The sequence below is a fragment of the Notolepis coatsorum genome, assembly GCF_963971535.1.
Source record: "Notolepis coatsorum genome assembly, chromosome: 6".
In the NCBI taxonomy this organism is placed as follows: domain Eukaryota; kingdom Metazoa; phylum Chordata; class Actinopteri; order Aulopiformes; family Paralepididae; genus Notolepis; species Notolepis coatsorum.
This window is the reverse complement of record NC_140170.1, coordinates 110685974-110758062: the sequence shown is the minus strand read 5'-3', so window position 1 is coordinate 110758062 and position 72089 is coordinate 110685974. Positions and strand designations below refer to the sequence as shown.

At 44.5% G+C, this 72089-nt stretch overlaps 2 protein-coding genes across 2 annotated transcripts; both read right to left on the bottom strand.

Annotated features, from left to right (window-relative positions):
• Positions 1–12270: 12270 nt before the first annotated feature.
• On the bottom strand, positions 12271–28104 carry prelid3b (PRELI domain containing 3). The gene is made up of 6 exons (XM_084315980.1): positions 27976–28104; positions 27084–27252; positions 18588–18677; positions 16122–16192; positions 15903–16005; positions 12271–14941 (listed from the first exon to the last, which is right to left on the bottom strand). Exons 1-6 carry the CDS (start codon positions 28005–28007, stop codon positions 14828–14830), a joined length of 579 nt encoding a protein of 192 aa, XP_084172106.1. The 5' UTR covers positions 28008–28104; the 3' UTR covers positions 12271–14827.
• Positions 28105–45431: 17327 nt separating this feature from the next.
• On the bottom strand, positions 45432–51456 carry LOC311230149 (tubulin beta-6 chain-like). Its single transcript, XM_084316328.1, has 4 exons — positions 51339–51456; positions 50325–50433; positions 50001–50111; positions 45432–49221 (listed from the first exon to the last, which is right to left on the bottom strand). Exons 1-4 carry the CDS (start codon positions 51393–51395, stop codon positions 48038–48040), a joined length of 1461 nt encoding a protein of 486 aa, XP_084172454.1. The 5' UTR covers positions 51396–51456; the 3' UTR covers positions 45432–48037.
• Between the last annotated feature and the right edge of the window lie 20633 nt (positions 51457–72089).

Here is a 72089-nt window from a genome sequence, read left to right as displayed (position 1 = left end):
TTCGAAAGAATGCCTAAGCATAACTGTTCTGAAGGTCCAGATTAACACTGAAAGTCTGCGTTTATTATTTTGTATAACTTGTATATTGTTTATATATATAAGATATATATCTTTACGCCATCTGTTTGCATAATAGTATTATTCGCTCGCCTCATTGGGTCCCACCCTTGACGTTGTAGGCGCCAGAGACGAGCCCTCCCAGACATGGTTTCTAGACATGTTCGGACAAGTTCAGACTTGCCCAGAGCAGGTGCATTGATTCTGGACAGGTAAATCGGCTGAGCCTCATAGGGATCAGTTGGAGTATATATATTGTAGATGGTGCAAGCAGTCACGTCGGCAGTAACAGAACAGGAGAAGCAGCAGAGCGAGAGCGTGATACGTCCGGTACAGTTGTACACAGACCTACAAGCAGTGTATCGTTACAGAGAGCTAATGGCTACTTAGATGTGATTATAATATTGTAGAGCCATTATTGGCGCAGTATAGTGACTTGTGTAAGCGAAGTAACGTGGATAAACGTATAGTTAAACCCAGCGGCGTTTGGATCGAACTACTCATTGAAGACCGTCTGCGGGTTAGCTTCCAGTACAAACGAAGCTAGCTAGCTACCATCTATGCCAACGGGCCTTTGGATTAATAGCTATTAACCTTGCCATCGGGCGCTAGGATTACAAGGACCGGTTCCGTACGAGACCCCTTTTCTTCCAGCGACGACAGGATTATCCGACCGGTCTACAGGTCCTCCGGAGCTTGGAGCTCCAGAGGGAAACCATCGTCTCCAGCTACCCTTGCTTTTCCCAGTATCACCTCGTTTCTTCTCACTCCCTGCAGAGCTCCGGTCGAGTATCCGTAACCTAGGAATTATTCATTACCGCTGACTTTGATACCCTGACATTCTATTATTAAAGGAGAACCGTGATAATTCAGATGTATGTTGCTATGACGATTAAAATGCTTATAAACCAGGTATCCTTGTCCCCGCGCCGTCAATTGAGTGTCCGCCATTTTGTCTAACTATACTGTCTTGCTATTAATATTCTTTAGTAGTGGTTTAATCTAAACAATCTTTAATACAGTCCGGGTTGTGTAGCCCCTTAGCTACAATAACCACTTCGAAAGAATGCTTAAGCATAACAGAGAATATATGTACAAGGCGGAACTTCGGAAGAGACCCTTCAGAGCTAAACCAATCAGAGAGGGTATTTTCTTCTTCGCTGTACGCGGCCTAGCCAATCAGAGAGTGTCGTCGAAAACAGAGGTTACGTTAAAAGATCACGCGGTTGAGAGGGGTGGACAGTCCACCCGGATATAGTTATATCTTTTACGACACTGATTGGCCGAGAGGTTGTGCCTTTTTCCCACACCATATTAGGATAATGGGACATGGGATTTCTCCGGCCATAGAAGACGTCACAGGCGCGTTTTCTTATTGGCCATGAGACATATCAGTTCAGGGTTAGGGTTAGGGTTAGGGTTAGGGTTAGGGTTAGACATATCAGAGTTCAGGACTGTCACGGCGAGAGCCTTCCTCACCCCTCCTCCTTCCACACCATCATGGCGGAAGCCTTCCTCACCCCTCATCCTCTCACACCCTTATATCGGCAGCATCTGACCCCAGGATTCCCACGCTGCCAGTAGGACACTAATTAACACGGCTGTGAGGGATTCCCTCATCAGCAAACTCCTACTTCAGCCCACGGATCCTGCTCTACCCTCGTCGCAGTGTTAACCTAACTTCCTAGGTACGACAACGAACCCTAGCCTTGCTACTCAATCCTTGTTGAAATACCTTGTCCTAATCTTGTTCTCTCTGTGCCCAGGACCACCGCTCCGAGACACCACCCACCTGGACGTCCCGTGCTGCACAAGGAGTGCACCTGCTCTCGTTCATTGCACATTCATGTACCTGTTGCACATTCTATACCTGTAACCTGTCTGCTTGGGGGGTAAACATTAAAACCAACCTAAAACGCTCCATTCTCTCTCCTCCTGTGTTCTGCTATTGGGCTCCGCCAAACCCTGCCCTAACAGAACACTGCGACCAGATGTCGAGCCCAGCATCACAGGAGCCCGGAGAATGGAGAGAATTCCAGAGAGAATTCCAGACCGTCGTCAACGGCCACGCCATTCTGGTAAACCAGCACACACGCACACTGGAGGAAACCACTGCCCAACTTGGCGCGCTCACGCTCAGCTCTGCGGAGCGAGACAGACAATGTGACCGCTTTGATGGATACGTCTCTGCCCAGCTAAACCCACCTGTTGCGGTCCCGCACAGAGAGCCCCATGTCCCTGCACCAGAACGTTACGACGGAGACGTCTCTAAGTGTCGTGCCTTTATTTTTCAATGTTCATAACGGCCGCAAACCTTCCAAAGTGATAAATCTAAAATCGCTTACCTGTCGGGTCTGCTCAAGGGTCCTGCGTTACAATGGGCAACCGCTCTTCACTTCAGTCAGTCCCCCCTCTGCAATTCGTACTCCGCATATATCGATGACATGCGGAAGGTCTTCGACCACCCTCCCGGGGGCTCAGATAGTTCTGCTGGCTTGTTCTAAAAGACGAATTGGCGTCTAAAGAGAAACCGACTTCCCTGGACGAGCTAATTAACTTAGCCAGAGAACTGGACATGCGTCTTCGCGAGCGCCACCGTGAAAAGGCTAGCGGCACTCGTCCTCCGTTGCCCAATTCATGTCGCTCTCCTCCCCCCGGGCACGCCGCCCGCATCGAGCACAGCCCCTCTGAGCCAATGGAACTATGAAATCAGCGTATGGTCTTACGAGACCGATCAGCGCTGGCCCAGGGTGTTCAATGATAGAATATGCTTTGTGGGTCCAGCGCGCCTTGGTTGCCCAACATAGCATAAAAACTGTGTTTTTTATGCGGTCAGCTGGGAAGGAGATTCTTTTGTCTCTACAGAGTGCCAGTGCACTAGGTTAGACTCGACGGCTCACGTACATCTCCGGGGGGAGATGACGGAGTAGATCAAAACATTGGCAGGGGGGTTTCACGCCCGTTGGGTGGGCCACCAGGAGCAGTGCGTTCGTGTACTGACCATCTTGGTGGCGCCCTCTGTGATGTTTTGGATCGACACGCGTACCTACCCCCCTCTTAGGACTGGGGGCGGCGGCGTGACTAGGGCACGGGACTGGTCCTGGTGGCGCCGGACCGGATCAGTTTAACCCGTTGTCCGCCGGGGCGCAGACAGGTTCTGGTAGCCCGAAGGACTCTGTGCTTTTCCGGGGGGAGAATGCCAGGTTGGGCCGGACGTCACAGGGGTTGATGTCATGAATGTGTGTGTCATATAGATGCCACCACGAGTTGCCCTTAACAGTGGCATGCATTGGTCCATACTGTGTTGTACCTTTTTTGCACAATGTTAGGGGGTTGGTCCTTCTCCATTTGTTTTCACCCCTCCCTCCCTGCTAAACTGGGGATGGGAGGAGGCTGTCGGGGAGGCTGCTTCTGTCAACTCCTCTATGCATCCCTGTGTGGGTCCCGGTCCGCCAGGCCCAGGTCGGGCCTTGCCCTCAATAACCTGTGGCCTGGGTTAACCATTTTTAAACCTGAAACGCTTGAACTGCATTGTATAGCCTGTGTATAAGCGCAGTTATGTTTCTGGGGTTTCTTAGTGGGTTAAGGGAGCAACCACTCTCTGTTAATAAACATAGGGGGGTGGTTGTCTCTCCGGTGTGTTGGTAGCAGAGTCGACTCTCAGGTTGAGCCCGGGTCTGACCCCGGCTGCCCGAGAGTATGCAAACTCTTTCTCTGAACCTCGACCCTGCGGGATTAATAAATTGGCGGGGTCAGGGTTCGTGGAGATTGTGACATGGTGCACACTACAGCATACCGAAACACCCTTTCCGCCCGGATACTGTTCTTACAGTAAGCCCCTTAGGCGCCTGTCTAGTCCACAGTGCTCCGGGCGCAGGTCGAGTTCTGCTCTTGGGACCTGTCGGCCTGGATTGAGGGATCAACCTTTTTGGAGGGTTGTCTCCCCGGCGCGCCGGCTGGCCCCACGATTTTGTGGGGGGGAAGCCTCCTTGGGAGCGCTTCGGAGCGGCGTGCCAAGGGGAGAAGGGCCTTCACCTGGTTTAGGCCCTGTCCGATTCGCTGGCGATGTGGGGGGTGGTGTCACCAGTGACCGTCTGGTGGGGTCTCGATGCCGCGGCCTTGTTGACCTCACCAAGCCCCTTTTTTCAGGGGGTTCTAGCCCCCGGGATGTGGCCTGGGGCTGGGACCTCCTCCGCGCCCCACTACTACGGCCTTGCCACAGGGTTGGTATTTTTTTTACCCCAACCCCGCGATGTTGGGGGCTGTGACGGGTTTTTTTTGCTTTACGTCCGTTCCCTGGTGGCGTGTGGGATGCACGTCCGCGTAGTCGCAGGCCCTTCTAAACAAAGGTAAGTCCCACGGTCTTACTCACCCTGTGCGTTTGAGGCGCTAAACCCTCTTCGCACAGTCAGGTCCGATCTCCCTCTCGTCCCTTGCTAGGGGGGCAGGGGGGCCCGGATCCTCCCCGGTATTCTGATGGTTGTAGGGGACCTCAGCGGGTACATCTGTCGAGCTTCCGCTCTGCTCAGCTCTTGTGTTCCAATAGAGCAGAGCGTAAGCTATAACGAAATATAACGAAGGTTATCCTATAACCCTAGTTATATGAGTAATAGCGAGCGCTCTGCTCTGACTCACTGATGACCCCACGGTCTTCCGTTTCAGTGGTGAAAGACTGGGGAAGGAGCTGATAGTATGGCCATGACCCCGCTTATATAGGAGCGGATGTGGGAGTGGTCAGGCAGGTGGGCAGGTGCGTACACGTGGTGAAAGTTTTCATGATATAATATGATTAAAGGGATAGTTCCAATAGAGCAGAGCGCTCGATATTACTCATATAACTAGGGTTATAGGATAACCTTCGTTTTCTTTTTTCCAACATGGCTGCCTGTAACCATTTGTAACCACTATAGAAAGAAAATGCCTACTTTCTCTGAGGTGGTTAGAGTAGGTAACATTGGAAAAGCATGATATTACTGTTCCACTGTGACTTATTTACAAGATCCAGTAATTAGATACAAATCTTTGTTTATATATTTGTCATATATCAACACATATCAGGGGCGTAGCTGGAGATTCTGGGCCCCATGAAATAATCTATTGTGGGCCCCCAATCAAGAGAAGAATCAAGAATCAAGAGGTTTATTTGTCACATACATACCAGGGCATACAGTGAAATGCGGGTGGTCTTGCCCGCATTGATTGTGCAAAATACAATAATAAAATAGAATAAAATAGGCATAGAAAAATAAAATAGATAAGACACAAGATATGCATGGTAAATTGTAATTCATGTGAGCGCGCGTTTACATCAGGGTCCCATTTTCAATTCATCTTAAATTACATACATGACATACAGATACAGTACTGCTACATCTAGACATTTATGACATACCATATTTACAAATACAGTACTGTTTGTGATACAAAGAGTCTAAAAAAGAGAGTATATATATTTGACAAAGAAACTGTACATTGGAGGTGGGTGTGTTAACAGAATCCGGCTATAGGGCGACAATAATGTGGTCAAGAGGCATGGTTTCCAGTCTTTGGCCTTTAACTGGCTTGATGTGTTTATTCACATGGTGGGAGCATTTACACATGAGTCCTCTCTCTTACTGAGAGACTGGGGGAGAGAAAGAGGGTGAGGAGACACAGATACTTATACTCGTCATTTGGTAGTACTCCGGAGTATCTCCGCCTAGAACGCCCTCCAATGGACACAGATATACATGCAGATAGACAGACACTAGTGTGTACAGTTACATTATGCAGTTAGACATTTACTAACAATCCCACACAGAGTCTCTAGCTTCAACAGGGTGGGTGGGGGGCTTGGGTAGGCGGGGTGGGTAACTGTACATTGGAGGGGGTTGGGTTAGGACATTTACTGTACATTGGAGGGGGTTGGGTTAGGACATTTAGAGGGGCCAGTTTCGAATTGCAGTCTCCCGTAGGTGCTCTTTGAGAGTGGTTTTGAAAGTGGGTAGTGATACACATTCCTTTACAGATGTGGGTAGGGCGTTCCACATTGATGTGGCATAATTGCGAAACGTGTTTAGTCCCTTGTTGAGTAGGATGGAACCTACTACCTAGGTATGTAATTTCATCTTTCCTTGTGACAATATTGTCACCCACTGTAACTGAGAAGCCGTCGGTCTTGCTGAGTTTGTTATTTGAACCGAAGAGAATGGACTTTTAAGGCAGAGTTTAAGGCAGAGTACAGCAACTTGCAATGGGCCTGGTCTACAAGATGCACTATACGACTAAGGTACCCATGTACATGTCAAAATACTTCCCAAAGGTCAGTGAATACCACGACCACAACACCAGAGGGAGCTCAACAAATCATGTTAAACCCAGATTCGGCTCAAACAAGGGACTAAACACGTTTCGCAATTATGCCACATCAATGTGGAACGCCCTACCCAAAGCTGTAAAGGAATGTGAATCCCTACCCACATTCAAAACCGCTCTTAAAGAGCACCTACGGGAGGCTGCAATTCGAAACTGGCCACCGTAAATGTCCAAACCCCCCCACCCCCATCCCCTCCTAATAGACAGTCTCCTCCCCACCGTATGTATATATTCTCTCCCCACCGTATGTATATTTCTCTCCCACCCACCACCCCCTCCTAATGTACAGTCTCCTCCCCACCGTATGTATATATTCTCTCCACACCATATGTATATATTTCTCTCCCACCCACCCACCCCCTCCTAATGTACAGTCTCCTCCCCATCATATGTATATATTCTCTGTTAGGATCTATGGGTAACAGTACTATAAGCTTTAAGTACCTCGGAGCCTACATATCCGAGGACTTGACATGGACCACACACATTGACAGTGTTGTGAAGAAGGCACGACAACGCCTCTACTTCCTCAGGCTTAAGGAAGTTCCAAGTCAGTCAGAAGATCCTTAAGAACTTCTACTCATGTACAATAGAGAGCATCCTGACTGGCAACATCACCTCCTGGTTTGGGAATAGCACTGCACAAGACCGAAGCAGACTACAAAGAGTGACGCGTTCAGCCGAACGCACAATTGGAGGGGGGCTCCCCACCCTCCAGAACATTTACAACAAGCGGTGCAGGGGCAAGGCTAAGAGAATCATTAAGGACTCCAGTCACCCGAACAACTGCCTCTTTGAACTGCTGCGGTCAGGCAAGCGATACCGGAGTCTCAAGGCGAGCACAGAAAGACTCAGAACAAGCTTCTATCCCCAGGCCATCAGGCTGCTCAACGAACAATGAACACTACACAACAACCATCAAACGCACATAGCACACACATCCACACGCACACACTCACTTTAAACAAACACACTGTAGCACCCACTCCCCACACTTTATAGCACACACTCACTTTAAACAAACACACTGTAGCACCCACTCCCCACACTTTATATCTATTGATAAAGGATTGCACTACAACTCGTACACCTTACTGTAAATTGTACCTAAATTGTACCTCATCCCATTTCTGCTTTGCACTATATAGTATTGTATATTAGTACACTGCATAGTATTGTATATTATATGGTAACTCAGTTACGTCTGTTCTGCATCGGACATTGTACATATGTCTATACTGAACACTGTGACCTCATTTTCTACTTCTAATTTACATGCTATACTATGTTATTGATACTTATCTTGTCTAGCACAGTCTCTGGAGCGTAACAGTAAGAAGCATTTTGTATAAAAGTATTCTGTACTTCTGTATGACAACTATTAAAGAAACTTGAAACTTGTATATTTGCATATCGTATATGTCACAAATGTAACAGTACTATATACAGTACCTGTATGGCATGTATGTCCCTATGCCATAAATGTCATGATGTCATGTATGTTGTGTATGTCATAAATGTCACTATGAACTGAAAATGGGGGACCCTGATGTAAACAAGACAAACGTCTTTCTCTGGTCTGCATCCCCTTAACAATTGTGTGTATTGAGCCGTACTGTATTGTACCCATTCTGCAATCTGTTAAATAAAGTTTTCATTCATTCATTCATTCATTCATTCATTCACTCTGTTTTACCCAGGTGTAATGATAGTTTGTTATCAGCGAGCCAGGTGCAGATTCTGCCTAGTTCAGAGCTGAGGGTTTTTTCAACCTGTAACTTGTTCTTATAAGAGACCAGCAGGGCTGAGTCGTCCGCGAACAGGAACAAGTTGCATTCACAAGCTGACGACATGTCATTTGAATAAATTAGGAACAGTAGCGGTCCTAGTATGCTTCCTTGTGGAACACCACAGCTCACTGGGAGGGGGGGGGGATAGGGTACCGTTTACCTCCACCATCTGTTCTCTCCCCTCCAGGTAGGATTGCATCCAGCTCACTGATAAACTATCAAAACCAATTGCTTTTAGCTTGTCAATCAGAATGGAGTGATTGACAGTGTCAAAGGCCTTTTGTAGATCCAGCATGACCATGCCGCAGTATTTGCCCGCGTCCACCTCTTGTTTGATGTGGTCGTTCAAATATAGAAGGCATGTGTCAGTGGAGTGGGATGTTCTGAAGCCAGATTGGAATTCGTAGATTAGATTTTTTTCCGCAAGGTACTTTTCTACCTGTTTGTATACTATTTTTTCCATGACTTTCGAGATGGAGGTAAGAATAGAAACAGGGCGGTAGTTGCCTGGGTCTAATTTGCTACCCTTTTTGTGCAGGGGGGTTACTCTCGCAATTTTGAAGTCTTTGGGTACGCGTCCCTGTTTTATGGAGAGGTTTATTATGTGTGTGATGACTGGGGTGATGGCGGCTGCTGAGTCTGTGAGGAATTTGGAGGGGATATTGTCATGGTCATGGCCATGGCCTGGACCAATGCAATAGTCTACCAAAGAACCTTGAGTCGCACTAGGCTAGGCATATATTTTCCCCTACTCTTGTGACAATGTTTTCTGATACTTAACTCAACATACAAAAGCTGTTACTTGTCCTGTCTCTCTGTAATCCAATCTCCAACACAAATAGTCTACTCAAGCACACTATTAGGTTGACAGACACTTACATTTGTATGTGCTCTGTAGTATACAATCGCTCATTCTGTCAAACAGAGTAACAAGCACCTGTTTGTTTCTTTTGTGATGTTTTTTTTAATACAGGCAATTATACTTTTGAGTCATCTACATTAACTTACTTTAGGATAATAATAAAACCATATTAATAACAAGATAATAATAGTGTTATCTGCCCCCCCCCCCCCCCCCTCAGTGCTGGGCCCTTGGAATCATCCTAACCTCCCCCGCATACCGTAGCAACTCTTGTTTTGGTACGTAGCAACCGTTGTCTCTTTCAACATGGAGGAAAAATGGGCCTTCTAGATAAATGGATGACAAACTCAGCAGTAAGTGTAGCAGGGTGGATTATCCCTGCTTCGTGGGAACGGTTGCTGGCAGTCACAAGGTAGCTAGACACAGTAGAGCTCCGTCTGACTGCATTCTCGTCTTTGGGCCTGGAGCGTCAAACCGGGACCCGGTAGTGGGAGTGAATGGGGCCCGGGATTTACCAACCTGGTTTGGTACTCTGGTCCTCCTCGCCTCTCCGGGGCGGTCAGCAGTACTCCCCAACTCGCTCTCACTTCCCTGATTACCTCCGTGGGCCCTCCCACACCTAGTGACTGATATGCCTAAATGGATTCGTCCCTCCCGCAAGCAGTACCCTCCCTTGATGACCACTAGAAACCTTACAATGAAAAGGGGAGAGTTGGGTAGGAAGGGGTCAATCATATATACGTTACCCACACCAAAAGAGTTAATACTGGGCACTGGAATGGACACGCACACACAACTATTCCCGTCTTAGTTGTTTAGTATTAATTATACTGGGCAGTGACAAGTATTACTGCAATGAGTCAAATGGCATACACTATCATTATTCCTAATTACTAATAATTAGAATAATAACATATATAGCACTTATACAATAATACCTTCGACCCCAGGGAGAAACAGTTGGAACAAGACGGGAAGTTAAGAGGCATGACAGTCAATCAAACCATACACTTTATCACACTCAAAAGAACTCAAAAATGTGGGCCCACTATACCAGAACAAAAGTCCTATGCTAATGCCGGCATGTAATGTGTATGGGGTACCCCTGTGGACTATGGTTAGCAACCATTAGCTTCACCCGTAGGCCGCAGCACACTGTGTAATAGATCCAGAGCATCGAAGCCCTCTTGTACTCAACCATAATGGCGGCCTCGCCGCGTCACCACCGTCCAGGTAGTAAGATGGCGTCGAACGCTGTCGTCATGGGCGCCAGCAAGCGGGGCTGGAGCAGGGGCAGTGGTGGGCTGAGAGCGTGTGCTGTGTGATGGCGACCTCTGCTGGACGGGACGACTCCCGTGCTGGCTGAACACAGCCGGTGCAGAGCAGATGCAGAACGCCGGTGAAGACGGCTGCTGACAGCCGGTGCTGGGTTGGCGCGCAGCAATACTCTTGCCCACCCTTCTGCTATACGGTTATACTGTCACGCAATGTGGTTGACTACACCACCGGTCTCTTCAGCGCCTCGCGCCCGGGGTATACTGGAGTCTATATAGCCGTTAGCAGCATGCTAACTATACCGGTCACACTGCTACTATACCACGCTATCTATGGACGTTAGTCCTTGGGTCGGTTTCTGTTACTCACGCACTATCACGGATGCTTCTAGAATAACCCGTCACTAGCAAGTATGTCTCGTCACCCGTCGCTCGCTCCGGCGGGGCTCTCTGGCTCACTTCTCTCACGGGGCTATTCCAAAGCACCTCCCGTTGTAGCTGCGACTGTTCATGGCTACATCCCACACCGAAGAGACCCTTCCTGCTCCCCTCACCTCCAGGAGATTGCCTCTTCCTCGTTGCTTGCTTCTCTCCACGCTCCGCCTGCCACCTGCCGCCCCCTGCTGGCCCCACCACCTAGCCCCACATAAAGAGAACTGGGTGGATCGAATATGATCCAGTTTTACTGTTTATAATCCATATTCCAGCCGGCGGAAGACGTCATTGTTCGAAAGAATATCAATGGAAACTAGTCAACATGTCTTTGTGCACAAAGGGGAGATAAAAGGCAAGTCAGCACTTCTGAATAATAGCAACATATTCAGGATGCTACATAAGCATGACTTTCCAAGATGGAAAGCAAGTAAATGCAGTGCAAAAATGCAACCGCAATAATAATAATAATAATAATAATAATAGATCAAATTTCTATAGCGCCTTTCATAGAACCCAAGGTCGCTTCACAATCAAGAAAAAAAAATAGGGCTAGGGAAGTAGGGGAAAAAGGGGGGATGAGGGCAGGTAAGGCATAATGGACCTAATCTAATCTAAACTAACTGATGGGGAAAGCCTTGGTGAAGAGGTGTGTTTTAAGAGCAGTTTTGAAGGTGTCCAGGGTTGGGGCGTTGCAATGAACAGTGAAAAATACTGAGAGGGTGGACTACCTGGAAAGTACAGGCTACTTTACCTTTATTCTCTCAATGCCTGTGGCCTCAGCTGCCTGCTCGACCTTCTATTTGTTCTTAGCAATGCACCCCATAAAATAGCTACATTAGATCCAAGAATTCTGCAAATTAATTTAGTTAATCTGAAACACAATTTACTTTAATTCATGTGTGCTGTACATGTATAACAAAAGGGGCAATTATAGCAAAAGGAGGTTTCCTACACTGGCTGTACCCTGTTGGAATGAAATGTAGGCTACTTTAAAATGTCTCAAATAATATTCATACAGATAGGACAACTTCTCAGCATTCAAAAAGCATGTGCCTCCAATATTATGTGTTGACATTTTGACATATTATGTGTGTTCCATGTCAAGTCCTCGGATATGTGGAAATTGTTCACTCTCCTGACCGGTGCCCCATGGATGCTGAGGGGGCTGTAGTTCCTTTTCTCATTGTCATACTTAGTCAATTAAATAGTGGGCTATGCTAAATGGGAGCCCTAGCAACCCCTCAAGGGCCCCTGCGAGTCCCCCAGCCCCGCTTTGGAAATCACTGGACCAGTGGCAGTGGCCTAAAGTAAGGACAACTTCCCGCAATGCCCCAAGTTCAATGTAGAAGGAAAATAAAGGCACACAGTAAACGCACAAAAGAAAAACAATAAAACAATTTATACAACACTTACATTCACGTGACTTTATTCTTTCTCATCCATTAATGAGACCAGCTCTTTTAACCCAACTTGAATCCAAGTTAAGAACATTGACAGAGAGAGATTTCATCGCTTTCCATTTGAAATGGAAGATAATATTCCTTACAGTTTGTCATTTATATTTGTCAGAATAAGGAGTCATTCTGACAAATAGAATAAACAGGATTATAAAAGTTATTACCCTCCACACTATTAGCCATCATTTGATTATCATTACGAGGGAGATACTTCTTTATAATTCAGCATTTGGCCATAACACAACATAGCGGCTCTCACGTTTTGGTTACACAACTAGTTCTAGAACTCTTCATCTCTCAATCTCTCAACAACGAAAGCGCTCGTCTTATTAACATTTTGGCAAAATCATATGGTCACAAAACAAGTGTTTCGGTGCCACCGACTAGAATACCATTCGGAATAAAATAGAATATATCCTTTACAATAAAATAAATAAATAAATATATATTCCTGGGCTCTATAAAACATAGTACAAGTACCGACATGGTAGCGCAAAAGCAGAACGGCACGGTGAACTCCTAACTCCTTGGTTTTTCAATAACAAGACATTGTTTAGCATTGTTTGGAACATATAGAATGTGAGTCAAGTGCTCATATCTCTCGTTACACCCCCTGAGACCTACTTATAGCCAACCTATTTTGTTTCAATTGTGTAATAGATTGCTGCAGCAAGTTCTGAATGGGTCCCATTAGTTAAACATTTTCATCTTTGCACTGCATAAAAGAACAGCATGTTTCTTGTTTCTTTCTAGCCTAAACTAGATGGGACTAAACTGCAAAAATAAATACAGATGTAAAGGTGATTGTGGTTCCACTGAGCCCATTGGCATTCAGATACCTTGAGGTGAAAGGTAAAGGGACCCCTTTGCTGGTTCCCAGTATATGTAATCCCATGCTATGCTAGTTTAATTTCACAGCTAACACATCCGGGAACCAGCGAGGGAGCCATGCTCATTCTTCACCTCAAAATGTAGCAACATTTTGGAGAAATATTTAGCCCCTTTCCAGCTAGGTCTCTAGTAATTTCATATGATACTATCTTCGCTCTAGCTTTAGAGCCTGCTACAGCCTTTGGAAATGACCTGTTCGGTCCCAGAGGGTTAACTCTACACAGTGCTTTACAAAATATTCATATTCATACATTAGTAGTTGTACATTATCATGTTGTTGAGCATGTTATTTTATCAATGGCACACAGACTGAAGCCATAAATTACCTCTTGTAACAACACATTTCACATTGGACAACCCAAATCACAATTAACTCCATCGTTCATTTCACTCAATAAATATCACTGTTATAGGTTAACAGTATGAAAAGAAACAAAAACTCACAATCACCATACAGCAGGTGGAAGAAGGAGAACTGTCTCAAATGCATGTTGTAAGTACTTTTGATCTGTGAGAACACGGTATCCATGACCTCTGCTCCTGCAGCATGTTTAGCAGCTTCTTTGTGTATTATTTTGTTACCTGGATTATCAAAAAAGGGGAACACACTTCTGTATAATGGTCAAAGTGCAAGCAATCACATTTTGCTACAGTATTAAGCTAGCAGCAGCAGCCAAAACAAAGCTTTAGAACTAGTTTTCTTTTTTTACTTAGCAAAAATCAAAACTACAACCACTGCATTTGAGATGGTCCCCTACATCACTTCATTGAAGAAGAATGTGATGTACCTGTCCTTGATCCCTTCACGTTACAGTAGATAAATAGCAAATAATGATAGCAGTTAATAATAAATACAGTGCAGTGCTTGTATGCAGGCTACACCTGATACAGACTTTCCAGTAATTGTTGAGGTTGTGGAGGGAAAACATAGACGAGAGGGTGACTCACACACGTGCAACTTGACTGAGAACCGCTTAATATCTTGTGTCCGACTAATAAGGCTGTGTAGAACTGTAGATCCACTCACTCATCCTAAAACCTAGTCGCACTGCTGCGCCTGCATGGCATCCAACCGTGTGCCCTGACGAGCACTGTTCTCTGCCAACTCTAGACAGAATGTTCAGTACCTCCTGGGACATGCCCCGCCCACTACGTTACACATGTCACCATGAAACCATCCTTCTCTATGAACCCACAGGGTTTACGTCGGAGTAGGCCTACTGGTCTCGTGCGGTCTTTTACGCAAGACCAAATTACCGCTGGCAAACATACTTTTAAAGTGTCAAGTAAAAAAGGGTGGTATTTACATGTTGGCAGTGGCACCTTGCATCCGAGTCAGTTGATGCCCAAACTGCATCTCTCTGCTAACCTTGGCCGCTCTCACAGGTCCTCTGAACACGTTTTCCAGTAGTGTTCAACCAGGTCCCAGAGTGTGCCACCAACACCTCTCGCTATGAGTCTCCACATATAGTCCACCTGGCTGCTCATTACACTGCCAGAATCCATTTATGTTGCCATCTGCTGCATGACATTTATATCTAATGTAGATAGTACTGTAGGTCATGCTATGGAAAAGAGGATTCTTCCTGGAGGCATTATACAAAAATTAAAAACAGCGTTAGAGCAACATAAAGGGACGTCTGGTTATACTGGCACAGTTGACGTTTGTTGCCCAGACAAAGTGCTGGGGACGAGGAGAGAGGGGGGTCATTCCTCTGCGACCGCAGCGGCCATGGGCGTGCGTATGGTCCCGCAAGCTGTGGCCAGTTCCTCGATTTCTGCATTCAGCCGCCTGATCACCCACTCCATGGCTTCACGTCCCTGATAGTGAAAAATAAAGATACAGAATCAGTCTACAAGATACCTAAAATAAATACAGTTGAATAAAGTTGAATAAAAACCAAAACTTCACATGGAACAGAAATCTAACAAACACCTAAGGTATAGCCTATGAATGCTATTTTGATTGTAGCAACAAAATCTGAAATTTCACAAAGTACATGAACACTTATTACAATATTAATCAATATGGACATATTTGAGCTTAGTTGTACATGATCACATTGTTTTCACACCATGACTCAAACTTAAAGGAACACACCAACATTATGGGAAATAATTACCGTGCTTACAGTCTTCTCCAGAGTCAGACAAGAAGATAGATACCAATTTCCTCTCTGTGCGTTCAGTAGAAAGCTATCCTGCTGCAAGCTAGCCTAGCTTAGCACAAATGAATAGAAGCGGAGACGGACCACTAGAGAGGTGCGTTTGACCAACATCTAGGCTAGTGATTCGCATCTGCTTCCATTCGTTTGTGCTAAGCTAGGCTAGCTTGTAGCCGGATCGCTTTCTACTGAACGCACAGAGGGGGAATAGGTATCTATCTCCTTGTCTGACTTTGAAGATAGATAGAAGATGGCAAGTACATTTCCCATAATGTTGCTGTGTTCCTTTAACAAATTCAGTCTACCCCTGGGACCCAGGTTTGTAAAAAAGGCTCTTGCCACATTGACGACCCATTTTGGATCCTCTTCCCTCTTCTTTCTAAATGGCATGTTGCTACCACACCATTTTGGACTGACAGACGGCCAGAAAGAAATCTAAATAAATGCTGTTTCAGCCATCTCTGAGCTTGACTCAGCTCTCTTCTGTCTTTGGGAGAGACCTTTGTTTACGTTAACAAAACTAGGCCGGACTATCCAAGATCATAGTCATAACTTTATCTTGAACACCATGGAGATCTGAGGGTTCTGAGGGAGGCTCATCCTGAGGGATCTCTCACCTTCCCAGCGTTGGTGCTGATGGTACTGGCTATGACTCCCTCCAGGTAGCTGCTGAGGCTGACTCCTTTCACCGATATGATGGCCTCCTGGGTCAGGATGGTTCTGAGGGGGCAAGGTTTTTGAACAATAAGAAACACAAAGGAGAAGAAAAGAATGCCTAATAGTAGTCATAGCTACACGATACGACCAAGACTCCGGTAGAAGGAGAAAGTTCTTACTTCTCTGGGTCCTCAGGGTGTGGTTTGTATATTAGCCTCTCATCCACGGACACCAGATTTGTGAGGGTGATCTACAGAATCACAGAGAGAAAATAACCATTATAAATAGTTCAGATATGAAATATCTTCTGAGTTCCAATACTCGCTGGCGCGAGGAATGTTCAAATATTAGTTCCTCACTCGTGTCTCCGCCGAGCGTTGTGATGAATGCTCTGAAATGTCAACCAACTGCCGGTGGAACGAGCAAGGCATCATTCCAGAGGTGATTTACCCGTCAGAACACTGCACATAGGGTGCTCCTCGCTTTGACACACACAGTCCGGTGCAAAATTGGATCATGGAAGCTTGTCCGTATTATTGGTTGAAATATTTGTGAGAGAACAACTGTTTTGTAAACACTTAAGGGGAACTATTTTACTATTTCTTTCACTATTTGGGCACTTTTACACAATTCCTGTGAGTCTATGGAACACCTCTGTAATATTTTTTTTTATTCATTGTTTTGTATTTCTAATCAACTACTCAAAAACAGCATTTTTCTACCTCAAGATCTTAAGCCGTTTTGAGCCTGGGAGGCCACGGTGGTGCTGCAAGGGGCCAACCGTGCACATTATTATGCAGCTGAGACATCTCTGACATCACAGATCAGCACATTTTCAGATGACTCAGTTCAGTGAGGGTGAATATTGTGAGAGGAGAATTGTAAGAATGCGCCAAAATGAGAATTAGAGACATAGATCATATTAATATAAGTCCACATAGCTATGAAACAATGCTAAACACTGAAAAAGGCCATTTATAAGATAGTTCCCCTTTAAAAGGGCTTCATAAGAGCAAATTCATTACATAACCATATGAAGTGCTATTATGTCCTAACAAGTATGATGTAAGGCAATACTTCTTAAAGACTTAACTTTTATTTAGTTTGACAGTTATTGAGAGTAAACTAGTTTGAATATGGCCACCAGTGATGTCATCAGGGACATTGAATCATTGTGTTAATTACAGCTCAATTAAATGATAATGTGTAGCAGTCCCTATTGCTATGTTTTCATCTACATAATTTTATGGTGCTGTAATTAACACAACACAATGATTCAATGTCCCTGATGACATCACTGGTAGGATCGGGAACTACAGAATTAAGGTTGTAAATCAGTTGAAAGTGCTCCTTTAAGGTCGAACATAAAGATCATGGGCTGACCTCTTCAAATATATGATGAATTCACAGGGCTGGGCAATACATTGATATGTATAGTTCATCTTCTATTTGTTATCCTATCATGGGTTATTTTGATATTGAGAATATGATAAAAAGGTAAATATTAACATTTACATTTAGTAATTTTTAGCTGACGCGTTTTATCCAAAGCTACTTACAAGTTTTGTACAACAAGACAGCAGGAAGGGTACAACTCTATCAGCTGAGTAACAATGTTCATCAAAGTGTTAAGAGTGCTAAGATTTCAGATCATGTATCACACCATGCAGTCTAATATGAGCATTAATTGGCTTATGATTTTCTATACCTAAGCAAATATTGTGATATTTATCGATATTTAAAAAAAGGTCTGTCTGAATATGATGGTTTTTCTTTCCCCTGCTGTATGCAGGACTGGCGCAATGAGCTACATTCTGACAACTGTGGTCTCATTGATGTGGAATAATTTGACCAGATATTATGCATGGAGGCTGACAACAGAGCCTTTGATTAAGGATCGAGTTTACTGACAGGATGACATGTTGCAACATGGAGAGACCCAGGTTACAGCAATGGCCCAGTAGCCCAGATCTCTAAAGAATGGCGAGCTAACAAAGTATTTATACAGGAGTAGACAAAATAAGTGGCGCATTGACGTACATAATATGAATTATATAGATATGACGTACAGAGATATCTGGAATTATAGATACGATATCCAAGATATCTGGATAAAGACGTATACTTATGAGAAGACTGTGTGTGTGCGTGTGTGTGTGTGTGTGTGTGTGTGTGTGTGTGTGTGTGTGTGTGTGTGTGTGTGTGTGTGTGTGTGTATGTGTGTGTGTGTGTATGTGTGTACAAGTTGAAGGTTATGTGCAGAGAGAGAGAGAGAGAGAGAGAGAGAGAGAGAGAGAGAGAGAGAGAGAGAGAGAGAGAGACTGTGTGTGTGTGTGTGTGTGTGTGTGTGTATGTGTGTGTGTGTGTATGTGTGTACAAGTTGAAGGTTATGTGCAGAGAGAGAGAGAGGGGTAGTGTGTTTGTACATGTGTGTGTGTTAGAAAGAGAGAGAGAAGTGTGTTGGTAAATTTCCCTGTCGCTTGTACATGGGCGTTTGGTGAGGAACGTTTTGTAGGACGCGGGTCACTTGTAAAATATGAACACAACAGCCGACACATTGTACCGTAGATCTGGACAGTTTAGTGCTTGTTCCCTATCGCCCAACCATATGCATTCATGCATAATAATGATGCCTTGATACTCACATTTGTGGATTGAAGCTGAAATATCTTCTCTTTGGGATCAACGACCGAGTGCTCCTGAATGTATGTGTATGTCCGTGTGTTTCCAATGATCTATAGAGAGACAGAAAACAAGAGACAATTTACTGCAACTGAAATGAATCACAGACGAGACATATTGTTCCACCACGCATTCGATATACTCTCAACTACTCCCAGCAGACATTTCGGCTCGCAACATCTTAGTCACGTGTAAATCTATGCCAGACTTTGTCACAACAATGCCAAGAGATTCATATGAAATATAATCTGCCTTATTAGTCAAGAGGAAAGGCATGCCCCCCCCCCCCCCATGCTTGGTTGGGTTGGTGAATCTGAATTTCAGTTCTGATAAAAGGTTCTCTATGAGTATTCCGACAACACGTGGTCTGAGAGGTCATGTTTTTAAAGTACCGATTTAGCCCCTCAGCGGGCTGGTCACGGGACAATAGCAAACTCAGCAGCACGCATATCCTACCTGCTGTACATACAGAAGGCATAGAAGGGGCTTGGTTTGAGAATATCAGATTACTGAGCTACATTTATGACCTGTCAATCACTCTGCCAGCCATAGTGATGCACACTGTCACAGGACTTAGTGCTGTTATTAATAGATGTCACCAACCTTGCTTGACCTTCCCAGGGATCTGAGCCAGAGAGGTGAGCAACAAAGGACTGCAGCTGAGCTTATTGGCTAATGTTTGACAATATTTTTCAATAGGTTGAACAGAACTTGAATCCTGAAACTGAGTGCTGGAAGAATATCTAACTATGCCTACATTCACTCAAGTCATGATTGAGTTGAGAGGCCCAAACAGGGATCTAAGAACATACTGTATTTCGGAACGATTTTTAGGTCACAATTTAAAATTGGCTTGTTTTCCAGGTGAAGATACACAGATGCTTCAATCATCCAAAATTTCAATCTGATCTTATTCCAAAAATCATCCACCATGAATGGCCATGGCTAGAAGGTATTTGCAAAATGTTCACCTTAAAAGTTGTTTATAAACCTAACCCTAACCTTAACCTAGCCTATGAAAAGACCAAAACCCATAATGGATTTCTCCTTCTTACAAGTATGGTCCATCTAGCCAACACCAGATTAGCTCATATCCAGAAGTCATATAACTCCATTGTTCTCCAAAAAAGGATAATAATAAAAAATACATAGCTGTACTGTAATTCCTTGTTGCAATGAACACAGGCATTGCACTTTTGCATGGACTGGAGTATAATGCACAATGTGCATGCTGGGGGACAACGCTGTTCTGTTTACTACTGTACATCCATCCATAGGTCGATATTTACAACTGGAAACATGTGTTTGTGAGCTGTATCCAGGCATGCGTTGCTCTTGGGACGGGGTTGCACTCCGTGCAGGGTCAGATTTGAGCCAAAGTGCGTGCACGCACACAGGAATGCGCTGCACTCGCCAACTCGCTATAAGTACCCACCTGGGCTACTTTGCATATCAATAGCGCCGGTCTTCAGGTGTGTTAAATACGTTCTCAGATACATTCACACCTAACTTGTTGTGAATGATATGTGTTACATTCCATTCGTAGAGGCAATTAGGCACTGTCTGTAGTCTGTGCTCAAGCGAGGGGACATTTATGCGCATGCGCGGGAGCGCGCGCACGCGCCGGGAGCGCGCATGCACGTGGCGCCATTAGGTGCGTGCAACCCCAGTTGATATCAGGAACGCAAGCCTGGCTGTATCTAATAACTTTATCATACAATGGGGACATATGGCTTCTCAGTTTAGAGCTCCTAATGGGTAGGAGAGAGTAGGAAAAGTATTGAGAGTAGAAGAAATGCAACTATACTGGCCTCATCCTTTAAATAGAGATGAAAAAAAAAAGATTTGTGTGATCATCGATTTTCGAAGGTATAATCAATTGAATTGGAAATGCAGATACCTTCTAGCCCTGACCATCATGAACTCATTGTAATATTCATGCTTTGAATATATCATTTACTGTAATATTCATGCTTTGAATATATCATTTACGACAGGCGCGCCAGGCGCACCTTCCTATTATGTATACCTGACAAGGGGTCCTGACCAGGGTTTCCGTTAGAAAAAATTGTTGTCGGTCTCCGTGACCTGCAAGATTTCAATCTACCGGACAAATGAGATTAATTCCGGTCATAGTTTAGAATAAAGAATGTCATCCTCAAGGCATGTAGATTTATAATATTATTACTTAAAACTAGGCTACTTTTGCGTATACAGTCATTAATTAATATATTCCAAATAAAATAAGTCCCTCGATACTCCGTGCTGCTGCTGACTTGAACTAAAATAGACCGCGTATGTGGGCAGTCGGTCCGACACTAAACAGTTATAATCACATTTTTATGAGCTAACGAATTCCGTTATATTGGACATTTGTATTAATTATATCAAGCGAAGAACTGAGAAAGCAGAGAGGCGGCAACATTATCGTGGTTTGCGTGACGACTCTCTCCACCTCGCAACAACTTATTTGCAAAGAGTATGGCGCTGCAGAGAAGCTCATTCAGCTGTTATTGGCTCTTTTCTGGGAACCGCACAACAGCGCCCCCCACCCAACATTGGCTGAAAATGGCCGAATTGGAGTACTGATGGAATACTGCATTGTGCCGTTGCCTCTCTGGCTCTGCAGCTTCACATGCACTCGCACACCCAGCACTAAGCTCTCGCTGACAACGTCGTTGTCATTATTAGAAGCAACGAGGAAACAAATGTAATGATCGTTTCGTTCATCGCATAGGCTATTTAATTTTAGCCTATTTTAATACAATTCAAATAATCAAATTGTGCTTAGACTCAGGGAATTATTTTCACCGGACATTAAGACCGGAGATATTAAATAAGTCGGACTTCAACAGATTTTGCCGGTCAAAAACCGGTAATTACCGGCTAACGGAAACGCTGGTCCTGACAGTCAGTTGGCTGCCAGCCGTGGATGGAGTTACACTCATGCTTAACTAGTACTTACCTTTGAATAAATATCTAAATGCAATCTCCTCGTCCTGAAGATTATTCTATATAAATCGAATACGACATGGTGTCAGAAGCAGGATGAACATGGATATCAACGGAGTCCCGTCGCCACGGATGAATTGGGATTCTCTGGACTTACCGGGAGAATGGAAGAAGTTCAGGCAGCATGCAGAGCTAATGTTTTCGGGCCCACTCAAGAAGAAAGGAGAGGACGAGAAATGTAGCTACCTGCTACTGTGGAGCGGAGAAAGAGGGAGAGACATTCACAACACATGGACTCTCGTGCAGATGAAGCAAAGGTATTGAAGAGCTACTATGACAATTTCGAAGCATATGTACTTCCAAGGAGGAACACGATTTTCGCTAGGTACAAATTCCATGAGAAAACCCAGCAACCTAGCGAGTCATTTGAACAATTTGTCACTGCATTGAAACTACTCGTGAAGGACTGTGCATATGTGAACAATGATGAGATGGTTAGAGACCGCATAGTGTTTGGCATACACTCAGCAAAAGTAAGAGAGAAACTATTAAACGTTGGATCAGACTTGTCGTTAGACAAAGCGGTAGATATAGCTAGAGCCCACGAGCTAGCACAATCACAGATAAAGAGCTTTACTGGCGCCACGAGCAGCGCGCAGGAGCAGCTCGTGCACGAGGTACACAGACATGAACAGAAGTATAGCGCACAGAGATATCGCCCCAGAGCAGAGTGGACAGAGAGAGCGAACAGAGCGAGCGACACAGACACACGTAAGAACTGTGGATACTGTGGGGGTAGAGCTCACAAGGAAGGGGATAACTGTGTAGCTAGGGGGAAACAGTGCACAAAGTGTGGAAAATGGAACCACTTTGCCAAAGTCTGCAGGGCCGGTAGTTTCCAGAAAAAGTCAGTACACGAGATTAGCATGCGCTCTGAGTCAGGAGAAGAGTCAGACGAACTGTATGTAGACACCGTGACAGACAGACGATTTGATGCAACAGAACAAGCGTTCGCAGACATACAAGTAGGAAAACAGGGCACAGAGCTTAAATTTAAGCTAGACACAGGTGCACAAGTAAATGTAATTCCTTTGAGAGAGTATCACAGTTTACAAGATAAACGCAAAATACAGCCTACTTCACGCAGACTGACAGGATATGGTGGAGAGAAGCTAGTGATAAAGGGCACATGCACATTAAAGTGTAAATACAAAGAGCGTGGCATGTTGTTAGACTTTTACATAGTAGACACTCAGGCACCCCCAGTTCTAGGTTTACAGGCATGCCTGAATATGGACCTCATTAAACTAGTGTTGTCAGTAAATGCACACACAGATAAACAGACCATCATGGAAGAATACCACGACGTGTTTAAAGGGATAGGACTATTCCCAGGAGAGTGTCACATCCATATAGACCCAGACGCCACGCCAGTAGTCTGCCCACTGAGAAGGACACCGATCGCCCTGCGTGGCCGACTAAAGAAGGAGCTACAGAGTATGGAAGACACACAGATCATCGCTAGAGTCATCGAACCAACGGAGTGGGTCAGTGCACTGGTCATTGTTGAGAAACCACGCACAGGCAAGCTCAGACTATGTTTGGATCCTAAGGAGCTAAACAAGGCTATCAAGCGCCCGCACTACCCTCTGCAGACACTAGAGGACATCACACCCAGACTAACAGGCGCATGCTATTTCAGCGTACTGGATGCAAGGTCGGGATACTGGTCCATCAAGCTCTCCACAGAATCATCGAAGCTGACGACGTTCAACACACCGTTTGGACGATACAGATTCCTACGATTACCATTTGGGCTCGCTTCTGCCCAGGACGAGTTCCAACGAAAAATCGACGAGACATACGAGGGACTGAACGGAGTAGCAGCTATAGTAGACGACATCCTTGTATATGGCGCGACCAGAGAAGAACACGATAAGAACCTACATGCAATGTTGGTGAGATCACGGGAGAGAGGCGTTCGGCTCAACGCAGACAAGTGCACCATCGGAGCCACCGAAGTGAGCTACTTCGGGCACATCCTTTCAGCTGACGGCATGAAGCCTGACCCAGGCAAGATAGCTGCCATCAAGGCGATGGAGGCGCCAAAGAGCCGTGCAGAACTGGAGACCGTGCTAGGTATGGTCAACTATCTGGCGAAGTTCGCCCCGAGCCTCTCCGAGATCAACGCACCCATGAGACAGCTGCTTAAACAATCGAATGAGTTCCTGTGGGACGCGCAGCACGACGCTGCATTCCAAAAGATGAAAGACATACTTACCAGTGAACCTGGGCCAGTCCTCATCTACTTTGACCCAGATAAGGAGCTCAGCTTACAAGTGGACGCATCAAAGTATGGTCTGGGTGCTGTGCTGATGCAGGAAGGAAGGCCCATTAGCTACGCATCCAGATCACTCACGGACAGCGAGGTCAACTACGCACAAATCGAAAAGGAGATGTACGCAGTCCTTTATGGATTCAAACGCTTCCACCAATATGCCTACGGTCGCCATGTTATGGTGCAATCTGACCACAAACCCCTGGAGTCGATCATGAAGAAGCCGATCGCCGCAGCCCCACCGCGGTTACAGAGGATGATACTGCAACTACACAAGTACAACTTCACGATCGTGCACCGCCCTGGGAAAGACATCCCAGTAGCCGACACGCTGTCCAGGAAATCACTCACCTCTCACGACGACGGTCTCAGTGAAGGGATGGACCTTCAGGTACACATGGTATACAACAGCTTACCTGTACACGACGACAGGCTACAGGAGATCAGAGAAACAACAGACAATGACACACAGCTAAAGCTGCTCAGCCAGGCTATCCTGGAGGGATGGCCTGAGGAAAGAAAACAATGCCCCCAGAACATCACCGAATACTGGAATCACTGAGATGAACTATCCAAAACGAATGGAATAATTTTCAAAGGGGAGAAAATAGTCATCCCTACCAGCCTCAGAGGAGAGATGCTGATCAAGATCCATGCAGGCCACATGGGAATGGAAAAATGCAAACTGAGAGCACGAGACATCATGTTCTGGCCTGGAATGGGTAGACATATAGAGCAAGTCGTGGAGAAGTGCTCAATATGCCAAGAGCGCCGCCCATCAAACACCAAGGAGCCCATGATGCCTCATCGTATCCCAGACCGCCCCTGGCAGGTTGTAGGGACAGATCTCTTTAACTGGAACAACCAGGACTATGTTGTGACCGTCGACTACTACAGCAGATTCTTCGAACTAGACAGACTTCACAGCACCACATCGGCAGCTGTTGTCCACAAGCTAAAGGCAGCCTGTGCCAGGCATGGCGTCCCAGAGACCATAGTCTCAGACAACGGACCACAATACAAGTCTAAAGAGTTCGAGGCATTCGCCAAGTCGTGGGAGTTTACACACGTCACGTCAAGCCCACACTATCCGCAAAGCAACGGACTAGCGGAGAGAACTGTGAAGACGGCAAAATCACTCATGGACAAGGCTAAGGCAGACGGAAGAGACCCGTACCTAAGCCTCCTGGAATATCGTAACACCCCAGTCGACAACTTCAAATCGCCGGCACAGCTGTTGATGAGCCGCAGGCTACGCTCAACCCTCCCGAGCACCAACCAACAGCTGCGGCCAGGGGTAGTAAGCCCCAAAGATGGACATGACAAGCGAGTGCAGAGACAACAGCACCAGAAGAAATACTATGACAGGTCAGCTAGACCGCTGCCCCCACTACATTGTGGTGAATCTGTCAGGCTACAAGAACATGGACGCTGGAGGCCAGCAGTAGTCATACAACCAGCCGACACTGCGCGGTCATACCACGTTCGCACCCAAGATGGACGCGAATACCGCCGCAACCGCAGGCACCTGAGGGACACAAAAGAGGAACACTTCCAGGACAGCGACGGTATGCCAAGTCCAGAGAGCGTCGATCAACCGCCGGAGACCAACGACCCTGAACTGTCAGAGGACTCAGAAGAGAACTCAGCTTCATACTACACCAGATCCGGCCGAGCAGTGAAGCCTCGGGACATTTTAGACCTATAAATGTACAGGGTGCAGGCGGATCGCTGCCCTATTATAACACCATTTACCCCAATGAAAAAAAAAAAAAAAAAAAAAAGGGGGGTGGTGAAATGTAACAAAATATTAATGTATGCTGAAATGATGACTTACTATATGTGTTGAATCTATGACCTACTTACCTTGCTTAATTGTCGATATTTTCCCATTTTGTTAGCAAGCTAATTCTACAAATAAGAACTGCATATGGTAAGAGTGTTGAGACACACGACCAAATAAGCCATGAATACATACCTTTTCACAGCTGAAGTATTCAAATATTAAAGCAGACTTTCCAGAATAAGAGGGCACACAATACGAACTGTAATACCTTGATACATGAATCTTTTATGTTTAACATATTAATCCTACCTGTTTACATTGCCTGGTCCTGACACAGGTAACGCACTTGTTATTGTTTACAAAGAAACTCTTACAGAGTATTGCACAACCTTTCTTTATTTCAATTTTGTTCATAGCTTATAAAGCTTTCTTTAAAAGAAAGAGGATGTAATATTCATGCTTTGAATATATCATTTACTGTAATATTCATGCTTTGAATATATCATTTACGACAGGCGCGCCAGGCGCACCTTCCTATTATGTATACCTGACAAGGGGTCCTGACAGTCAGTTGGCTGCCAGCCGTGGATGGAGTTACACTCATGCTTAACTAGTACTTACCTTTGAATAAATATCTAAATGCAATCTCCTCGTCCTGAAGATTATTCTATATAAATCGAATACGACACTCATCATCAGCTGTCCATGTTCACAGTGCAGGCAAAAGCCAGCTCTATAGCTCTACTACACAGCTGCCAAAGGAAATACTAAATACTACACAGTATTCTAGCAGCCACTGTAACAAAGCAAGCCCTTGCTATCGCTAACATGGGGTGGAAGAGTTACATCACATGTCGTTAAGGATCACAGCTCGGCAATGACAGGAATGACTACTCTGCGTCCTGGACAGCTTGTGCCAGACACAACGCCGGGAAGCTATCCAGGGATCCAAACAGTGAGCAGGTCTTGTACTCACAGAAATAGCCCGGGGGGTTAAAGATCATCCTCGCTAGCTAGTGAGCATTAGCCTACCTGACAACTGTGCTCATTGGTTTTATGATGTATCAGAGCTGTGAATATATGAACACCATGTAGTTACAAGCCTTGTCCTACTTGATCAAAAAAAGCCACACAAATAAAATCAAAACCAAAAGGAGGGTGAAGCCATCCTCTCTTTACTTGTTACCAACTTAGATGTGTTTCCATCTACTTCCATTCTGCCATCACTACACTGTCAATGTAATGTTGTAATGTAAAGGCAGTTACACTGAAGGAAGGAACAACAGATGAACAAGATCACAACTATAGTGTTTCCAATCGTTGCTTTCCTTCTGATGGATGCAACCTGCAGACAAACTCAAAATCAAAGGTGTTCATACTTACAGATTTGACTATGGATGGAAGGCCCCACTCTGTGCTGAGCAGTCTGTTGCTGTGGAGGCGTCCCTGCTTGTCCAGGCTTCTGTTCAGAACGTCCACTCCAAAGACACTGGGATTCATGGGGTTGGGATACTTCTGCATAGCTGCCTTGGTCACGGTTTCCCAAGGATGGCTGCAGATGGACAATTTGTATTAAACATCATTAAGTTATGCATCTAAGAACCAGGAGGACTTTGAGAGAAAACGTGTGTATTTTGAGATGAAGATCATGAGGAATTAGTCAAATGGATGGATGTGTTAAATTATAGCAAATGCAAAACAGCTTCCTAATCTAGTCTACTCAAGACGTAAATTAGATAAGAAGGTTGTCTATTTTGATGTGGGAAACGGCGTCAAAGGTACCAAAGATGCTCAATTTAATATGTTATAAGCTCCCCGGTAGCCGGTAGGTAGAGATATAACGGCGTGGATGGTGGTTATTATCATGGAGGAATGTAGAGGTATTGAGGTTGCCATGTGACGTAAATCAAGGTAGCAAAATATAGGGGAAAGGTTGCGACACCAGACTAGCAGGTTACGCAATTCGGTTACGCGTTCTGCAAGCAGACACTGACAGACTGTCAGTGTCAGTGAATATCGGGCCACAAATGTGTGACACTGGATGTGTACTACTACCTACCCACTGGCGGAAAATGTCATCTACGACTTGCTATATAACTAAGCCGTTTACCGTCTCCAATCTACTGTCACACTCTGAGCAGAAACAGGGAATTCGTGAGTGAGTTTGACAGGCGGGAGACGTCTGTGGCACAGTGGCACACCACCATCCAGCTATCTTGACACCGCGAGTCCGCGACAAAACATTGTGTAATAGTAAATAAAGTAGGCTACTCACTTGAATATGTGTTCTGATGTCCAGATCTTCATGGCTTGGCCGGTTTCTTCTTTCTTTGTGTGATGGTTGTAGTGGTGTGATTCTGTGAACAAGCCGGTAGGTGCAGTCGCACAGTCGCACTGACACTGTATTAGCGGACCACGGTCAGTTGAGACAAGACATGCTGCAAATCCCCCCCCACTATAGCAGTCACATGATCCCGAATTGCGCACTTCCGCCGCATGCCGCACGGGTCGATTGATGGTGAAATAATAGGCAGTGCAAGAGGTTGTCTTATCAAAAAGAAAAAAATCTCATGAAATATAATGTAATCTAATCATGTATTTGAGTAGTTACAAAAAATAAAACATTTAAAAAAAAATGATTATGTAAGACCAGTTTTATGAATTTTCCACTGCATGGCATTGGTGGCATATCAGTCATTTAACCTTTGGTTTCTATATAATTTACTTATGACATTTATTTAGGTAACATTAATGAACAACTACAGTATTAAGGAGACAACTACAGTATGTAAGTAGTAAACCTATTATTATTATTTTTTATTCCAGTCGATCATAATGATCATGATCATATTACGGAGCGCTCACTGCGTTCAAGAGAGAGAGAGAGGGAGAGAAAGAGAGGGAGAGAGAGAGAGATAGAGAGGGAGAGAGAGACTCACATTTTCGTGACATTACACACACTTCTGCACAGGGACGGGGCTAGGGGGTGGCTACTTGGGCTCAAGCCCCGAATGTTTTCTGAAAAGCCCTGAATCTATTAAAAAAAAAAAAAAATTTGTTTGGACAATTGTTACATGAAAATATGTTTGCACCAGATTTAGCAGAAGCTAATTTCCATCTGTAGTCTATCCAGCTGCTAACTGTATTTGAGTGAGTTAAGTCTTGGTATTATGGTAGACTCAGACCTAAGCTTTAAATCACAATCAACAAGTTGACAAAAACATAATTCTTCCACCTTAGAAACATAGCTAAAGTACGGCCATTTATAAATCAAAAGGACGCTGAAAACCAGATCCATGCCTTTATCTCAAGCCGACTCGACTACTGTAATGCACTCCTTACCTGCCTCCCGAAAAAATACGATGATAACTATTTTATTGCAATGCACTATTGCATTACTTTATTCTATTTTACTAACTATTTTATTGCACTGCACTATTTTACTTTGTATCAGTGATAATCAAACCGTAAACAAAGACGCATATTAACACTTTCAGCGCCAGATGGCGCTGTTTACTGTTACTGTTGAAAGGCCAGCGCCTTTTAACATGGGGATACGTGGCTGTGTTTGCAGGCCTAAAGCTATATTATATATTATAGCTATGGATCTAATAATATAGTCGATTGTCATTGAGTTTCTTCCAGTCAAGATGCAAAAAACAGATAATTTTTCCATCCATACATTTCCGTTTTATACCGTCGTGAATATGAGTGTAGTTTCAGGGTGATCTGGTGTCATTTCCAAAATGACAGACACCAAGCCACATCTTTTCAAATGGAGTGTAATAGCGGCCGCAAGGCGGCGGTATTGGACTTTTGAGATCTCAGACCCATCCCCAGTGATAATAACACAGGCTGCCGGCATGTCTTTATGAATGGAAATATCGAATAAAAGAAACAACGATGAAAACCCGACTATACTCTGGTTTTCGGGGGTCCTGGCGCTCAACGTTCGGCGAGTTAACCCTAGATCTTAGATCCTAATATGAAAAACTATGTGATTTAATGTTCTATATCTTACCTTGACTTTGTCTATTTTACTGCTATCTATTTTATGCTTTATGTCTGCACTTTATGCATTGCTCTTGATCTGCCAATGTTGTGCTCATTTTATGCCTGTCTTTTTGTACTGCTGTGAAGCACTTTGAGCTGCAATTCTTGTATGAAAGGTGCTATACAAACACAGTGTATTATTATTATTATTATTATTATTATTATTATTATTATTATTATTATTATTATTATTATTATTATTATTATTATTATTATTATTATTATTATTATTATTATTATTATTATAATAATAATAAATTATTATAGTTTGCTTCATTAATTAAAGGGTGTGAATTTAAGTGTTCTTTTGTCCGCTTTAAGGTGGTGGTATACATTAAAGGTTGTGGTGTCGAAGTAAGTATCTGGGCTAAGCCCTGGATCTCCTACAATCCTAAATCCGCCCCAATCTGCAGTCCCTCCCACCGTCCCTCTCTCTCTCTCTCTCTCTCTCTCTCTCTCTCTCTCTCTCTCTCTCTCTCTCTCTCTCTCTCTCTCTCTCTCTCTCTCTCTCTCTCTCTCTCTCTCTCTCTCTCTCTCTCTCTCTCTATCTATCTATCTCTCTCCCTCTCTCTCTCTCCCTCCCTCCCTCTCCTCGCTAGTTCTCTGCCTGTCAAACCCCGTTTGTGTCGGGTTACACTATGCCTACGTCCCAGACACACACGCAGTCAAGTTTGTGTATGTGTGTCCCCGACGAGGGAGAGAGATGGCTCACACACATTACACACACTTCTGCAGTCCCTCCCGCCGTCCCTCTCTCTCTCTCTCTCTCTCTCTCTCTCTCTCTCTCTCTCTCTCTCTCTCTCTCTCTCTCTCTCTCTCTCTCTCTCTCTCTCTCTCTCTCTCTTCTCTCTCTCCCTCTCGCTCGTTCTCTGTACTACAACCATAGAGGGGGCGTTACTGCAGATCAATGCTATGTTGACGTCACAGAAACCGTCAAATCAGAACAGTTTAGTTGAGTGAGGGAAGATCTCGTGAACTCGAGACTAGACTGATGAGTCAATATGGTAATTAGAGACACAGACCCATTGATACTAACCTGTATTACTATAAAACCATGCTAAACACAGAAAAAAGGCATTTATAATGCATGTCCCCTTTAAATCAACTTTCCAGACCCCTGTCAACTGTCAAATGATGTCAACTGTCAACCTGAATTAACATTCAGTATTCAATATGGTCTGATATTAACATTCAGTATTCAATATTGTCTGATTCAATATTAACATTCAGTATTCAAGTAGAACAGCTAGCTAGCCGTTGTGGACACTCACCTTTCCACAGCAAAACGGTAGGCAAGGCACCTTGGTTGAGAAATGCAGGTTTCAGTCTATGTGTTGTAGGATAGACAGTCTATCTATCCTGTCTCAAGATGCACAATGAGATCTCTTCTTCTTCTTCTTCTTCTTCTTCTTCTTCTTCTTCTTCTTCTTCTTCTTCTTCTTCTTCTTCTTCTTCTTCTTCTTCTTCTTCTTCTTCTTCTTCTTCTTCTTCTTCTTCTTCGTTTGAATTTCTGGCAGTGTAGACGTAACATGACGTATTACTGACCTCCTCAGTTCTTATACTACGCTAGTAGTATGGTCTCCATAGTATGGTCTCTGGTAAATCAACTTTTGTTGTTTACCCTCTCTTCTTCTTCTTATTTGAATTTCCGGCAGTGTAGACGCATCATGGCGTATTACTGCCCTCCGCAATTCTTTTTATGGGCTCTTCTTCTTCTCCTTCTTCTCCTTCTTCACCGTCTTTTTCTCCTTCTACTGGACCCCGTCATCAACTACATTGTCCATTGGAGTGCAGCTAATGCTGCTACTTCCTGTCTGAGCCCCCCTCCGCGGGACCCTCCTTGCCCCCTGCGATCTTATTCTGGGCTGCTTTGTCCCTCTCAGCCCCCTCAGCCAATTCGCTATACACCTCCTCCCAGCCCAGACCTTCCAATCCCAGATGTTGAACCGCTATCCTAACAATCATCTTCACCATCGCTGTTTCTACCCTTAGCCTCTGCCATACCAGTAACTACCCCTGCCACGAAGGCCACAATACCTAATTTCTCCTCCATTCCCCTCTCTCTTTCCACCTGCTCTACCCTCTCTGCCACATGCCCTCCTTCCACCCCCTGCACCCTTTCTTGACTGCCCTGTCCTACCCTGCTAACCGCCTCAGCATACGACAACTTACCCTCCTTTCTCACTCTCCGAACCGCGACCTCCTTCTTCATCACCTCACACCCCCTAAACGCTACACTATGCTCCCCACCACAACTACAGCACTTCGGCTTCACTCCCTCTCCACACTTCCCATATTCATGTTCCCCGCCACACCTAGCGCACCTCAGCCCCTTCCTACACGTGGTAGCTATATGGCCAAACTCCTGGCACCTATAGCACCTAAGAGGATTCTGGACAAATGCCCTAACCCTATACATCCTACGCCCTACAAACACCTCCCTAGGAACAACCCCACCCTCAAACGTAATCACTACCGTCTCCGTCACTGCCCTCTCTGCTCCCCTCTTCATCCTTTCTGCACTCTTAACTATGCCATTACGCCCGTTCTCCTTTAGCTTTTCCACCAGCTGCTCTACTGTAACCTCGACCGGTACCCCAGCTATCACCCCCTTACATCCCCCCTCCCCTACTCTCGCCACCCTACTTATCTCTTGGAGAATTGTTGAATATATATAGAACACAAATGTTCTAGAATGTTTGATTATGACATCATACTGTGTAACTGTGACATCACAACGGAACATGTTTGAGGCCCATTTGAATAATATAAATAATGTTTGGTAAGGCTGTCCCCAAAGCCTGTTTTTGGGATTCAAACTTCGTCAGGGTTCTTCGAATGGACGTTCGAACCTTCGGTTTTAATTAAAATTTTTAAATAAAAATTAAATTTCTTTTTATAAATTCTTTTAAAAAAAAATTTTTATCCTCAAACTAAATCCTCAATTTGAATAAAGTGATTCAAACTTTGTCAGGGTTTTTAATAAAAAAAAAAAATAATAATAATAATTCTAATTTATTTAAAGGGGAACTATTTTACTATTTCTTTCACTATTTGGGCACTTTTACACAATTCCTGTGAGTCTATGGAACACCTCTATAATATATATATTTTTTGTATTCATTGTTTTGTATTTCTAATCAAGTCCTCAAAAATAGCATTTTTCTACCTCAAGATCTCGAGCCGTTTTGAGCCTGGGCTCCAACCACTGTGTGCAGCTCATCATGTACCTCGCCATTATCATGCAGCGGTGTCTCTCTGACATCACAAATCATCACATTTTCAGATGACTCAGTTCAGTGAGGGTGAATATTGTGAGAGGAGAATTGGAAGAATGCGCCAATATGAGAATTAGAGACATAGATCATATTAATATAAGTTCACATAGCTAGGAAACAATGCTAAACACTCAAAAAGGCCATTTATAAGATAGTTCCCCTTTAAATAAATTATTATTATTTTTTATATCCTCAAACTAAATCCTCAATTTGTATAAAGTGATTAATCTGATTAAATTAGTCTTTTTTCTTTTATTATTTTGTTAGTGATGTAATCAAAAATAACACTTGGAACAAAAAAATACTATAATATACGATTGGTAAACACTCTGATTAACCAAAACACTTAAAAGAAAACTGGATGAATTATTATAATAATATGTGGTTGGCACTTCTTTATCGTTGCTATTGTAGATAACTGTGGCAATTCTAGAGTTAACATGTAAAAAATTGTATTCATTGATAACCCAAAAAAAACATTATCTACTTGAGGAGAGAATGTGTATATCTGTTTTAACTTTGTGTACACACTTACCGCCCATAATGGGAGTAGGTATGCGTTACTCATAAATTGTTTCTGCTTGGGGAGAAGTCTTGGTTTTGGGGAGAGTAATACTTAGGGTTTCCAACCTGGGCCCTGTTCCTCGTAACTGGCTAACTGAGTTAGCCGGATAATTTTCAGGATAACTTGACTTAAGCCAGACCTTTCCGTTCCCCGACGCGTGATTTTTTAAATCACTATGGCATCAGATCAAAAAGTTTGAACCTGGTCGAGGGCAGGGTTTAGTTCAGTTAGCTGGATAACCTGCATGGCCACGCCCTCGCAAAAAAATGCAGCTCACTTTCTGAAATAATCCTCACAGTCTAGATCCCATTATACCATTCTGAATTATGTTTTTGTGCTTCGTTTTTCTAGAGGGGGCTTTTGAAATGTAAAATAATATACCTAAAATTCTGACAATAAATCATATTCAGCCAGTGGCGGCTCTGCCACTAGGGGCGCAAGGGCGCCGCCCCCCCTTCAGGCCCTGCCTGGTTATATGAGAGTAGAACAAGAAAAAGTATCTTTTTGTTTTTTGTTTTATAGCCCTATAAATAATATAAACATGTTTAAAATGAATAATATTTACTCATTTTAAGTGTTTGTATTTCCAATGCACAATATAACGTTATTATCTCAAATAAAAAAACACTCGTTTTCCTGAGCAGGAAGTGACATCACGTTTTTTTAATTTTTTTAATTTTTTCGTATTTCTCGGCCCGGGCTGCGTTTTCCTTAATGCCAAGCAAGCAGTGCAAAAATGCTTCCGCATTCGTCACCGCACGCTAGTGCGGTAAAGCGCCCTTCTTTTCAGACAAATGCTACCGTGCGTGCACCGGCGGCGGCGTGCTCGCTCAGGTGCGTGCGTGCGCCGGCGTGCTCGCGCGAGGTGCCCGCGCATGCGCATGAGATCCCGCCTTGGTTCGACACGAGCGGAGCTCAATATATATAAGTCACCGCCCCTTATTCAGTATCTAGAAATAGCTCAATTGGCAAGGCCACATGGCTGTGGATCCTATGGCTCGTTTGCTGGCGAGTTCGAATCCCATCGAAAATATTTTTTAACGTGATTTTTTTTTAACGTGTATTCTTTCGCCGGTTAAGGTTAGGCATGGTTAAGGTTAAGGTTAAGGTTAGGCATTGTTTCGGAGTTGGTTAAGGTTAGAACGGTTAAGTTTAGGCGCTGTTAAGGAGCTGGTTAAGGTTAGAGTTTGTCAAAGAGAATGGCAATATAATTTCTATGGTTAAGGTTAGGCATGGTTAAGGTTAAGGTTAAGGTTAGGCATTGTTTCGGAGTTGGTTAAGGTTAGAACGGTTAAGTTTAGGCGTTGTTAAGGAGCTGGTTAAGGTTAGAGTTTGTCAAAGAGAATGGCAATAGACAGCCTATTTCCGCGCGACCTGGGCGCTGGGCGGCGGAAAATGAAAGGCGCATTACTGCACGCCACTACGGTAAATTTTTGCACTGCTTGCTTGGCATAAAGCTACACGCGCCCGGGCTAGACACGATAGCGCTCTGAGTGTGCGTCACAGTTTGATCGCTGTATCCGTCACAGCCAATCAGTGCATAACGCGTTGTGCGTTGAAATATGACTATTATGTTGGAATCCGGGCGCGATTTGAAGCGGTCTAGCCAGTAGCGTCAAGAATTTCTGTAGCCGCATTTCGCGGAGACGATCTCTGATTGGCCGAATCCAATTTCTAATGTTCCAATTCTAGGTTATTCCTAGGTTGGTCCTCCGTTGGTGGTAGAGATTTGTGTTGTTGTGAGATGCATGCAGCTGAGCGTGCCGTGACTGCAAGTTCTTTAGACTGTTAAGCTTAGGCACTCTTTCAAAGTTGGTTAAGGTTAGAGTTTGTCTTAGAGCATGGCGATAGAACGCCAGGTAGTTTGAATTCGGAAATGGACAAAGGAATGAAGTACTTGTGTTGTGTGACCAACTGCTAACAAGCTAACACTTGGCTAACAAGCTATATGGCGGATGCAGTCTGGACACAGTGGACAGTGGTCTGGAATACTGTACATCAACAGTGGATTATACACTTTATCAAGGCAAGCCCTGGACGTGTCAACTAAACAGTGAGTCTCTCTCTCTCTCTCTCTCTCTCTCTCTCTCTCTCTCTCTCTCTCTCTCTCTCTCTCTCTCTGTGGTTAACGTTAACGTTTGTAAATAGTTTTTTTAGGAGCAGTACTGTTAGGCTACTGCTGGCCATTCATGAAGCGAGACATTGCTGATTGTTTATTTATTTTATAACACAAGACTATGACTACCAACTGCCTAGCCAGCCGTGTATCAATCTTGGATGCAATAATAACGTTACCACACTGACTGTGTCGATGGCTCATTGATTTAACTACTGCAGCTCTCTCGGATTGAAAATACGTGGATTATGGCTTGTTCAATATCGTCTATGAATGAATGAATGAGAACTTTATTAACAGATTGCAGAATGGGTACAATACAGTACGGCTCAATACACACAATTGTTAAGGGGATGCAGACCAGAGAAAGACGTTTGTCTTGTTTACATCAGGGTCCCAGATTTTCGATTCATATCGATAGTTTAATAGCTAGCCTTGGCTCGTTTAACAATATGCAAAATATGTGTACAGCCCTGTACTCATACTGAAGTTATTCTTGGTATATAATAGGTCTGATTGTGTAACGAATCGATTCCACGTCGCGCTGTGTGTGAGAGAGAGAAGGAGAGTGGAGAGATCTGCCTGTGTTTGGAAACGGGGCGAGTTTTGTTTCTAACTTTTCTATTTATATATTGTGTTTCAAGTTGTGAATTAGAGTCTAGACTATACTTTATTTGACTGGTTGTGTGTTGTTGTAGTAACAGCTGAGCGACTCGTTCATAAGAGCCGATTCATTGCTGTGAGCGTGAGTCGAATCGCTCACGTCTTGCCATGAGTCTGTTGGGTACTGTACATGTTTGCAAAATGTTTGGTATAGCGCCCCTAGTGGCGAAGCACCCACCGGCCGACACTGTATTCAGCCTATGGATTTACTAAATAATGCGCGTCATTGTTACGATGGGGTGGCGAGGGATGCATACAACTGTATTGCTGCAACAATTACCAATGTGTTTTTACACAAATGGCTTAATAAAGGAATCTGAATCTGAATCTGAATCTGAATCCCCATCATGTATCATGCCACTGATGATGGTCATTGTCCCTGTCACTCTGGTCCCGCTGGGTTCTTTAATGGTGGTGACATTCTGTTACGATCGGGTGGCGAGGGAAGGAGAGGAGAACGCAATATGCGGAATGGAGTAGAAGGAGGAAACGAAGACGGCAGTTTGCTCTTCTCAAACACTGTGTTCCTTTTATTATGAGAACCGTGAGAGCGATACTAGGTCACAAGACCAAAACACAAGTAACGTGGTTGATGATAAACAACATAAAGACGGGCGAAGGTAAATTACAAAAGAACATAAAAGGCGAACTGAGAACTCGAAAACAAACAAGCAACAAAACAGAACAATAAACTTACTTAGACAGTACAACAACACAGGGCAAGGACGACGTCGACAAGAACAGGGTTAACGGAGGAATGTCACCACCACACAGGGAAGCAGACCTAACACACATATATACCCAGACTAATTACAAGTGGCCCACAGCTGGCCAAGCCAGTCTAAAACACACAACAACCACTAAACACAAAATCAATTACAAAACCACAAGCAGACAGGGGAAACACATCACACAAGGGAAGGGACATTCAATATCACACACCATAAAATAACATTAAATATATTTAGCAATATAGTCAATATCGGTGTGATAATTGCCAGCACCATTTGGGTCATCTGGCCACTAGAGGGAGGTAGGAGACCGGGTAGGAGACCAGGTAGGATATCACTGTTCCTACTGTGACCACAATTGACATGGGGCAAGGGTAAGGACCCCGGAGCAGGATCCCGGACGAGGGACTCTCCCGTCGCCGGACTAGGAACCGGATCGGGGGAGTCGGCACGGAGGTGCGACAGCGACAACCCCCAGAATGGGATCCAGCGCAGACCACGGCGAAGACCACGGCGAAGACCACGGCGAGGACCAGGGCGTCGATCACGGCGTAGGGTTGGACCAGAGGGGAAGCCAGGACCAGTCGAGGAGCCAAGGACCGGCGTAGCAGCCGGACCAGGCGTAGAGGCTGGGCTGGGCGTGGAGGCCGGACCAGTTGAGGCGACGAGGTGTGGCGTGGAGGCCTGAAGGGGAGCTGCGGCAGCCGGCATTGCAGCCGGACCAGTTGAAGAGGCTGGGCTGGGTGTGGAGGCCGGAAGGGGAGCAGTGGCGGCCGGCGTTGCAGCCGGACCAGGTGTAGAGACTGAGCTGGGCGTTGAAGCTGGACCAGCTGTGGAGGCCTTGTTAGCAATAATAGCCTCAGGGGCTAGGCTAACTGTGGGGCCTGGACTCACTGTGGGGGAAAGGTTAGTTGGTTGAACCTGGCTAGCTACCGAGCCTAAGCTAGCAGTGGGAACTGTGCTAGCTGGGGAAGCCTGGCTAGCTGCAGAGGCTAAGCTAGCAGTGGGGGCTGGGTTAGCTTTGGAAGCCTGGCTAGCTGCATAGCCTAAGCTAGCAGTGGGGACGGTGCTAGCTGGGGAGGCCTGACTAGCTGCAGAGCCTAAGCTAGAAAGATTAAAGATAGAGCTAATAGCGATAGCAACTGAACATTTTGAAAAATTAAAGATAGAGTTGATAGCGGATCTATTTGAGGCACAGGGGCGGCGCAAAGAGGGTCACGTCCTCCCTGTCTTAGTCACAGGACATTCAACACTACGGTCGTTGCTCAGGGACAGCCGGAGACAGGGAGATAGGGGGTGGCGCAGAGAGGGTCGCGAACTCCCCGACATCATCGCGGGACATCCCAAAAGCAATTACAAAACCACAAGCAGACAGGGGAAACACATCACACAAGGGAAGGGTCATTCAATATCACACACCATAAAATAACATTAAATATATTTAGCAATATAGTCAATATCGGTGGGATAATTGCCAGCACCATTTGGGTCATCTGGCCACTAGAGGGAGGTAGGAGACCAGGTAGGATATCACTGTTCCTACTGTGACCACAATTGACATTGTGGCCACTGTTTCCATTGTCTTCCCTGGAACCGTTACAGTCATAGTTATAAGGATACGGCGATCGCGACACACACTATTAGGCCGTAAGGTGAAGGCTGTATCGTTTCATCCCGTTCCCACCTCGGCGAATTACAAAATGTTCACTCTGGGTGAAAATTCGATTGGTGTAGATTTAGGAACAAAAAGTTCTCCATTGACAAAATAGCACAGTTTGCGTAATCATTTTCGTAAAGTCGGGACTAGATCTTTCCTCGCAAACGGATATTTGGTCACTGCAGAGTTTTATCTGACGCAATTGGTGCGAGTTCGGTCACGTATCTTGCGCTAGACCAATAGCAGCTCTCCTTGTTGCCATGTTACAGACAACAAGAGATTTGTGTAAACAGTAGTAATGGAAGCAACTGAAAGGCAGTACTCATCGACGAGTACAGAAGACGACGAAAATGGAGAAAAAACACCTTCTAAAGTTCGCAAAAAGATTTCAAAACAATGTTATATGCATCTCACGTCCGTTCAGAAAGAAAGTGTACAAGATTTTACACAGACACGGTGGGATAGATATAGAAACTCCGTTGAGCGGTGGCTTAAGTTGCCAGGAGAGAATCGTATCATTGCAGATGCATACAAACATTGTTTAGAGATCGAGTTTGCCAATGTTCCCGGGGATGCTGGTTTTCACGCTACTTGCTATAGGCGTTTTATTGACCAAAAAACGCTTGGATGCAGCTGCGAAACGGGCTATGTGTTCTGCAGCTCAAGATGTGGAAGCAGAGCCAGAGCCAGAACCTTTTTAGTGAAAGTCCTCTGAAGAAACTTCGATCCAGGACAGGCTTACCAGCTTTTGTCGGACCTGTACTTCCAGTCTTGTGCATCATTTGCAAGAAAAGGGACAAATATGTGACTGTGAAGGGCAAACGCAAGAGGGACCATCTACAGTATCTATGGCTGAAACATTGTCTGCAGGTATGAAAAAAAGCCTAGATTCTTTGTCGTTGCCGCCATCTTTAGTGTTACATCCCCTCACACTCCAGTTCTCAGGCTGCAGCTGGTTTGAAAGCGAAAGTAAACAGGCTTCTCTGCTGGCTGTGGCTCCAGGGGAGGTGAATAGTTCTGGCTCTGCTAGTTTCTTTTCTATCTTTTGGCGCTTTTTTGGTGGACAAACCACCGCACATGTGCACCGTGACTCGCGACTGGAGACTAGCTCTGCTAGCACACATAGCCTACTGTGTACAGACGGTTTCAAACTGTATTTTACATTAGAAAGCAAAGAAAATAAATGGACAAGAGACAAATAAATCTCAATTTGGTCAGTATTGTCATTTGGACAAGCAAAGCCATTACTTTAAGTTGCAGGCAAGAAAGACAAGTCTGTCCACTGTCTCTGGGTTTAACAAAAAAGACAACAACACCCCCCCCCCCCGATATCGATTATTAATATATCGCGATAATTATCGTTATCGTTATATCGCCCAGCCCTAACCACTTGAATGTGTAAACACCATGTCTTGTCTCATGCCTCATAGTGTGAACAATATGTATATATATACCATCTTATATATCTTTACATATTGTTTTCAAAGGCTTTTTTTTTTGTCTCATGAGTGTTTTACAAAGGTGTGAGAGAGAGAGAGAGAGAGAGAGAGAGAGAGAGAGAGAGAGATGAGAGAAGAGAGAGAGAGAGAGAGAGAGAGAGAGAGAGAGAGAGGAGAGAGAGAGAGAGAGAGAGAGAGAGAGAGAGTGTGTGTGGCTTCAGCCCCCCTAAAAAGGGTAGAACCGCCACTGACCCTTGGTGTTTCATAATCCTGCTCACAAGTGGTAGGTGCTTCTCTGCAACCTTGGTCAAGCCTGCCTTTGACGTAACAGCATGGAGAGGGGTTTTAAAATGACAGAACCAAGTCAAAGCATTCTAAATGGATGTGCAATTCGAAACTGGCCCCGGTGAATGTCAAAATCCCCCCACCCAGTCTCCTTTTGTTTTCTATTTTTATGATGTCCTCTCTTTCTTACATAGTACTGTATATTTGTATGTCTCTAAATGTTTTGATGAATTGAAAATGGAGGACCCTTATCGTAAACAAGACGAAAGTCTTTTCTGGTCTTCATCCTCGTAGCAGTTGTGTATTGAGCTGTACTCAGTGGTGCAGTGCTGGTATAACTCGGTATAACGGCGTTATACCTCGGTCACTGAGGCTGAAGTACGCGCAATCGCTTTTTACATCGCACGCGCGTGGAGCGTTTGACCTACTGTCAATTTGCCACTGCACCACTGGCTGTACTGTATTGTATTCTGCAATCTGTTAATAAAGTTTTCAATCAATCAATCAATGAGTGAATGGTAAGGCACTCAGAAATGCTCATATGCCACAATCCTTTGAAGGTAGAATCAGTAATGCCTTCAAACAGCCAAAAGAGCTCAGCTTGGTAATACGTTATTAAATTATCATATTATAGCTAACATATTTGTAAGGGTCCACCTGTCCCTGGACCTTTCTCCCCTGTCTGTACTCCTCAAGAGCCCCCTCATTTTCACATTCTCTCCCATGGTCTCCCTCCACTCATGAACAATATTCCTCTGCCTATTCTAGGACCCTTCCCCCCTGCCTGTACTCTTCAACAACCCCCACATTTACCCCCACCATTGCACAGACATTTCCCATCTGTACCTCCCCCTGCTGGACATTCATCTGAACTTCCCCTTGTCTCCCTCATGCATACCCTCCTGGTGCACTGGTGTATATTCAATGTCTACATGTCTCTCTGTGCCCTTCCCCTGCTACATTGTCTCTTGTTCCCTTGTTAATTGTTATTTATTAGTTCCTTGTATGTTGTTTTGTTTACTCTGTCTAGTGTTCAGTCTTCTTGCGTAGTTAGTTGTGTGCTTCCCTGTTTATATTCCCCATTGTGTTTTGTCTGGTGGTTTCCTGTAGCCCTGTGTTAGTTCTGCCTTTCTGCCTTGCCAACTATGCCCCAAAACTATGGAACACACTACCAACACACATCAGAAACGCCAGCTCCATACACATTTTTAAAGGAAAATTAAAAACGTACCTATACAGTCTAGCTTACAAATAGTGTACCATGCCTTAGGGAAAGCGAGTATCTTATTGAAATGTTTTTATTATTATGTTTATATTTTTTATGTATTGATCTTTTACTGAAATGTTATTTTACTGTACTTTGCCTATTGCCGTACTTTTATTACTGTTGTCTTATTAATGTGATGCTTTATTTTTAGTACCCGGAGCTGCTAACTGGCTAACGTTATGAGAGCTAACGTTGCTACCTGCTGTACCCGGAGCTGCTGGCTAACTGACGTTATGAGAGCCAACGCTGCTACGTACTGTACAAGTGCATTGGTTTAGTGCACTTCCTACTTCCGGTTGCTGCTAAACAAGTACAAGTGCATTGGTTTAGTGCACGTTATGAGAGCAATTTACGTTATTATTATTATTATTATTATTATTATTATTATTATTATTATTATTATTATTATTATTATTATTATTGTTATTATTGTTATTGTTATTATTATTATTATTATTATTATTATTATTATTATTATTATTATTATTATTATTATTATTATTATTATTATTATTATTATTATTATTATTATTATTATTATTATTATTATTATTATTATTATTATTATTATTATTATTATTATTATTATTATTATTATTATTATTATTATTATTATTATTATTATTATTATTATTATTATTATTATTATTATTATTATTATTTATTTATTTTTTAAAAAAAAATTTAAACATTGATCTTAACTGATCACTGTGAATTTATTGCTTTTATCGTTATATATGCCTATGTTTGTGTACAGCACTTTGAGCTACATGACATGTATGAAAGGTGCTTTATAAATACTTACTTACTTACTTTCCCTCATGTGTGTCTCGTTTTGCTAATTGCCCTGCTGTCTCTTTAGTGTTGATTGTTCCCCCTATATCTGGTGTGTGTTTCCCTACTCTTGTTGTCGGTTCATTATTGGAGTTCCTTGTTTTGAGATCCCTGTCTTGATGTTCCTGAGTATCCTGTCCTTGCTGTTACCCTTGTCCTTGTGCTGTCATTCGTTCCTTGTCTCCCTATTTTTCAGTAAGTCTAGTTTTTCAGTTTGTATTGCCATCTTTGTTTTCGTTTTTACAGTCTCGTTTTCTTAGTGTTTATTTTGTAGATTAGTTGTGCCTTCCCCTACCAGCTCTGCTGTGGTTCCTCTGTTGTTTTTGTACCTGCTCTCATTTATGAGATTCCTTGTTTTGGTTGCTACCCTTTTTGAAGTAAAGACAATTTTTGTAATATCTTTGTTGCTGCCCTTGTTTGCAATTGGATTATATTTGGTCACACTTCACCCCTGGCTCGAAGTGTTCAAATTAAAGGAGCAGTGCTCACTTTTGACCATCCATATCTACCTCTCCCTTGTATCTGTTTGCGCCTGGGCCCTCTGCTAACACATCCATAACAATATTATTAGTCTTAATTTTCGGAGAATTCCATAATTTGGAAAGCTACGAGCCTTAACATTACAACTGTGTCTCAGTGAGTACTGTACTGTAGGTCGACGGCTGAGGTCAGTTTGTGGGGGATGAAAAGGGACTGCACACTGACCCACTTGCAGGTTAAACCCTACTCTTCAATTATGGGTAGTTTACATCATTGGTATCTAATTTCATTATTTATTTTCATTTGACGCTGGAAATTCAACTCGGAAAGGGTTAAAAATGTCCATGCACGAATAACATGTATGGAGCCAATCAAAAAGCTTATCAGACGCTATCAGTGCCGTGACGTCACTGCAGGTAACTTTCCCCTACTTCTGATCCACTACAATGGAGTTTGACGAGTGCAGAAAGCTATTTCCTTGATCCAAATGGACGCCTTACAAGACTCAAATGGGTTTAATCGTCGGAGACTTTGATGGACCAGCTACAACTGCATTTTTGGTTGAAACAAGGTAGTTATAAGGTTTTTAATGTCGTAAAAAAAGAACTACATGTACCACTAGGCAGCCTGTTGTTCAGTACAGCAGCGCTATTGGTCTGTTAGGCTGTCGCGTTATCCCCGTCACGGCGGGTCATAGTACCAAGCTGGCTATATGGCTCTGGCTAACGTTAACGTTACCCAGCTAACGTTAGCATTATGTCTACTGTCGTGAACCATTTTAAATCTGGGCATGTAGAAGAGTTTCGGGAACGTATAAAATGTGCAGGTCCTCTTCTCAGACCTGTGGGGCAAAGCACTGCACACATCATGCCGGTTAGCAAGCTACACGTCACGGCATGTTGATAGCACAATAGTAGCCCCTTTCATGACTGATGCACTCGGTCACGAAACGGGCTACCACGATAGCTAACTAACGTTAACGTTACAAGCTCAAACACCTTATAACTACTACTACTGTCGTGTCCATAAGTTCCTTGGCAGAATACTTTGTTTGTGAGGACAAATGTGTTAAAGTTAGAGGTTATATATGATTGCAAGTAACTGAGTAATTAACTGTGTAACTGTCTAACTGTATATAACTGATTCCACAAGAGGGCGCTATAGGCGGAGCCGTTAATGCTGTCGCCAGGTAGAGAGTATTTAAGGAGCTGTCGACTCCCCCTCTGTCTCTTCCACCTTCGCTCTCATAGGAGAAGGATGTATCATGTACTGCTGTGGAGCAATGTGAAATAAACCACGCCGTTTATGGCTAAAGATAGAAACCATGCCTCATGAACATATTATTGTTGCCCCATAGCAGACTCTGTCAACAAAAGGTATACAAAGAGGAGAGAACCATTTTAAATCTGGGCATGTTAGGAGTTTCGGGAATGCTGGCTAGAAAACTAGCTAACTTAGCTACTAACGTTATATACACAATATGAAAAACGACACAATGATTTACATTAGTATTTAAAAATATGGTAACGTGGTTGTGGCTTTTACAAATAGTGGTTAGCTTTAGAGATAAATGGCTATGATCACGGAGCAATAGTGTTAGGTGAAACAGATACTAGATCCTCGGCTAGTAGTAGCAAGGCTCTTTGCTTCCTGCCACTACCTGCCTGTGATTCTCAGGCCCCCTGCTGCCCTGTACCTTGTGTGACGTCATCATTAAGATGACACGCGCACGCTATGAACCATGGATTAAAATATGCACGTGTGTGGTGGTTGTGGTTGGGCGGACAAAATGTTTGATAAAAACGCTAAAACTGGGTCAATTTCGATAATTATTTCCCCCCTCTTCATGAAAGTCACTGTTGGCCTAGTCACATTGTTTATTGAACAAAAATACAACCTGCAAGTGGGCCTTTAACTTTAATCATGACATGTGTCTCCCTGCTAGTGGGAATGAGAGAATGCTTTACCTTCCCCAACACCCCTTTAGTAATGTGGGACATTTGACATTGACCTACACAGGCCATGTCACCATAACCTACATTTACGTGTATGCTAGATTACATAAACATAATAAAGTACAGTATCTCTTTAGGAAGCCTGGTTTATGAGTCTAGCCAACTTTATGGCTGTGCCAAAGGGGCAAACCTCCATCACGTCAAATGTGCTTATCAAGCGGTACACAGGGTTACGTGTAATCTCTCTGTCCCAGGCTTAGAAAATGGGAGGGAGCTATGTGGCAACTTTATACAGACTAACCCTATCGTTGTGCCCGTCAGAGCAGTGCCCGTCATTGCAGTGGTATGAATAAATAAGGATGAATACTCAAACTTACCTATATTTGGTAATAATTACAGCTCTTTGTCCAGAGGTTTTACGTATTTTAATCACTGTCATAAGATACACAAATATTCATTGTCTGAAGCATTCACAGCATCCCGCTCAACTGAAATGTAGAACAAATATCATCATACAAGTTCATCACTATTATAGAGACACAACATAATTAGTAAACTAAATAAAACACACAATGTAATTTTTACGTTTTATATACAAATACGTATGTTTGTTTTGTTGTTGTTGTTTTTTCACCAGACACTTATCACGTTGTATTAAAAAGTTCACTTCAAGTACTACACTTCAGCAGCTAATAGTGCTTGTTAGTTTCAGTGTGGAAGTACAACATGAATACACAATGCATACACATGGAGACTGAAGGACAAACGGAAAAATATAAATTCAAAGACATCCCTTTAACTCTTTCAGCGCCAGAGGCCTAGCCCATCTTAGTTCCTACTGCGCCACCACTCTAAGAGATAGGGCTGCATGGCGGTGTTTGCAGGGCTATATCTATATTCTATATTATAGCTGGATACAATACTATGGCTCATTTGACATAAACTATCCATCGTTCAATATGTGAAAAATAATATTTTTTTTCATGTATACGTTCGTGTGTTATACCGGGGTGAATATAAATATAGTTTCAGAGTGATCCTGGCTAATTCCATAAAACGCCGCTATGGAGGAATACGTGAATTTTACTAAAAGCGTTGGCGTTGCTCGCCTGGACACGCCACTATTTCCAAATCAAATGTATATAATAGGCATTATGTTTCATCATGAATGCATGAAAAAGGGGGGTAGGGGGGGTCGTTTTTTGATGCTTTGATCGTCACCAATGGCATACGTTCTGGAGTACGTTACACATGCACTGATTGATCGCAACGATCAATGTGAAATCATGGTTGGATCAAAGCAGGGTTGATGTCATATAGTCCTTACCTTCACTAGGAGGTACCCCAAAAAGAATATTCCAATTGTCTGATCGTGATTTCCAGTATTGGTGTCCATCGTGTCGCCAACATAATCCACCACAACACATGTATCGGGGGCATTGGACGTGTTTCAATGCTATCGAGTGAACCGCTAGACTCGCCTGACCAAGAAAACTGCGCCCGGAGTGAATGAAACGTAACACCGGGTGTGAAGAAAAGGTTTAGAAGGGTGGGCGATACTGCCACCTATCAGGATGCGGCCGGTATTGTACACTAGCAATCTCAGAGTGGTTCCCTATGGTAACCCAGAGGTCCGTGTGAGAGAAATGAATAAAAATATTGAATAAAAGAAATAACGATGAAAACCCGACTATACTCGGGTTTTTGGGGGTCCTGGCGCTCAACGCATGGCGAGATAACCCGACTATCCTCGGGTCTGGCGCTGATTGAGTGTAATTTGCACCACTGTTGACTATCGAAAATAAAAAACATATAGCCTACAGATCATTATTAGGATAAATACAATAAAATACATACTATTTTACATCACAATGTCACTATCCACCCACAGGTAATTGATAAAAACTACAATACAGAAGTACTTGAGGCCAGCAATCACAAATTCTTCCTTCACATCCATTGAGCTTAACATGCAGGGGACCAGTGGTTCTCAACAGGGGTGCTGAGGCCTACAAGAGGGGTGCTGAGGCCTACAAGAGGGGAGCTGAGGCCTACAACCAGGGAGCTGCGGCCTACAAGAGGGGTGCTGAGGCCTACAACCAGGGAGCTGAAGCCTACAACCAGGGAGCTGAGGCATAAAACCAGGGAGCTGAGGCCTACAAGAGGGGAGCTGAGGCCTACAACCAGGGAGCTGAGGCCTACAACCAGGGAGCTGAGGCCTACAACCAGGGAGCTGAGGCCTACAAGAGGGGTGCTGAGGCCTACAACCAGGGAGCTGAGGCCTACAACCAGGGAGCTGAGGCCTACAACCAGGGAGCTGACGCCTAAAACCAGGGTGCTGAGGCCTACAAGAGGGGAGCTGAGGCCTACAACCAGGGAGCTGAGGCCTACAAGAGGGGTGCTGAGGCCTACAACCAGGGAGCTGAGGCCTACAACCAGGGTACTGAGGCCTACAACCAGGGAGCTGACGCCTAAAACCAGGGTGCTGAGGCCTACAAGAGGGGAGCTGAGGCCTACAACCAGGGAGCTGAGGCCTACAACCAGAGCTGAGGCCTACAAGAGGACCTCAGGGAGCTGTCAGAGAATTTAGATGATAGGAAATTATTGAAAACATTAATAGCAAAATGCTTCAATTACAAATCATCATGGCAAGTAATTTGACAAAAAAATAATGGCACTTAATATTCTATAAATATAATAATAGCCTTTTTGGCTACTCATATGTTTGCTTTGAATGAGAAAAAGGACATTAAGAGGGTTTTGAGAGGGAATTGTTGCTTTGTAAATATTTGAGGACTAATACAACAGCAACATTTATACTTGAGGTATATTCTTTATGCTTTTATGAGGTCAAATGGAATAAGTGGGACTAATTGCATTGGAGTGTGTGGATTGTGAGTCACAATGATGACAGGCAAACAGGTTATCATGTCTCCTGTGGAGGGCTCTGGAATGATCCCTTGGGCACAGGGGGGAGAACCACTGCCCTACACCACACTGTATACCAATCTTTCCTACTCAACTATAGCTTCATCAGGTGTTTCAGTCACCATCTCGACCACTGTCTCGACCACTGTCTCGACCACCGTCTCGACCACAGTTTCTGTTCGAGACTGAAATTCTGTCGTTTTTCCTGGTGAGGGTCCCTCCTCTTCAGCGTCATCTTCGGGCTCCCACTCCACGTCAGCAGTGGCCTCCTGGTACTGCTGGTACTCTGACACCAGATCGTTGAGGTTATTCTCTGCCTCCGTGAACTCCATCTCATCCATGCCTTCCCCTGTGTACCAGTGGAGGAAGGCCTTACGCCTGAACATGAGTGAGAACTGCTCGCCAACACGGCGGAATATCTCCTGTATGGCTGTGTTATTGCCAATGAAGGTGGCGGACATCTTTAGGCCCTGAGGTGGGACGTCGCAGACGGCGACCTTGACATTGTGCGGAATCCAATCCACAAAGTAGTTGCTGTTTTTCTGCTGGATCCCCAACATCTGCTCGTCCACCTCTTTGGTGGACATCCTGCCGCGGAACATCCCAGCCACTGTGAGATATCGCCCTCTTCTGGGGTCGCAGGCCGTCATCATGTTGCGGGCGTCGAACATCTGCTGGGTGAGCTCTGGAACGGTGAGGGATCTGTATTGCATGCTGCCACGGGATGTCAGAGGAGCAAAGCCCGATATGAAGAAATGCAGGCGGGGGAAGGGCACCATGTTGACAGCCAGCTTCCTCAGGTCGGCGTTGAGCTGCCCGGGGAACCTCAGGGAGGTGGTGACCCCACTCATGGTCAGGGACACCAAGTGGTTGAGGTCCCCGTAGGTCGGCGTGGTGAGTTTCAACGTGCGGAAGCAGATGTCATACAGGGCCTCGTTGTCAATGCAGTATGTCTCGTCCGTGTTCTCCAGGAGCTGGTGGATGGACAGGGTGGCGTTGTAGGGCTCCACCACGGTGTCGGAGACTTTGGGTGAGGGCATGATGCTGAAGCTGTTCATGATGCGGTCGGGGTACTCCTCTCGGATCTTGTTGATGATGAGAGTTCCCATGCCAGAGCCGGTGCCACCTCCCAGGGAGTGGACGAACTGGAAGCCCTGCAGGCAGTCACAGCTCTCGCTCTCGTTCCTCACCCTGTCAATCACCTGCTCCACCAGCTCTGCCCCTTCGGTGTAATGGCCTTTTGCCCAGTTGTTCCCGGCTCCTGAATTTCCTGTATCAGAGCAGAATGAGGGGAAAGGAGACGGTCAGGGGTTCCCGAGCCTTCATCTCAAAACACAATTGAGAAATGTATTCTCTTGCTCTAGATCCAGACTAATGAAAGCAGCTCATTCACTACTCTCACAAAAAAGGCCTATGACCATTTTTGCTCCCGAATAATAGTTTAAGAAAACTGTTTGTAGGTTATTCTTGTTATCTCAATTCATTGAGCAGGGAAAAAACATCTACATAATGAATTGTAAAGTCCACTGGTCATGTCAAGAGTTTTAATTGTCACGGCATACAAGTATACAATGAAATGCGGGTGGTCTTGCCCGCAACGATGTGCAATACAGTGGTACAACATATAATAGAATCCAATAAAAAAACAACATTGTGCAATAAACAGGTAACAGGTAACATGGTGTGACATCTCGGTATCTGTACATAGTTATTTACAGAGCATATAGGACATGCTAGGTAGCTTTGGTAGTGCAATACACTGTTCCTGTTATTCTAATTTAAAGTGGCCTTTCCTTTTGGCCATAAGTGTGCGGCATGAGTGTGTGCCCGCTCATGTTAAAGTGTTAAGTGGCTGCTAGTGTGTGAGCGTGCAGAGACTCCCAAACTGGGCCATCAGAGTAGGCCAATGGCACACTTCAGCACAAGCCTCCCCATCTCACATTATTTCTTAGATATACAATCCCAAGATGCATTTTTTTCTGTCGGAATCCGATGACTGCTTAAAATCATTAATTGAGTAAATTGATAAAAAAAAATTATTTGTGTCACCATGAATAAAGTTGTCGGGCCTGAACAGCTCTCCAATGCGGCTCCCCCTCACACTGTCCATGGTTCCAGGTTCCAGGTCAACAAGAAGAGCCCTGGGCACATATTTACCACCTGGAAACAGAATTCAGAAAGCAAGCATATTTAATCCAACACTGGTAACTAAACTGTGTGTCTTGTGGACTATCCCAATCTGCCACTTGGGGGAGCATGCTCTTCTCACAGTAAAAATAAAACAACAAAACACAATTGATAACTGCTTATCAAATCAAAACTACAGTACAAACCTTTATTATGAGGTAAATGTTAGTGTGACCTTTCTCTTACCATGTGCCTCATTGAAGTAGACATTGAGCCTCTCCAGTTGGACGGGGTTGTCTCCTTCGTAGATTCCTTTTGCATTGACCCCATGTTCTCCAGTGATCACCTCCCAAAACTGTGAAGACAAGGACACAAGGGGCACCATTTTATCTTGATAATGATGAACAGAAAGCAGTAAGCAGATGTTCAAACATGCACACCAGATAAGTTATTGATATACATTTCTCATGCAATAACAACAATAGCGTAAGCTATGCTTAGATCCTTAATCAGCTTGTACTTGTAGCTGTCAAACGTATGGCTACATTGTGCAGTGGACTATGTAGATGTGAAACAATGGGATACCTTTGATCCCCACAAGAAAATGGGCAAAATTTGGTTTTAAGGACCCTGCTGTATGCAATGCGTCCCTGCAATGATAGCATACTTATACACACGTAAGCATCAACCACAGTATGACAGGAACCTCTCTCCACCAGACCTCCCGTCACCTCCCATATCAGATGGTATGAATGTTATTGAAACTGCATTCACTGATGGATGTCCCACCCATGACAGTCTCGCTTTGCCCCTTATCTTGTACCCCACTGTCCCACAGGAAACACCCTCTGCCACTCACAACTGCCACTGGCATTATGCCAAGTCACCAAACAATTCAAAATATTTAGGCCTAGTATTAGAAAATAATAATACAAAAGGTTATACTTGATTGTTTAAAAAGGTATTTGAGTACATTTAGCTATATTGTTTTATTATTACAGTAGTATTATTCATAGCTAGTATGGTGATCAAAACAGAGTAAAGAAACAATGAACAAAAACACATTTGTTTTACTCTATAGATATATACTGGTAGTATATCATCAATGTCCTTCTCATAGATACATAACTGTTTATATTAGGGACTATACATATGTTGATAGAGCAAGGTCTCTAACACCTATTAAATAAAAAGCAAGGCAAAGTAAAGCCACATTTTCTACAGTTGTGAACAATTGAATAATTGATTGATGTATATTACCTTTGAGCCTATCTGGTTTCCACACTGTCCAATCTGTAGATGTACAATTTCACGCATGATGAAAAAGCTAAAGTACACTACACAGGCTAGGCCAGAGTCTCTGATATGCCACAGTTCCCTAACCAGTCCCCTAGTCTTTTATACCACACATGATGTCACTAATGATGTCAGGGTGTCACCCAAATCACCCGGACATTAGTGGCCCTTGGATACATTCCTCAAACTCTGCCTTTTAGCACGGAGAGAATAATGATTCTAGATGAATTAGGAATATAATTAATTTTAAAGGATTAGACACTTCAATAGGAATTATACACAACATAGGCATATACATATTAACTTGTATTTTCCTATTTCTATATTCTTATCGTGATGCTTTGTGATAGTAATTATATATATTTGTTTTACTAGTACAAACATAATCCCTTACTTCATACATAACAGAATCATTTCTTTTCACAGCTGCAGTAAAAGTAAGTTTCAGCAGCAAACACTGGGTAAACTTATTTTCAGTACAAGTATTAAACAACAATAACAACAACAACAACAACAACAACAACAACAACAACAACAACAACAACAACAACAACACCGCAAACAACAACGATACAATAAAAAGATGTTGGCCTACATAACCTTTCGTTATTGGGCTCAGAGGAATGCTTATGAAAAACACATTTCTAATTGTTGATAAAAAAAGAAAATTAGTGTGGTGATGTGTGACAAAAAACATTATTATAAGCTCTATGCCCATAATGTGAAAGTCCCTCCATCATCCATGCAAGGAAGGAAGTAGAATGATGACGATGATGATGCATAGAGGCAGTCTGTTTCTCTGGTCAGTCTCTGATAACACCCTATTATTAACTGCCTATCTGCACACACACACACACACACACACACACACACACACACACACACACACACACACACACACACACACACACACACACACACACACACACACACACACACACACACACACACACACACACACACACACACACACACACACACACACACACACACACACACACACACACACACACACACACACACACACACACACACACACACACACACACACACACACATTTAGAATCTTTATTAATGTCCACATAAAGACAATGTTTAAAGGAGTGGACACAAATATTATCAGTGCACTTGTACATTGTGGTTTATTCTGCTACAATCGTGCCCAAATTGACAATGGCAACCAAAGTTGTGCACACACATGGATGATGAACCTGACAATCAACACACAGCTCATGGATACAGATAGCAGCGTCCTCTCCAAATTGCCCGGCTGCCAATAATTGCTGACACTGAGCAATATCTTAATTGTTTGGCTCTTCTCTTCGGAAGACCGGCCATCTGAAGGCCTCTAACACCCAACTTATGGACATGACCCAGGCTTCCAGAAGACTAAAAGTTTACAGTTGTAGCCGAGTTGTGATATGGTATGGTCTAACAGTTGATATTTTAACATTTTGGTTGTGAAGGCTTCCTCTAAGACTAGTCAAACGTGCAGCCAACTTCTAGGATGAGAACCTCTTTGTTATTCTCATTAACAACAACAACATCGGGGGTGTTTGCTGAAATATCAGAGAACAGTGAATTGTCCCTACACAGATTGAGCATATATGGCTTCACACTGGTGTGCTTATACAGCTTATATGTTGCAGGTGACCCGAGTGTGGAGCTGACACTGTCTGCAATCAGATCCACGATCCTATCATGCCTACAAATGTAAAGCCCTTTGTATGCATGACAGCCATTGAGTATGTGAGACATGGTTTCTGTTGTCTGTTCGTGACCATGGTGTATGCAGTGTGGGCTATGACTGCCAGGGAACCAGATGGAAAGGTTGAGCATCGATGGTAAAACCTGTAGCCTAGCTTTTAGAGTGAAAATGGCACACACACACACACACACACACACACACACACACACACACACACACACACACACACACACACACACACACACACACACACACACACACACACACACACACACACACACACACACACACACACACACACACACACACACACACACACACACACACACACACACACACACACACACACACACACACACACACACACACACACACACACACACAGGAAGGGTAGCCTACTAGTCTACTGACACACACAGGGCATGTCAAACCCTGCTATGTCAGACAGGACAGGGGGGATAGACATTATCGGCACAATGAGACTCTAGAAAGTATGCAGATATATCTAGATTGCACAATAATTTGCTACTCAGGGTTACAACAATGTGAACTGTTTGTTGCCAGCATTGTAATAGCCATGAAATTACATGAAATTACATACCTAGGTTCCATCCTGGAGGTAAATCTTTCCTGTGACAAAATGGCATCCAATGTACAAACCAACCAACAAACTAGATTCTTGTACCGGATCTCCTCTCTGGTAAACAAGAATACCCTGAAGACTCTGGCAGGAGCACTCATTCAAGGGTACTATGACTATGCATGCACCTCATGGTACCAAAGCACCTCAAAGGTGCTACAATCTAAATTACAAACATTACAAAACAAACTGGTCAGACTACTGCTTGACCTTACTCTTAGAACCCACCTCACCCATGCCCACTTTGACAACCTAGGATGGCTTAGAGTAGACGACAGAGTACAGCAACTTGCAATGGGCCTGGTCTACAAGATACAGTACACGACTAAGGTACCCATGTTATGTACATGTCAAAATACTTCCCAAAGGTCAGTGAATACCACGACCACAACACCAAAGGGAGCTCCACAAATCATGTTAAACCCAGATTCGGCTCAAACAAGGGACTAAACACGTTTAGCAATTATGCCACATCAATGTGGAACGCCCTACCCAAAGCTGTAAAGGAATGTGAATCGCTACCCACTTTCAAAACCACTCTCAAAGAGCACCTACGGGAGACTGCAATTCGAAACTGGCCCCTGTAAATGTCCTAACCCAACCCCCTCCAATATACAGTAAATGTCCTAACCAAGTAAGGTTTCGTCGATCATCCAATGTACAGTTACCCCCCCCCCCACCGCACCCACCCAACCACCTCCAATGTACAGTTCCCCCACCCCCCCACCCCACATACCAAACCCCCCCCTCCACCCCACCTACCCAACCTCCTCCAATGTACAGTTTCTTCATCAAATGTATATACTCTCTTTTCTAGACAATTTTTGTATCACAAACAGTACTGTATTTGTAAATCTGGTATGTCATAAATGTATAGATGTAGCAGTACTGTCTATCTGTATGTCATGTATGACATGTTATGATGAATTGAAAATGGGGGACCCTGATGTAAACAAGATGAAAGTCTTTCTCTGGTCTGCATCCCCTTAACAATTGTGTGTATTGAGCTGTACTGTATATTGTAGCCATTCTGCAATCAATCAATCAATCAATCAATCAATCAATCAATCAATCAATCAATCAATCAATCAATCAATCAATCAATCAATCAATCAATCAATCAATCAATTGATGTAATAGCGTGTTAAGACTATTATGCATGTGAGATGTTGCCATCTAGAGGACAAATATGGGAATAACGGTTGCTGTCCTTTCACTTTTGGGTCTTAGGACAGTCACATTGTTTGGGCTCTGTGCTCCAGCACATTGGATTTGGAATGGAACAATGACTATGAGGTTAAAGGTCAGACTTTCAGCTTCAATTTGAGGGTGTTCAAATCCACATCTGGTGAACTGTGTATGAGTTAGTACTCCCCACATTTTAGGGGACCAAAGGTAATTGTATAAATTTAATTAGGTTCAAGTCGTCATATTTAATATTTGATTGCAAATTACTCGTTGTGAAATTGTTTTGTCTTTCCTGCTAACAAAGCAGAGACTAATGCCCCTTAATACATTTGAATGAGGGTAATCATTTAGAGAGGGGAAACCCTGGCGAGCACGGGGGAACATGCAAACTCCACACAGAAGGGCCTGGGACATACCCCACCCGGGTACCTGGCAACCCAGGACCTTCTTGCTGTTAGGCGACAGTGTTAACCACTGCACCACCATGCCGCCTACCGCCCCAGGGACTCATATCCTATATACACACATTATGCAACAACATATCCCAAACACAGTTTTTTTTCAATCCCTGAGCGTTCAAATAAAACATAAATCAGCCTCCTGTCACTATAAGTGAAAGTACAGAAAGTCACTTACAGTAAATTGTACCCCTGTACTTTCACTTATGGGGATTTTCCACTACCTTGCCATGCCATGATGGAATCCATGCTCCCGCTTTGTTTACCTTTTTCCACTTCCAATGGACCCGTGCGGAGCAGCGCCAGCCCGTGCTGATTTAGCTATGGTTCTGGGGTAGTTACAAAACACCCTCCCTGTTAATGAATTTGTGTAAATTTGAACAATTACTTTTGGTCCCCTAAAATTACTTGGGAACATGTATAAAAAGGGCCATAAATCCTGGTTCACCTGATATGCATTAAAGCTCAAATTCTGTTCTTTAACCTAACAGTCATTGTTACAAAGGATCAGATTAAACCGAATATATATATTTATTTATTGATATATATTGCATAGTATTTGTATATCGTTTGATATCCCTTGTATATTCCTTGTACATATACACGGAATATCCCTTTAGTCCAGCCCATAATAGTTCATTCTCCTATTGGACAGCGGTCCACCGGCGCCAGGGACCGGCCCCCGGAGCCAAGTTCAAAGTCACCGACACGACATGTCTGTACTTGCCCGGCCCCTGCCCAGGGATACGGCGACAGAAATGAGAGTGGCACTATTTGTTCACCGTGCGTATAAATACGGCGCAGGTGAATGTAGAAGCCCCTTAGCCCCTTACCTCCGTACCCTTCGTCCTTTTAGTATGTTACCGATAAGTTGAAGCCTCACCCACGATACAACGTGCGGTGAAGTATGGCCTGTTTGGCCTCAGAATAGAGCATCGAGACCGCGTGCGAATTAGTAACTGAATTGTCAGAGTTTGGCGCTATACCGTCGAGTGCGACATATTTCTATTGAGTCTTTAATAGTCTATTTGTGTATAGTGTATCGTGCGGTTAGAATTCTATAGTGACCAGCATCTCCAACGCTTTCTCGTATTACCTAGAGTTCTTATCCAGGCTGGGCCGACCGCATGGCGCTTTCACCCGAGGAGACCTAGGCGAGAACCGTATGGACATGTACACTGGATTAATCTACCCGACGACTACATAGCCCTTTGCGGCTGGAATATATTTGCTTTGGTCCTATGATTTATGGAGCGGATAATCGCCGACGCCTGCACGTGTTGGATTTACCCCAAGAGGAGTCAAGTCGAGTCGGCGCTCAGAGAGCCTGAGGCCGCCTAGCTTTCTTCACTGTAGAGCTACAGTCTACCAGAGAACCAAGCTGTATTCGTCTGTGGATCAAGAGACTACAGCACCGGCTTCTGTACCTGAAGTCTCCCTAGTCATCGTTGACCAGACGTCCTACTACTGACAGATCTTCTACCCCCTTGCTGGCTTACAACCAGTGGGAACCCCTTCCAGTATCTCCCGCTATTACTAGTGTACCATAGATATAATTCCCTAAGATTCAGGTTGTATAATTACCTCCTGCGTAACCAGAGAATGGACATTCATTATTGATTTGCCTACGCATACTCCTTTGCCTTACAAGTGCATTCAAAGAATAATGTAAAGTATCCTATGTACCTTTTGCTCCATTAAATACTTGATTAATACCTTTGACTGGAACCGATTTCATTGTGGGAAGTGTTCATCATATTCATATATCGTGTACTGTATGGCCAGTAATTAAAGTACATAAAGCGGTAGTGGTTTAATGATACCATACTTATCAATACAGTCAGGGAATTGTACCCCTCAGTTACAATTGGTCCTTCGAGCCGGAGGGTAACTAGTGTAATATTAATATAGTGGTATTAATATTGAAATGGCCTATGATGAACACTCCACAAAACGGTCCTCCTAAAGTAGATCGCCCGCAGCGTAGACGGCAGCCACCTCAGTACTTAGAGGATTACATTGCCAGTATACTACCTAGCCTTCTACAGACGGTAAACGCGGAAAAAGTAGAAAGTAAAATTATGTCCGACCCTATCAACCAGGCTACCCCGCCAACAGAGGCCCTAGTGGGTTCTAATGTAACTGACCAAGCTCACGGTAGGGACCAGGAGGGAACTGACACGACTTTACCCCCCGCCAAGACCGAAGAAGTAGTCCCCGGAGAGCTCCAGGAGAAAGACAACCCTCCAGAGATGGAACTCTGCCCGGTACAAGAAGAGGAGAGCGCCCAGGAGATAGAGCTCCAGGACTCCCCGCAGGAGAACGCATCTCCAACGAGTACTGCCAGGAGCGGATCACCTCAACCAGCGTCTTCCCCCAGCGAGGCGGACAAGATGCTGGCACAGGCGTTCCTCGCCAGCCTAGCAGCCTCAACAGAGCGCGATCGACTCCAAGCACAGACGCTTAGTGAGCGCGAACATTCTTCCATGGAAAGAGAACGCCTCCAAGCGCAGCAACGGAGCGACGAAGATCGTATACGTCTAGAGATTAGACGCCTTCAGACGGAAGAGAATATGGTAAGAGACCACGCCGAAGCCCAGCGCGCCGCCGCCGAAGCCCAGCGCGCCGCTGCCGGTGCCCAAAGAGAAGCAGAGCGCGACATCGCTCTCACCAAGCGCGAAGCCGAGCGCGACCGATTACAAGCGCAGCTAATGGAGCAGCTGATCGCCAGGGCAACACCCCCTCCCTCCGCACGGGGTTCCAGGGCCTCGTCAAGACACGGGTCAAGGGCACCCTCCCCTAACCGATCAAGCGACCCTGAGCCCGACCACCAGAGAGAGCCTATACCCCCCTCCGAACTCCTTCCCCGACCGGTCCCAGTGAGACCCAGCCACAAGGAAGGAACGGTATACACCGCGGAGAGGCTAAATAGACGACTACAGGATCTAGAGGACCTGACAGAGGAAGAAGAAGAGGGAGAGGAGGAGAGTCAAGCCCGACAGCAGCACAGTACTCCACAGGACCAGGAGGTCCAGTACAGCCCAGGCTCTACCCCCGCGGCTCTGCACTACAGACCCCCGACTCAATTCACGGGTGAGATTGACGCACGACCAGTCCCGAGGAATAGCACCTGGATACGCGGGCCATGGTACCCTGCCGGTACCAGCCCACCGAAAGGAGTAAGAGGAGACTCGCCTAGGAGGCCTCTCTTCCAACGCTCACCGATGTGCCAGCCATCTACGGCATCATACATTGGCACACCGACGTTTCCAGACTTCACCCATGAGAACAGAGCACAGTACACGGAGCTACGGATGTGCTTAGAGACAATGATGGCTGATGTAGCTGATGAACGCCACAAGTATGCTATCCTATTGAAGCACCTCAAGGTGCCCCGAGCGCACAATATAGCGCTGGCCTATGCCACCTCTACTACCCCATACACAGCGGCTCTAGCAGCACTCGACCAAAGATATGGACGCATATGGGACTACGTAATACAAGAGATAAGGCATATTGACCGCCTACCCCCAGCAACAGACAATCGCTCACTAGACGACCTGTCTATCAAGGTACAATCCCTGGTAGGGATGCTGGGGGCGCAACGAGAAAAGGGTATGCACGAACTATACGCAAACTCTAATGTCGAGAGGATTTTAGAGAAGCTTCCGCCCGCCCGACAAGAGCGCTTCAGGCGGCAAAGAGACCACCGTGATCCTAACGGTCCCGAGCCATCCCTCCTAGACCTAGCCGACTTCCTGGCGAGAGAAGTCAGCAGCCTGCGATTGGATACGTTCGTGCGGAGCACACCAAGCTCCAGAGAGGGACCTAGGAGAGCAAACGATGGCCGAAGATTGGTGACTGTCATGCACCAATCAGAACCAGTACCGAGCAGCAAGAACCACAGTACCCCCTCGATGAAAGAGAAGTGGAAGATGGTGTGCCCGTACTGCGAGAAAGAACACTGGTTGTCACAGTGTGACACATTCAAGAAGATGACCGCCGACGAAGTGGGTCAATGGATAAAGTCCAACCGACGCTGTTACCGATGTGCGCGCAGTCACATGGCAGCCGAGTGCCGCTTAAAGAAGAGGTGTAGTCGGTGTGACGGAGCCCACCTAGATGTCCTACACGACAGTAACAGAAGAAAGCCCGCACCCTCAAGCAGCACAAAGGCAAGTGTTATGTACATTGACCCCGCCAGCAGCGGGGGCGCCCGAGTGCTCTTAAAGGTGGTCCGCGTAACACTGAGTTACCAAGACAAGGTCATGGACACTTACGCCGTCCTTGACGACGGGTCAGAGAAGACCCTTCTCCTCGCATCCGCTGCGGCCCAGCTGGGGCTGCGGGGGAGCGAAAACCAGATGACGATTCGGACAATAAGAAGAGAGCTAAAGACGATAAAGGGCGAGAATGTCTCCTTCACTATCGCAGCAAGCGGGCAGCCAGAGAGACGGTATAGGATTACTAATGCTTTCACCAGCCAAGAAATAGGCCTGTCGCAGTACACCTACCGCATCGCCAAGCTGATGGATAAATATGTGCACCTGCGTCAACTACCTATCCCGCTCATAGACGGTGCCACCCCGACCCTGCTGATAGGCTCCGACCATGCAGACCTCATAGTCCCGATAGACCGGGTCCACACAGGGCCCAGAGGCTGTCCTGCAGCAGTCGAGACCCGCCTAGGATGGACATTACAAGGCCCCCTCGCTAAGTCTCTTAACCGAACAGCAGCCACTAGCTGCCTCCACTCCAGAGTGACAGAAGAAGACACCACCCTCCTACAGCATGTCGAGAGGCTATGGACACTAGAGACAATGCCCTTTAAGAACGAAAAGAAAGACATTCGTTCCAAGGAAGACATTTACGCCATAGCACTCCTCGAGCAAGGGACAAAGAGAGTCAAAGTCAACGGAGTGATGAGATACGCAACTCCACTCTTGAGGCGAGAGGGTATGCCCACCTTCCACGCCCCAAAAGAAGCGACGGAGCGGTATCTATTGAACACAGAGCGGCGCCTAGCCAGAGACCCCGCTCAAGAGACTGTGTACCGCGCTGAGATTAACAAGCTAATCACAGCGGGACACATAAAGAAAATTGACATTAAAGAGGCCGATCAGACGACCGAATCATGGTACGTGCCGCACCACAAAGTCCACCACAACGGCAAGGATCGTATTGTGTTCAACTGCAGCTACCAGATCGGATTACAAAATCTGAATAAAGAGCTCTTGCCCGGCCCAACACTCGGCCCCTCCCTACTAGGCGTGTTACTACGTTTCCGCCAGGACAAGGTGGCCATCAGCGGCGACATCAAAGGGATGTTCCTGCAAGTGAGACTAGTGGAGGAGGACAAGCCCCTGCTGCGGTTCCTATGGAGAGAGAGGATCGGGGATGAGCAACCAGCCATCTATCAATGGGAAGTCCTCCCTTTCGGAACCACATGCAGCCCATGCTGTGCTACGTTTGCACTGCAAAAACACGTCGCAGAGGACCCAGCAGCTGATGAAGAGGTCCGAAAAAGTGTAAAAAATAGTTTCTACGTGGACAACTGTCTGCAAAGCGTCTCGACGCCAGAAGAAGCCGAGGCCCTTCTACTCAAGCTCCGCGCCTCCCTGATCAAAGGCGGCTTTGATCTCAGGCAGTGGGCCAGCAGCGACCCGCAAGTATTGCGCAGCCTCTCCCCCGAGGACAAGGCAGCAAGCAGCGAGACCTGGATGGCGACCATCCCAGGAGAAGCCCAAGAAATGACATTAGGACTAGTCTGGCGCTTCAAAACAGACTCGCTCCATTATAAACACACACCCCTGACCAAGGAGCAGGGAAGGTCGACTGCACTACCGACCACCAGACGGAGTGTATACAGAACACTCGCCAGACAATATGACCCGTTGGGATGTATTCTACCTTACACCACCAGGGCAAAGATGATTGTAAGAGCGTTATGGGACAGGGACCAGGGCTGGGACGACCCCATACCCGAACACCTTGCATCCACATGGAGAGAGTGGGAGACGGAACTCAGCTCACTCCCAGGTGTTAACATACGCCGCAGCTACTTCCCACCCACAGTGAGGCCGGAGACGTGCCAGATGGACCTGCACGTCTTCAGCGACGCCTCCGAAGTAGCCTACGGCTCGGTGGCCTACTTGCGTGCCCGAGAGGAGGGAGGAGAAATACATACTGCTTTCATCCTGGCTCGCTCAAGAATAGCCCCACGAAAGCAACAATCTATCCCGCGTCTAGAGCTCTGCGCAGCCCTAGCAGGAGCGCACCTCGCCACGTTAATCCAACGTGAACTCACCATTCCGGTGCAAAGAACAATCTTGTGGTCAGACTCCACGACAGTACTCACATGGATCCGGTCTGATTCGTGCAGATACAAGGTCTTCGTGGGGGTCAGAGTCACAGAGATTCAAGAGTTAACAGAAGTAGCAAGCTGGAGGTATGTGGACACAAAACACAACCCAGCTGACGTCATCACCCGGGGAATGTCCCTGGATGACCTCACCCGTCACAACCCATACAGTGACGGACCAGAGTTTCTCAAGCTCCCGGAAGAAGAGTGGCCTACACCCACCCCACGGGAAGCGAGTAAAGAGGAGGCCGAAAACAAGAAATCTATGTTCTGTGGATTGAACACACTCGTCTCCACAGACCCCGACATAGACGATTGCCTCACCCTAGAGAGTGCGCAGCTAAAGACATTCCTGTGGCACCACCCAGAGGTTCAGCTCACTACTGACATTACTGCAGCTGACTACGAAGAAGCAGAACTTCTTCTACTACAACGAGCCCAGAGAGACTCGTTCCCCGATGAGCTAGACTGTCTACAGGGAGCAAAGCCCATCCCATCAGACAGCAGACTGCTCCACCTAGCACCCGAGAGCGACGCCCATAGTCTCATCAGAGTGGGTGGTCATCTGCGGAGAGCCCCAGACTTACCGGATGACGTCAAGTACCCGATAGTCTTGAACAGCCGACACAAGGTCACAGAGCTGATCATAAAGAAATACGACGAGGATGTGCACCACGCAGGGGCAGAGAGAGTCTTCGCGGAGATCAGACGTCGTTATTGGATACTGCAAGGGAGAGAAGCAGTGCGGCGCTTCCAGCGAACCTGTCTAGACTGTCGTAAATGGCGAGCGCAGCCCAGTATACCCCGGATGGCTGACCTACCTCCCTGTCGCCTCCGACTCGGCGACAAGCCTTTTCACTCCACCGGTATGGACTGTTTCGGCCCGCTGTATATAAAGAAAGGAAGAGGAACCGAGAAGCGGTGGGGTATTGTATTCAAATGCATGACCACCCGAGCGATACATATAGAACTCCTTCCAACCATGAGCACAGACTCATTCCTTATGGCCTTCCGAAGATTCACATCGCGGAAAGGCAAACCGTCTATATTGTTGTCTGATCACGGGACAAACTTCAAAGGCGGAGAAAGAGAGCTGAGAGAGAGCTTCCAAGCTATGGGCCCAGAACTTAAGACCCACCTCGCTCCATCCCAGATTGACTTCCAGTTTAATCCCCCGAACGCACCTCACTTCGGTGGAACTTGGGAACGAGAAGTACGTTCAATAAAGACAGCCCTGTACGCCGTGCTTGGGGCCCAGACCGTGGCGGAAGAAGTCCTAATGACAGTCCTCACGGAGATCGAGGGAGTATTGAACTCAAAGCCCCTCGGTTACGTCTCAAGTGATGTAGCAGATGTCGACCCAGTCACCCCCCACACACTCTTGATGGTGCGGCTGGACCCCGCGCTACCCCAGACAATGTACAGGCCTGAAGAAGCGAACGGCCGAAGAATGTGGAGGTACAGTCAAGTATTGGCTGACAAGTTTTGGAACAGCTTCCTACTCCACTACCTACCGTCTCTACAGACCCGCCAGAAATGGGTAAAAGAGAGAGACAATTTGACAGAAGGAACAGTCGTCATGATTATCGACCAGTCACTACCCCGAGCTATGTGGCCGGCTGGCCGCGTAAGCAAAGTGATCACCGGTGCCGACGGAAAGGTCCGAGCAGCTGAAGTGCTCGTCCAAGGGCGGACCTACACCCGACCCGTGGCGAGGCTAATAGAACTGCCAAGGCTCCCCGATACTATCGATGACGACCATGACCCCATGACTTTGTGAACTGACTGACCCTCACAGCAGACATTGAGTAGTGGACAGTGCGGTTAATCTGTCTCTGCTTAGCTAATTAGGTGGGACTAATTAGGGGGCGGCTGTTACAAAGGATCAGATTAAACCGAATATATATATTTATTTATTGATATATATTGCATAGTATTTGTATATCGTTTGATATCCCTTGTATATTCCTTGTACATATACACGGAATATCCCTTTAGTCCAGCCCATAATAGTTCATTCTCCTATTGGACAGCGGTCCACCGGCGCCAGGGACCGGCCCCCGGAGCCAAGTTCAAAGTCACCGACACGACATGTCTGTACTTGCCCGGCCCCTGCCCAGGGATAGGGCGACAGAAATGAGAGTGGCACTGTAGGATAATAATAGTATTCAAATAGGAATAGAGTCAAATGACTTGCTCACTCAGAGGGTCCAGATAATAAGGTTTATTACCCAGATCAAATCAAATCATTACAACAATAGAGAATATGGCTGGAGATCTTACCTAAACAGACCAGCTCCGTCAGTCAGGTAAAAAGATCCCGCTCCCCAGTCGGGGAAGCAGTTAAGTACCAGGTGAACAATGGGGGGGGTGGGGGAAGGGGAGGGGAGGAAGGGGGCGTGGTTCATACATCATATATTCCACAGTTGGGTCCTTTTCTCTTTTATAATGTGGCTGGGACAAGTATTCTCATATGTATGACTGGAATAGGTAAGGTCAGCATAACATGACATAATAAATGAGGTAAAATAGGTAAGGTCAGCATAACATGAGATAATAAATGAGATAAAATAGTAAAATTATAAACTTGTTGTGACCTATTTTGGTCATAGGGTCAATAAATGAAAAGAAATATAAAATAGTAAACACATGAGATACACAATTTAAAGGAATGAATAAATGAGATAATTTGGTGAAATATAAAATAACCAATTAAAGGAATGAAAGTAAATATAAAATGAATTAATAAATGAGATAGAATATGGTGAAATATAAAATAAACAAAGTAAATATAAAATGAATGTAATATAAAATACACAATTAAAGATAAAATGAGTTATTATTTGAATGTCAGTATTTATACAGTGTGGGTTAAGATCTATGTGTATTTTTAGGGTTGTGAATATCGTCCCTTTTACTTTTTACTTGATGGCAACACCTTTTACTTTAGTATATACACTGTCATCTGGCTATGACCATCAGGTCAATGGTAAAATATAAAAGCATTTAAAGGTTGGCAAACAGATATAAACGTGAATGAAAGAAATGAAAAGAATTATAAAATGAATTAAAATAGTAAACAATGTGATAAAATGGTAAAATATACATCATTTAAAGGTTGGATAAAGAAATGAAAAGAAATATAAAATGAATTAGAATAGTAAACAATGAGATAAAACGGTAAAAACATGAATGGAATAGGACTTAATGCAAATATGACCATCAGCTCAGTGAATGACACAATTTACAGGAATGTTAAAGAGAAATATAAAATGAATTAAAATAGTAAACAATGAGATAAAACGGTAAAATATACATCATTTAAAGGTTGGATAAAGAAATGAAAAGAAATATAAAATGAATTAGAATAGTAAACAATGAGATAAAACGGTAAAAACATGAATGGAATAGGACTTAATGCAAATATGACCATCAGCTCAGTGAATGACACAATTTACAGGAATGTTAAAGAGAAATATAAAATGAATTAAAATAGTAAACAATGAGATAAAACGATAAAATATACATCATTTAAAGGTTGGATAAAGAAATGAAAAGAAATATAAAATGAATTAGAATAGTAAACAATGAGATAAAACGGTAAAAACATGAATGGAATAGGACTTAATGCAAATATGACCATCAGCTCAGTGAATGACACAATTTACAGGAATGTTAAAGAGAAATATAAAATGAATTAAAATAGTAAACATTAGAGGTTCTGCATTGTGGATTCTAGTGCGTATCTGTGGAAGTATGGTGCGAGGGGGTTGGTGGGTTCGTTTTGCGTTTCTTCTCTCATGGTCGTGGCGATCATCATGGTTATCGGGGGGGTTTGGCTTGTGCAGAGTACTTTTGTGATGTATCCAACTCCAAATTTTATAGTATGCACACACACTACTAGGATAACAAATATTATTACTGCATACATAATGTACCGAACTACCACTGCTCCTATTGTACCAAGTTTCTCGGTCATCCAATCGGACATGGTATACGTTGGGGGGATGTGTGCGGCTCTGGAGATGTTGTGCAGGTGTTCAATGATGCTTGGTATAGTCATGTTGTCGTTTGCAGGTATGTAGACACAGCATTCTTGACCGATTAGTTTACATGTTCCTCCAGTACTAGATAGCAGGAAGTCCAGTGCTGCTCTGTTCTGCAATGTCATCAATCTGATTGATGTCAGTTCGTTGCTGACGAGTGACAGTCCTTCAGCGTCTGTGTTGGCTAAGTCTTCTATCAGTGTGGATAGGTCTGCGATTTGATCTAGGGCTGACATCACACCATAGGCAACCATTCTCCACAATGTTCCAACACCCCGACATTCTTTCCCCAACCCTTTTGAGATACACATTCTGTAAACTTCACTGGGGTAATAGAAACTGGTATTCCATTTGTATCATGACTTTGTCGAATCTTCATGTTTGATTTTGTGCAGCTTTCAGCTGTCCCTGTGGACTTGTTTAGAGAGGCTTTGTGGCATTCTGTTAGTGGGAGGCCCATTAACGGAAAACCATCTTCGGTAGAATGGGGTATTAAGCCGCATACATAGCAATTTGATTGGTTAGCAAAATGTGCGACTGCTTGGCTTAGCTTTAAATATAGGTTGTTGCGGTGACTGTTAACATATCTTTTGGTGCGTTCAACTGCTTTCCCCTTACCGCCCTTAAACCCATTGGTCCATGATTGAGGTTCGTCCAGTGTCGCCCACACAATGCATCCCGCTATGCCACATGCGATGATTAAGCAGTTCCAGTTGGTGGTCATTTTTCCTATTGTTATTGGTCTCATGGTAGATTTGCCCTTTTGCAGTGGGATGCGTGGATCCAGGATGCTTTTCCGTCGCACTTTACTGCCGTGTCCGTTACTAGCAGCACCTGAAATGGACCAGACCATCTGGGGTTTAGTTTACTTTTTCTTTTGAACACCATTATATATACATAGTCACCTGGGTTCAATCCATGACATGGTGTTGTTGGTGGTTGTGGTTGTGCCTGCCTCACTAAGGGGTGGAGTCTCTTCATCTGGGCACACAAAGCTTTGTAATAGTTAATAGCAATTTCGTCTGCTAGCAATAACTGGACTTGTGATAACGGGGGAAGCATTGTGGTTGGTGTCGACATTGGACGTCCAAATAATATCTCGTGAGGTGACAATCCTGTTCCTCTGTTTGGCATTGATCTCATTTGCATTAATACTAAGGGGAGGGCGTCGGGCCATTTAAGGCCTGTCTCTGTACATGTCTTAGCTAATATAAGAATAAGAATAATACACACATAAGGAAATTATGTTCACAAGGTACAGGGATGAAGAAGGGACTTGATATTCACAGGTGTTTACATTTTTATTTTGTTTCTATTTTATTTTATTTTATACATATATAGTTTTTGTTTTTTGTTTTGCATTGTTTTAAACATGAAAAAGAAGGGAAAAGAAAGGAAAGGAAAAAAAATATATATATATATATATATATATATTATATATATATATATATATATATATATTTTTTTTTTTTCTTTTCTTTTCTTTTCTTTTTTATGTTTAAAATAGTACACTCATTTGAGTAGTGGAAAAGGGGTAGGATTAAATAAGTGTATACTTCTTCCTACTCCTTTTCAAACATGCAGATTGAGTTGTTTTTCTTTTTTGTTATTGTTTGTTGTATTCATTGCATGTTCGAAATAAAGATAGAAAAAAAAAAAAAAGAAAAAAAAAAAAGCTAGACGGTTCTTGATGGTTGAGTTTTGTCTTTCTACCGCACCTGCACTTTCAGGGTGGTAGGGTGTGTGCAGGTGTATTTTCATGCCTAATGCGGTAGATAAGTTGTTTATCAGTTGTGCCGTAAAGTGCGTACCTCTGTCTGAATTTATGGAGTGTGGACACCCGAATCTTGGAATTATTTCTCTGACTAATACCTTAGCTACTGCTTGAGCGTCGTTGTGTCTGCATGGGAAGACTTCGACCCATTTAGAGAACATATCTACTAAGACTAGCGCGTACTGGTATCCCATGCTTTTTTCTAATTGGATGAAATCCATTTGGATGTTAACAAATGGTCCCCAAGGTGGTGGGTGGGCGCCACGTCTAGTCTTTATAGCTTTACCTATATTGTGTTGATTGCATACAACACATCTTGAGCAGTATTGGTGAGCTAAACTGGTGATGCCTGGCGCGTGCCACTGTGAAGTGATACTGCCCACCATTGCGAATTTTGACACGTGGCTAAGTCCATGTGCTAATCTTACTAACAGGGGGAGGAGTTGTTTTGGAGCTACAACTCTTCCGTCAGCATGTTTCCACATGCCGTCTGGCATTTTGGAACAACCTGCTGACGTCCATACTGGCCACTCAGATGTCGCCTCTGCCTGTAATGAAACGACATGATCAAAAGTGGGAGTATTATCATTGGCGATTGTGATAGCCATTTGTTTTACCAACAGGGAAGGGACGGTCGCTGCCCTTTTGGCACAGTGATCCGCTCTGGCGTTTCCCTTTGCAACCAGAGAAGGAGAAGAAGAATGTGCAACACATTTTACAACAGCCAATAGCTTAGGAAGTAAACACGCCTCTAGTAGGTTAGTGACTAATACAGCATGTTTGATGGGAATGCCTGATGTCTTAATGAACCCTCTGTGTTTCCATATTAATCCCACATTGTGCACTACATTGAACGCATAACTTGAGTCGGTGAAAATTGTAGCAGACTTACCCCTGGCCAACACGCACGCTCTCGTCAAAGCGAAGATCTCCGCTGCCTGTGCTGAACAATTATTAGGTAGTTTTGCACTTTCAATCATCACATGGTCATCAACAACAGCGTATCCAGCATTCAAATCACATCCATTAGTGTGTCTTGACGCGCTACCGTCAACATAATATACTAGATCACTGTTAACTAGTGGTGTTTGTTGTAAGTCGGCTCTGGGTGAGGTGACAGCTGAGATTGTATCAATACAGTTATGTGACATTTCGTTATCCTCATATAGGGGAACAAAATTTGCTGGGTTTATTGGCGGTGCACGTTTTATGGTCAAGTTTGGGTTTGCCAATAGGATCGCTGTGTATGTAGTGTGTCTGGATGCTGATAAGTGTTGTGTAGCTGCGTTTTGTAAAATAATACACACAGAATGTGGGACGTAGACTGTTACTGGATGTTCTAGAGTAATGTTGGCGCTTCTCGATACGCAGAACGCGGCTGCAGCAACTGACCGTAGACACGGAGCATACCCCAAGGCTACACTATCAAGTCTTTGTGAATAGTATGCTATTGGTCTCATCTTGTCGCAATTTCTCTGGGCTAGGATCCCTGTCGCATAGCCTTCTCTTTCTGCGGCAAAAAGTGAGAATTCCATACTGTAGTCTGGCATGCCAAGGCCGGGCGCTGTGGTTAAAGCTTCTTTCATTGCTTGGAACGCAAGTTGTAGTGTCGGAGTCCATGCGATCTGTTTGGGTTGGTCAGATAACGTTAGTGCACGAAGAGGCTGGTCTAATGCGGCGTAGTTGAACACGTGTTGGCGACAAAAATTAGCTGCTCCCAAAAATGATAGCATTTCTGTCTTTGATTTTGGATTGGGGCAGTTTTGCAGAGCTTGTACTCGGGTGTGGGATATTACCCGTTTCGAACCGTCGAGTGTGTGTCCCAGGTATTTTACTCTGGTTTTGCAAAACTGTAGTTTTGGCAATGACGCTTTGTGTCCTTTGTTTGCAAGGGCAGTCAATAGTATGACAGAGTCTGTGTGGCATGCTGCTTCACTTGGGGATGACAACAATAGGTCATCTATGAACATTAACAGTGTACTTCCGCCGGGGAACTGTATATCTTTTAGGTCGTGGTGCAAAGCTTGACTATACAATGTTCCTGATTCTGTGTATCCTTGTGGTGCTCTCGTCCACGTCAGTTGTTTACCATTAAATTCGAAAGCGAAAAGATATTGTGAGTCGGCATGGATTGGGAAACTAAAATATGCACTGGATAAATCCACTACTGTGTAATGTGTTGTTGTTGTGGGGATTAATGCCATTACTGTAGATGAATCAGAAACCAATGGGGTGATGGGGATCACGCATTGATTTATGGCTCTCAAGTCTTGTATAAATCGCCAATCACGTTTGTTAGCCTTTATAATGGGACAAATTGGTGTGTTGCAAGGACTTTCGCAGTGTTTTAAAATGCCTTGTGATAGCAGTGATTCTATTACTGGTGTTATTCCATCGATGGCTTCCTGTTTCAGCGGATACTGCTCAAGTTTGGGAGGGGTACAATCTGGTTTCAGTGTGACTCTGTGGGGGACTGCAGATGTCATTAGCCCGACTTCAGTGGAGTGTGACGCCCACAGTTTATGGGGTACCTTAGACAATGAAGTTTCAGGAAGGAAAACAGCGTGTGGGGGCTCTGGTATGCATATCAATGGCCCTTCAATCATGAATGGGGGTATGGCTATTATGTATCCATCTTTCAATCTAGTTAAATTCCACCCATTTTTCATCTTAACAGTGTGGGAGGTAGCCGTTCTTTTGTCTGTCTGTAGTCTTATCATCATGGGGGACAAGTCCTGTTCTCCTTCCGCCGTGTCGAATGCGATTGATATGTGTGGGGTATAATCAGAGTCATGAATTGCCACTCTTTGAACTTCTGATAAGATTACTGTGGCTGCAATGCCCTCATGGGAGATGTATATTTCTGAGAATGCTGGAAACAGTGTGGTCTTACCAATGGATGATTTTACCTTTTCTATATATACTTTTGGTACGTCTGTATCCCATTTGGACGCTGTTACGTGGTGTTCGGCCAGGAACTTCATCTGTAAACACCTCGCGTTCACTCCTGTGTCGGCTTCTGTTATTTCTTTCAATGCTGTGGAAACAAACTCATTGATAGGATCATTATTTAATTTCCATCTGTATTCTATCACATTTCCCACTCGTTGTGACATCATCTGTTGCATTTCAATTCTTTCTCCCTTCTCTGGTAGCTGTAAAAAGACTCCATCTTGTGAGCAGTAAATGTTAGCGTTCATTTTACAAAGCAAATCTCGTCCACAAAGGTTAACTGCTGCTTTAGATGTTAATAACAAAGAGTGTTCAGTTGAAAAAGAATCGCTAGTTGATTCTATTTTAACTGGTATAGACAAAGGAATTGTCTGCGGGATACCGCTTATCCCGACTGTTAATACAGACTGTCCAGACAATGGTAATGACATTGTGCTCTCATCAATTGATGATTGTGTGGCTCCGGTGTCTATCATGAAAGTAACTTCTTTGTTATTTATCATTAAGTTAATTTTGGGTTCCTCTTCGGGATTTGCTGTTAATATTTGCATAACATTCTCCAGACAGATCTTTTTTTCCTGTTGGCACCTCTATGCGACATTCGTCGCCTCGTCTCCTTTGAACGGATCCGCCATAGTGTAATCTGCATATGGTGGGGCGCTAGGATGGGGTTTGTGGGGCCTGCGTGAGTCTCTTTGCATATATTCCCCTTTGTTCCCATTGTTTCTATTCTCCTTTGGACAATAGAACGCCACATGGCCCTTTTGTTGGCAAATATGACATGTTACATGGGGACACTCCTGTATTCTGTGTCCTGGTTGATTGCAGTGGTAACATGTTTGTACCCCGTTCCTCTGTGGAGGCCCGTTTCGCGTGTTCCCACCCCCACCCCTTTGGTTGTTTCCCTGGGGGTAATAATTTCTAGCTGGATAGCAGTGTATTGTTTCCTCTTTTACCACCTCTGGTCGAGATACAAAGACTCCGATGTCTTTGATGACACGTTTCTTGTCGTGATGCTGTCGTTCTATATTGATGGCTGCGTTCTTAACGTTTGTAATAGGAGAGCTCTCCCAATCTAACTGGACGGCTTTCAAATGTTTTCCAACGTGTGGTAGGAGGCCGTTAACGAAATAGGATACCTGGATTGCGAGTCCCTCGTCTGCCGTTAATCCGCTGTTCGCGGCCCAAGCCGCTTTGAATTTACTGTAAAACGCATCGACTGTTTCAGACTCGTTTTGAACGCAAGCTGTGATATTTGACATGCATGCATTTCGCCTTGCCAAACCTTGTACCGCGGCTGTTATCGCAGTAATACACTGTTCTCTAGTGTTGTTTTCACTCCAGGCATCACTGCTTGGAATAGCCATTTGCGTTGAGACGCTGTGATATTTATTTCCTAGACATCCCAACATTAGCTGTTTCATGTCCCTAGGGGTCGGGCTATAGCAATGGCATATTAAATCCAATTGTTCGATAAAACCCATTGGGTCTCTGTCGGGTTTGGGAAATTGTTCAACGAGTCCTTTTAATTCTGTCAGTGACCATGGTCGGTAAACTGTAGCGTTTACATTTTCGCCTAGTGGGACAA

Excerpts from the sequence above, each read along its gene's own strand:
- prelid3b (XM_084315980.1), bottom strand. The coding sequence starts at position 28,007 with ATGAAGATCTGGACATCAGAACACATATTCAA. Across the intron at positions 27,253-27,975 it reads ACATCAGAACACATATTCAA|CCATCCTTGGGAAACCGTGA; the intron begins GTGAGTAGCCTA and ends GTCCATCTGCAG. Across the intron at positions 16,193-18,587 it reads TTCAGCTTCAATCCACAAAT|ATCACCCTCACAAATCTGGT; the intron begins GTGAGTATCAAG and ends GTGATTCTGTAG.
- LOC311230149 (XM_084316328.1), bottom strand. The coding sequence starts at position 51,395 with ATGCGTGAAATTGTACATCTACAGATTGGACAGTGTGGAAACCAGATA. Across the intron at positions 50,434-51,338 it reads GAAACCAGATAGGCTCAAAG|TTTTGGGAGGTGATCACTGG; the intron begins GTAATATACATC and ends TTGTCTTCACAG. Across the intron at positions 50,112-50,324 it reads CTACTTCAATGAGGCACATG|GTGGTAAATATGTGCCCAGG; the intron begins GTAAGAGAAAGG and ends TTCTGTTTCCAG.